Here is a 72089-nt window from a genome sequence, read left to right as displayed (position 1 = left end):
TTTCGTCACTAAATAAAAAATAAAAATTTTGTGACGGATTTTGTGACGGAATAAACTTCGTCTCTAAAAAATCCGTCACAAATTTCGTCACTAAATAAGAAAAAATTTAGTGACGGATTTTTCCCTCTCAAAATTCCGTCACAAATAGGTTAAAATATTTTGTGAAAAAATTTGTGACGAATTATTCCCTCTCAAAATATTAAATTTTATTTATGAAGCTTTTATATTTAAGAATTATGCATAATTAAAGAAAATATGTTAAATATTTTTAAAAAATAATAATAAAAATAAAAATATTTTATTTCATTAAAAGACTGAAAAATTATGAAATTTATTTAATTAAATAAAAAATTGTCAATTTTGAGCATAAGAAATTAAGACATTCATTAAAAATATTTATCAAAAAAACTTGTGAAATTAAAAAAAAAAAGTATTAATTTAATTTTGGCTTAATTACATTTTTGTTCCCTCAAGTATTGTAATTGTGCAATTTTGATCCCTAAGGTTTTAATTGGATAATTTTAGTCCCTAAATAATTGTAATTGTGCAATTTTAGTTCTTTAATTTTTAATTGAACAATTTTAGTCCCTCAAATATCATAATTGTACAATTTGAATGTCTCCCATTAAAAATTTAATAATTTTAAATTTTTAATATATATATATATATATATAATAATTTAAAATTATATAATTATTTGCTTATTTAAGTTAGCATATACTATAATTTTTATTAATGTAACAAATGATATATATTTAATATTACTAAATAAATAAAATGTATATATTATTAATAATTTAATATTGCTAATAAATTAATATCAATAATATTTTTAGTATATTTATAGATAAACTCATAATTTGATAAATATAACTTAGTATATGTTAATATAATTTTACAAAAATATAAATATACTAGATAAGATATGTATATTTATAATTAATATACTTATAATTTTGTAAAAGTATATTAATATATAATAAGTTATATTTATCAAATTATGAGTTTATCTATAAATACACTAATAATATTATTGATATTAATTTATCAATAATATTATAAAAATAATAATATATAAATTTTATTTATTTAGTAATAATAAACAATTATACTAATAGAAAATTCGGGATGTTACAATTTGATATATTAATGAAAATTATAATACACGTTGATTTGAATAGACAAATAATATAATTTTAAAATATTATATATATATATATATATATATATATATATATATATGTATGTATGTATGTATATATAGTAAAATTATGAAATTTTTAATGAGAGTATAATATAGTATTAATGAAAATTATAATACACGTTGTTTTTTAGTTTAGTTGTTTATTGAAAAATGTCTTTCTAATGTCATAATTTTATAATTTTAAAGTGTAAATTTTTAGTTAAAAAATTAAAAGTTTCTTATTTTATGTTAATAAAATAATATCTTTTAATTTCTTTATTTTTATGTTTAAAAACAAACTATAAATTAATGTAATTTAGATTTAAAAGTGACAAGGATAATTTACAAGTTTTTAATTATTTTTTTAACTTTAATTGCTTCTAAATGAAGGAAAAAAAGTAAGAAAACAAGATATCTTGAAACCCTTCATTGAGTCATATCTAACAAATTATGAGAAACAATCTCACACTCTAGTGAATAAATTTTTATCAATATCATAGTACTTGACTCAACCATGGGTTTGACAGTAACACATGGTCGTTATGAATTCGATTAACAAGAACATGGAGAGGTTGGGAACCTTATATCGAAGATTTAATTCGAATGAAAATAGAAAGTACTACTACTGTGATGAATTGGAATGCATATTCGATAAACCCTAAACACTTTGATTTTGAAATGCAAGAATTTTTTTGCTCCATCCTCTTTCAACCGTCAATAATTTATCTGTTTTAAATTATGTCTTATTTTTATTCTAAAAACCAGCAAAACTGTAAAATTGGATAACCAACAAAACTACAACATGGAGGTTATTTTTTAATAAAGTGGAGACCAAAACCTTTGTATTTCTTTTATCTTTAGTTAAGTTATAAATAAGTTTAAATTGATTTTTTTTAAAAATGAGTAAACATGATTTAGATTATAAAAAATGACTAAACGTAATAATTTATTGTAGATTTTATTTATAATTTTTTTTTTGGAAAAAACTCAAATGAAATCAAATTTCTAAATAAAATATTCAAAATAACATAAATTTAGTTATTTGAATTTTTGTAATTAAAAAACCATAAGAATTATATAAATTTCAAAATTCAAAATTAGGCTAATTTTAAAATTGAATTTATAATAAAATATGATTATATATTTAAATTTTTAAAAATGAATTTAGAAATTATTGAAACGATAATTTATATTTATGTTATTTTATATAAAAAAAAATGAATTTGATAAATAGAAATATCTTAAATTTAGATTTTTAATAAGTTGAATATGTAATAACTCAAAATTGCTGGTGGCCGGAACAGGCCGTTTCAAAAGTGAAACGGGCCGTTCCGGAATAAGAAAAATTGCCAAAACTGGAGAAACAGAACGACCCGTTCTCATAACCAGCAGAACGGCCCGTTCTGCTTCTCCAATATAGGGCATTTTTGTTATTCCGGAACGGCCCGTTCCGTCTACTGTTACGGAATAAATTTAAATTCAGTATAAAAATAATAAAAAAATGATTATAAAAACTAAAATTAAATAACTTAGTTAAAAAATGACTATAATTAATAATTTAATGTAAAATTTGTTTAAAATTTTTTGAAAATAAATAATAAAATAAATCCTCCCTTTCGTCTTCTTCACTTTTTAGAAATGTGTTGACAAGATAATGGATAATATATTTATTTTTAGATAAAACTTAAATGCAATATTAAATGCTAGAGGGGACTGGCCAAGTTAACTATATATAGAGTATCATACAAAGAAGGAGAGTAACACTTAAGTATTCTTAATTAAGATTTATATTAAAGTTTATATTAATATTTTATTGTTGAATTTATTGTATTACCCTTTATCAAATTTTTCTGGTATTAAGTGCATTTATATATTTAGAGTTTTATAAATGTTACACTCAAAATGTGAGGAAATGTATTAAAAATTTTATATTGAATAATGATATAACTAAAATAAAGTATATATAAATAATAAAAATTCGTACATTACAAATCACTTATATATATATATATATATATGATTAAGAAATAACTTATTTAAGATATATTATATAATAAGTTTTTATATAATAAGATCTTAATTATAATTAACATTAAACATTCAATGAATTCAAATAATTATATGTTTTAAGAAATAACTTCTTTAAGATCTTATATAATAATTTTTAGAGATTTAATGAATTGAGTAAAATTTATATTAAAGATAATATATAATTAAGATTTGTAAGTTATTGATTATAATACTTTTTAGTTACCGTATTTACCAAAAAATTATTTTTAATTAAAATATATTTTAGAATTTTAGTTAATTCATTATCATTCACTCACTTGATTAAAAAGTGATAAAATATAATTAATTTTTAATTAATTTAATAAAATATATATCTAAAATCTGTAACAATTTCTTAAATACAAATATTTAATTAATTAATTTTAATATATACTAAATTTAATATTAAAAAATTTATAAATATTTTAGTTATAATTTTTATTATCTTTTGATTTAATATTGGATTTCTTTTGATTATGAAAGATATTTACCTGGATTTGAGTTATGATTGTTATAATCTTTTGATTTAATATTGGATTTTATTTATTATAAAACATAATAAATAAAATCTAAAATCTAGAGCAATTTCTTTGATACAAATATGTAATTAATTTTAATATATAATAAATTTAATATCAGAATATTTATTATAATTTTATTTATGATTTATATAATATTTTGAATTAATATTAAATTTCTTTTGATTATAATATTTTAATATATTTTATTTAAAATATCAGTTAACATATTTTATTATATTTTCATTTTTATTTATTATAAAATAATTAGAATATTATTTTAGAATTATGAAAAAAATAACTATTATAAGATTTAATTTATTTAATTTCATTATTTATTATAATACTTTTTGGATAATATTTTGTAGATATGTGGTTGATTTTGAGAATGATCATGTTTTGATATGTATTAAAGTGCTCTATGGGTTCCTACGGAAAACCTATTTATGAGAAAGAGACAAAATAAGAATGTTTTGATCATGTTTACGGAAACCTGTTTAATGATAACGAGAAAAAACATATTTTTATCATGTAAATTAAAAAATACTCGTAATAATATATTTGAAAATAAATTTGTTAATTTATTTAAAAATTTAAATTTATTAATATCATTAATATATAATAGACTTTTATTAGGATTGACTAAATTTTTAAAAAGGTTAGACCTATAAAAAATTCATAATAAATAATAAATCAGATATGTATATTCCAAGTATGGATTAACTTATTTTCATCCCTAACATGATATAGATTCAAATATATAAAAAAATGGTTTTAATTTAAAATAATTTTATTCATACAATATTATTTTAATTATAGTTTATAAATTTGCATAACATCATTAATAAAATATGTTTAAAATTGAAATGATATTTTTATTTAATTAGTATTTATTAAAATAATGAATGAAATTAAAAATTTTCATTAATTAGATAACCAATTAAAAAAAATTACTTATTAATTTAAAATTCCATATAACACAGACTAAAATGACACACAATTCTGAAAAATAAATATATTTTAAAATTTTAATTTTCAAAAATAAACATTATAAAACACATTATTCTAATATAATTTTAAACATTAAAACAACCTTTTTTTAATGGAATTAATGTAAGTTTTTTGATAATCATTTTTATTTAATATTTAATAAAATTTATTCATATTCTGCTTAATAATAAAGAGTATGTTAGAAAATCATATTCAATCCATCGAGCGCATGCTCCGAAAGGTAACCCTAACCCTAACCCAATTTCATCTTTTCCATTCCTTTCTATTCATTTCTCCGAATTCGTAAAGCAGAGTTTGCCTCCCGAGGCGCGAGAGGCGCAGGAGCAGAAGTTAGAGGGACTGAAGAAGCAGCAGGAGATTCACACGCGCCTCGCCGCCGAGCGTAAGATATTCCTGCGCGACCGCAAGATCAAGTTCTTCGAGAGGAGGAAAATCGAAAGACGAATCAGACGCCTCGAGAAATTGCACCATCTTCTTCTTCTTCCTCCTCCGCACAACCTTACTCCGACCAGCTTTCCGCTCTCAAACAAGATCTTCAATATGTCATGGTCTGTATTACGCTGTTTTTTTTTTGTAGTGTTGACATAGCGAGAAATGTTGACTTAAAATCTGTTGTTGTTCTATTTCTGTTTGCAGTACTTTCCCAAGAATGAGAAATACGTTCCTTTGTTTACCAGCGGCGATGATTCGGAGATTATTGACAAGAGAATGGGCTGCGCAAACAGATTGAAGATAGGTTAATTGCAGCTGCTGCAAGTGGCAAGGATTTAGAAGGTTCGTTTATTTTCATGATTTGTGCCGTCATATATGAGTTTAGAATGTTGATGCTCTACGAGAGATTTGTTTTAGTTGTGTGAGCCCTAGATGAAATTGTTGGTTGAGTTTGGTTTTGTGTGGATAAATTTTTCAATAAAAACTTACAGAGAAGAAAATGAGCACAGAAAATGAATTAAGCTTCTCTTATAAGTTAAAATTAAATGAGTGGGATTCTATGAATTAGCTAATGAATAAGCAAATTTGAGCTTATAGTAGAAGTTGAATTCATTTTACCTTCTTATTTTCTTCTCTATTGAGAAAGTTTTTCACACGGGCCTGTCAAAAAAATTAGGAAAACTAGGTCAACCCGCATCGATGTGCCTGAAGCTCTGCTTTGTATTTTTAAAAAAATAAATATGCCTCTGTGTTTATGCTGCATTCCCGTTCCATAAATTGTCAACTTGATTTTGTGCTGCTGTCAGAGACTGGCAGTGAGGATGACGGTCTTTTGGATCTGAGTGATGATGATTTTTTCCTTGCTGGGAGTTCTAGTGATGAAGCAGATGCAGATGATGAATGGACAGACAAAAGCACAAGGTCAGTGGGGATGTTTTAATCCTTTAGCAATTCTAACAATGAGAATTTCATATATACCCTGCGTGCATTAAGGTAAAGGAGAATTAGAATGTTAAAAGAAGAGTAGCGAAATCAACCCTCACTTGTGATGTTGGTATTAATGAAGTCGAAGCCACATTTATTTATGAAACTTCTGGCGTTTGTCCAGCATTATGCTAGGAAAATATTCCAAATGCATTTGTTTTTGGAAATTTGCATTAATGATTAAGATGCAGCAAACATATTTTATTTTGATGGAATTTTCTATATAAAATTTTCTATTGGTTGCAAGGAGCAGGCTTCCAGTGCTTCTGGTAAAGGCGTGTCTGGCATGTCCAGTGATAAAAAAAATCAGGTCTGACAGTAAGAGTAGCAACTGCGTTTTAATTCCCAATATTTTATGCTATGAAATATATAGTCACAAACTATTTTGCAAATTTTGAATATCTTCAACCTTTTTATAGAGGCTGATTTCTGCTAGAGCTTTGATGCCTCCACCTCGTCCTTCAAACATGAAGTTGTCAAGGTTTGGGTCATCTTCTGGTCAAAATTCATCTATGCAGAGATCTGAGGTTTCTACATCGAGCAACACATCAAATAGCAAAAGCAGCTCAGACTTCAAAGTAAGGGGATCCTTAAGATCAGGGACAAGTCATGGTAGTAGTCTAAGTTCCAACTCTGATGCTCACAAACCTCGGAGGAAGAGAAGACCCAAGAAGAAAAAGAAGCAGGTTTATTACCTATGCTCTTTCTTGGATTTTATTAATTTTAAGAATTTTTCCCCTGTATTTGAATTTTTGTTAGGCCGGGAAAAAAGGTAATCAATTTTAAGAATTTTTTCCCCTGTATTTGAATTTTTGTATGATTTGATTTGGAATTTTCAACATGTTGCCTCTATTAATTGTATGTTTGGTAGATAGGTATAAGGTCATTAAGCAATCCAGCTTAGTAAAATTAGGTTGCTTCATGTGTATTGTTTGAAGGGTTTAGGGTTTAGGGTCTACGGATTTTCATCATTATTTACGGATTTTTTCCGTAGATAATGCTGATTTTTCTTGTAGTGTTTAGCCTAGAATAATAGGCTCTGGTAATCGATTACAAGACTTGGTAATCGATTACAACGGTTTATTTTCAAGTTGTAAAGTTTAAATTCAAATTTGGAATTTTCATCTTCTGGTAATCGATTACACAGAAATGGGTAATCGATTACCAGAGAACCTTTTAATAAGTAAATTTCAAACATATGATTTTCATTGTCTAGTAATCGATTACATGTGTAGGTAATCGATTACCAGACTCTTAAAAACAATGGTTTTCTCAAATTTAGTCATCAAAAGTTAGTGAGGGATTCATCCCAGTTAGTGACGGATAAAATCCGTCGCAAATTGTGACGGCATTCTGGCGTCGCAAATTGTGACGGATTCTACTTAATTAAAGTCATCACAGTTTGTGACGGATTTAATCCCTCACAATCCCTCGCAAATTGTGACGGATTCTACTTAATTCAAGTCATCACAGTTTGTGACGGATTTAATCCCTTACAAATTGCGAGGGATTAAACCCCTCGCAAATTGTGACGGATTCTACTTAATTAAAGTCATCACAGTTTGTGACGGATTTAATCCCTCACAAATTGTGAGGGATTTAATCCCTCACAAATTGCGACGGATTTTTATTAATTTCTAAACATTTATTTTAGAAATTAGTGACGGAAATTATACTGTTTGTGATGCCTTAATTCCGTCACTAATTGTGACGGAGAAAATAATCCGTCACTAAATATTTTGTGACGCCAAATTTTGTGACGGAATCATTTCCGTCACAAATTTCGTCACTAATTGATTTGTGACGGATTTTATCAAAATTAGTGACGGATTTGTTCCCTCTCTAATTTTAATTTTTCTAGTAGTGCTAGCAGCTTCTTAACAAGCAGTCATCTTTCAAGAAAGCTCTATTCATTTTGACTCGGTGTTTGAGGGATTCATCCTCCTCAAGTTCTATTCCGCTTGGATTTCACGGTTGTACGACACAACTTTATCCTTTTAGGGCAAGAGTTAGCATCTTGATGATTGTGGATTTCTTTACCCTAAACTCTTTATGCATGGCTTATTTTCCATTATTTTCGACTAACGCACATAAGTCAATTTCCTTTTTTATTCTCATTTATTCTTTTACAAGGAGGGATATGTTCTAAATGAATGTAATGCAAACATATAGAGAAAGTTAAGAATAATAAATATCAGTCTCATTGATTTGTTTATTTGTGAATGCTCAAATAGATTTTGACAGTATTGAGCGAAAGACTTACTTCAACAGACACATCAAAGCAATAGCCCAACCATAGTATATTTTTTTAAAATTAATTTGGGCTTTTCTTTAAAGCGCAGATACTGTCGCATATTAGAGCATTCACTTTTCTTAACTTTCTATACGTGCTGCAACCTAATCCTCCTCAGCTAATAAAATAAAATGAATGAAATTAATGAGCTAATCTAGAATGCATGTCATTTTTTTTGCCTAATCTTTATCATGTTTTTATTATCTAAAGAGAAATGATGCATGGTAAAGATGAGATTTCTTTTATTCATTTTTTTTAAAAAAAAAAACTATCTATATGATGTTAATGGAATGATGACCTAACAGTGTACAAAGGGGTATAAAATTTTATTATTATTATTATTATTTTATTTTTTTTATTATCTATTTGCTTATTTTAAAATTTCAATCCACTCTTATTAGAAGAAATAATAAAAACAAATGCACACACACATGCTCAATCAATATACACCCACGAACGATTGTATTCAAATCATTGGTCTGTGGTCCCTATAAGAAAAGTACATTGTATAGGACGGTTCTAATCTCACTGGTTTTCAAGGCTCCCAAGGTGCCCCCATTATAGGGACCCAGTATCTCTGTCGCCGTCACCTGGCAAACTCTAAGGTCTGTCGCAGTATTTCGGCTAGAGTAACCGGTTATCACCTTGAGTGTGATTTCCGACAAGGCTCGCAGGCTCCAAGGCCAAACTTGGGCCGTGTCGCCACCGGCCCGAAACGGGCTTTCGGCATTCGCGAAGGATGGTTGGACTCGTTTATTTGTTTAAAAATAGTGGATTGCTAGAATGACTTATTCTCAAACTGAGACCTCGTCAAACGAGCAATTTTATTAAAAGGCTCACTAATCCATGTTAATCCCAAGCGGGACCCTCCATGGATTAGTGGTTTTCATAAAAGGAGGGTTCGTGGAGTCGCCACCAATGTTTTACTCAAAACATTGGAAAAAGGGATAAGGCAATTGATTTAAAAATCAACTTTGGCCACTACAACCAGAGTTGGGTAAGGGAGTCGGTTACGCGTGGGGAAGGTGTTAGCACCCCACAGCGCCCCTTTCGGGTTCCCTATGACAGATTATTTTCTAAAATAACAGCGTAAAATTACTAAATTACCCCTATTTATTCTAAGCGATTATAAATTAACTATCTACATGATGACAGTTTAAATATGCACACAGAAAGCAGTAAAAGGAGGGATTTAAGAAGAAACCTCTTGAAGCGTGCTTTTATATATTGAGTAAAACTGGGAAGCTTTTTGGCGTTCCCTCGCTCTACAAGCTCGCTCGCTCCTTCCTAAAAACTTTTGACTATGGAAATCCGGAGGATTTCCCTTCGACTAGGTTCGAATCTCCAAGCTAAGTGCTCGGAATTCCAGAACTTCGTCGGATCGACTCCCAGAGAGATTTCTAGGGCAGAACACTGCTCAAAAACCCCAGAATACTCAAGGAGGGAGTCAAAACTCAGTGGAAAAGTGTGGAGGAACGTCCAAATGACGTCCTATATATAGGAGTGAGGCGCAATACGGCCTCTGACATCAATACGGCCCGTACCAAAATTTTGAACTACGGTACGGCCGTATTGAATTTGGTACGGCCGTACTGAAGTTCAAAAACTTCAATACGGCCGTATTGAGTTCAGTACGGCCGTATTGTAGTTCAAAATGTTCAGTACGGCCGTACTGAACCTCTAGGAGGCCGTATTGATCTTCAATCCTCCCACATTCTTATTTTAAGCTACTCTAAGACCTCTAAACCTACAGACAATCATCCTAAAGTCTTCCAGGGTCTTCTAGGAGTCCTTTTGGCTGACTTTCCTTCAGTCTTCGAGAGTCTTCGAGTCTTATTTTCGACCCGGACAATTTTAGGGGTCTACAGCTGCCCCCCCTTTACTTAGTCAAACGGCCTTTTGGTGTACCGTTTGATAAGTAAAGGAGTTGACCCAATTGTCCGGGGAATAAGCCATCCTTCCGACTTGTAGTATCTTCAGGTGGGAAAATTGTTGAGTAGCCTCTCCAGGTTGAGTTTGCCCTCTCCAGGGTGAGTATTAGTCGTCGCCTCTCCAGGCTCGTGCATACCTCCGCGCTTCTAGTCACTTTGGTAGCGTGAGTCTTGCCCTCTCCAGGGTGAGTATTAGTCGTCGCCTCTCCAGGCTCGTGCATACCTCCGCGCTTCTAGTCACTTTGGTAGCGTGGGTCTTGCCCTCTCCAGGGTGAGTTTGCCCTCTCCAGGGTGGTGCATACCTCCGCGCTTCTAGTCACTTTGGTAGCGTGAGCCTTGCCCTCTCCAGGGTGAGTTTGCCCTCTCCAGGGTGAGTTTGCCCTCTCCAGGGTGGCTGAGTTCGCCCTCTCCAGGGTGAGTTTGCCCTCTCCAGGGTGGTTGAGTTCGCCCTCTCCCGGGTGAGTTTGCCCTCTCCAGGGTGAGTTTGCTCTCTCCAGGGTGAGTTTGCCCTCTCCGGGGTGAGTATTAGTCGTCGCCTCTCCAGACTTGTGCGTGAGTCTTGCCCTCTCCAGGGTGAGTTTGCCCTCTCCAGGATCTGCCTCCGTGTTCTTGACGGCATTGGCAATGTGAGTTTGCCCTCTCCAGGGATTTGAGATGATTGTTGTCTCCACAGTCCACGATGCTGCTTCGACAGTTTTTCTGATTTTGTGCCGCTGAGGGCTGGATAACGCAGGGATCCGTCTAGGGGATGTGCAGTCATTCATAGGTTCTTGTGCCCCAACTTTCCATTGCGTAGTTGGTACCCATGGGGAATTTCTAACTCCTTGGGGTGTAGACACAGATGCTCTTCTTGAATTGAGCGATGCCTTATGTTTGGCTGACGTCCTTTCGACGTTGGTGGAGTTTCCCGGTTATCTTTATTCGGGTAACTCTTTTTGATTTTCTGATTTTTTGCTGCCTCTGTGTAGGCTGTTATCCGCTGGGGATTCTGGATGTTGATTTTGTCTCCACAGTCCACGATGCTGCTTCGACGATTGTTTTTGATTTTTGTGCCACTGAGGGCTGGATAACGCAGGGATCCGTCTAGGGGATGTGCAGTCATTCACAGGTTCCTGTGCCCCAACTTGCATTGCATTGTTGGTACCCTTGGGGAATTTCTGACTCCTTGGGGTATAGACACAGATGCTCTTTCTCTCTGAGTTGAGCAATGCCTTATGTTTGGCTGACGTCCTTTGACGTTGGTGGAGTATCCCGGTTATCCTTGTTCGGGTATCTCTTTTTGATTTTCTGGATTTTGTTGCCTCTGTGTAGGCCGTTATCCGCCAGGGGATTTTGTCATTGGTTGTGATTGGCCTCTTCTGTTAGGCAGATCATCTTGATGTTCAATGATAGGCTGAGAGCCGGATTCCACTTGGGGAATGTTTATTGATCTTTTTATGATTTTTCCTTTTGAAGGAGTGCCTCTTATGTAGGCGACTGAGGAGTTGGGGTTCAGTGTTCGGCTGAGTGCCGGATTCCGCTTGGGGAATATTTATTGATATTTTTTGATTTTTCTCCTTTTGCAGGGATGCCTCTGAGTAGGCGATTGGGGAATGAGGGATCTTATGTATCCCAGAGTATTATTTAGGAAGCCTCTGCAGGCTTAGCCTCACTCAACACTTGAGTTGGAGAGCTATCTTCACTGAAGAAGTGTTAAGTCCTTTGATTTGTATATACTGTTTGGATGATCGCACTTCCATTGGGGATTGCGTCGATTTTGCTTTGATAGCTCTCGCTGGGGATTTTTCCGTGAGCTTGAGCTGAGGTTCCCTCTGGGGAGTATTATTTCTGCGAGCCTCTCCAGGCTCAGTTATTCTGCATACTGTGGAGGATGTGGAGTATTATTTTGGTAAGCCTCTCCAGGCTTAGTTATTCGGTACAAATTGTTTGTTGGATTTTCTATATCCTTGCCTTTTTTATTTTTGGCTTTTTCTGTATTTTGCCTTTTCTTCTGATTTGGCTTTTTCTGTATTTTGCCTTTTTTATGTTTTTGGCTTTTGTTGTACAGAATTTAAATTGCTAAAGAAATTAAATTCAGTTATTATGAGAGAGTATTATTTCGACAAGCCTCTCCAGGCTCAATTATTCTGTGGGAGTATTGTTTCGGCAAGCCTCTCCAGGCTCAATTATTCTGTACGAGTATTATTTCGGCAAGCCTCTCCAGGCTCAGTTATTCTGAGAGTATTCTTTCGGCAAGCCTCTCCAGGCTCAGTTATTCTGTATGATGCTGTTGATTTTCTGAATCTTTGCATTTTGCTTGCTGCTGTCATACACAAGCAATTTTCTATTTTTCTATTTTATGCGGTTGCCTCATGATAAGGTCTTTGAATGTGCAACTAATGTGTGTGTGATGCACAAATACAATTTTTTATTTTTGTTCATTTATTTAGAAAAGTGAGTGGCTCTCCCTATCCTCTTCTTCTTGGAGGACTTTCTGTCATTGACGCGAGGGAGTATTTTTGTGAGCCTTTATGCAGGAGATTATGGATTTTACAGGAACCCCTCCAATTTTCTTTTATTGACCGATTATTAATGGAATTTCGTACAATTTTTATGAAAAACCAATCCAGAGGCATAATCACATGGTCAAGAAAGAAAAGAAACAAATGGATATTTTTATTGATATTCACAAGTGTTTTTACAGAAAGGTTTACAAAGGGAAATTTCTGGAGAATGGCTGGCCAAGGTAGGCTATACATTTTTGGCTTAAACAATTATATCTGTAATTGTTGCTCTTCCCGTTCCCCTAATCGTTTCGGGTGAGATGCCTGAGCCAGGAGTGTAGATACTGCAAGACGCTTGCTTCTAGAAGATTATCATTTGAACCGCCTTTCGGTTTTCGGTTCAAGTGATCGTTGCTTGCTTTGTTTTTATATCTTACTCTTTTGCCCCTAACTTTTGCTTAGGACGTATCCTAACGGGGTAAATTTGCCTTTGTTTTGCCTAGTACCCTTGTACTGGCAGTCTTTTTATTTTGCCCTAACTTTTGCCTAGGACGCCCTTTTTGGGTTTTCATCCTAGCGGGCCTATGCAAGCAACGTCTTCAAGCGTAGTAATTCTTTACCACGTCAGTGTTGACTGGGTATAGAAGTTCTTCTCGATCCATGTCTGTGAGGATCAATGCTCCTCCTGAGAAGGCTCGTTTTACCACGTATGGTTTTCCGTGATTTGGGGCACACTTTCCGATTTTGTCCTTTTGAGTTGGTAACAGTTTCTTAATTACCAACTTTCCCTCATGGTAGACTCGAGGGTGGACTTTCTTGTCAAAAGCCTTTTTGGTCTTCCTCTGATAGGCTTGACCATGGCATATGGCGTTCAGCCGTTTCTCTTAGATAAGGTTCAACCGGTCGTATCGGCTTTGAACCCTTTCTGCCTCGGAAAGTTTTGCTTCCATGATTACCCTTATATAAGGTTTTTCGACTTCGACGGGTAGAACTGCCTCCTGAAGTCCTATAACCATGAAGAGCAAAGGGTAATATCTCGTGTCAGTCTTTAAATGAGACAACCATCTTTTGCACTATTTTCTTGATGTTCTTTTTGGTTGCCTCGACTGCCCCATTCATCTTTGGCCGATATGGGGAAGAGTTGTGGTGTTGGATCTTGAATTCTTGGCTCAGTTCTTCCACCATTTTGTTGTTCAGATTAGATCCATTATCAGTGATGATTTATTTCTCCATGCTTCCACTAGATTATTCTAAAATCTTTTGGGACAAGAGAGAAAAGAAGGGAAAAATATTTTTTATTCTGAAGTTTGTGTTTTAGAGGGGATTTATTTTTCAAAAATAGTTTTTGTAAGAATGGATGGCCAAGGTGGGCTTATGTGTTTAGGCTTGTTTGATTAAACACTTATGAAGTTAAGAAAATCTTTGTTTATTGACGTTGTGATTTTGACAACTTGGATAGCTTCTCTTGAACCTTTCTTTTTGAATTTGGTTCATGGTACCATCATGGATTTCTTTTGTTTTTTGATTGTCCTTATTTTTGCCTAAAACACCCTTTTGTGGCGTTTTAGCGGACTTTTGTTTTTATTCATTTTTTGCAACCCTAACTTTTGCCTAGGTCACCCTTTCGTGGGATTCCTAGCGGGTTTTTTGCTCTTATTTTTGCGCAGTCCCTTTTTGGGTTTCCTGCCGAGCTTTTTTTTGTTTTTAGGATTTCTTTTTACCCATGATGGCACTTGTCGAGGCCAAGGGAAGGTGCTCCAAGTTGTCACACACACCTCCACATAAAAATGATGTGGGTTTATTATTATTAAAATGATTTTAACCTCATTCATGTTTATTCAAACAGGGTTAAAAATGATGTGGTTTAGAATTTTATTATAAGCAAGAAAAGAAGCAATGAGAAAGAATGATTTTATTATAATCATAGTGGAAACATGTGTCCTTATTTCATCACTGATAAGGGTCCCAGTGTTGACCTCTTTTATCTCTCGGCCATGCCCCAAATTCACAGTCTCCAATTTCTCTTGACGAGTTGGAGTAAGCGAGCTTCTCGTTTTAGCAGTCTTTGCAGATCCGGAGAGATGGTCTCCTCATCACTCTCCCACTCAACCCATTCACTTTTGGATCCCGGTCAGAGCGAACAATTACAGACATAATTATTTTATTGGTTCTGTTTAGGTTTAGAATTTATTAATGTTAATGGGGAAAGAGAGAAAAGAATAAAAAGAGAATAATGTGTGAAATATGCCTCTTTATTGATATATGTATGTAAAACTGTACAAAAACCCTTATTTACATGAAAAGGTTCTCATGATCTTGGGTACTGATCGTGAGTCCCTAAAAGAGAAATATGAAGGGGCCCTATCGTGGCTTGTTCTTCTCTCTACTCCTGCTTTGGTAGAGGATTCTTGCTCACGTCGGGCGCTGTTGAATCAAAAGTGATCCACCCTGCATCGATAAGGTCTTGGACCTTATTTTTGAGAGCTCTACATTTCTCCGTTGAATGCCCCGATGCCCCCGAATGGTATAGACATTTGTCTTGCGGTTTGTACCAATAGGGGTGAGGTGGATCAATCTTCTTTAGTGGAACGTAAGCTAGAAGTTTGGCTTCTACTAGCTTCGGCAGGAGATCGCTGTAGGTGGTCGGAAGTTTATCAAACTTCTTCACAGGGGTGAATTGCGACTTTCCTGACTTCGAAGTGGAAGAAGATGAAGAAATATTTACGGCATTGACTCCTCCCTCCTTCTTCTTCCCGTGGGTCTTCTTGGCTTCAAATGATTGGGAAAGCCCAGCTAGCTTCCCACTTTTCAGCCCTTGTTCCACTCTTTCGCCAATGGTGATGATGTCCGAGAAGAGTGTTGTTGTGTTCCCTATCATCTTGTCATAATAGGGACCAGTCAACGAGTTGATGAATAAGGACACCATCTCCTTATCTGACAGCGGGGGCTCTATCTGTGCCGCCAACTCCCTCCATCGTTGGGCGTACGCCTTGAAAGATTCATCTTTTTTCTTACTCAAGGCTTGAAGATCTGACCTATCAGGTGTTAGGTCGATGTTGTATTTGTAGCGCTTGAGAAAGGCGTCGGCCAACTGCCTCCATGTACATACTTGATTTCCATCTAGCTGCATATACCAGTTGAGCGCGGTATCAGCCAAGCTCTCTTGGAAGCAGTGGATCAAGAGCTTTTCGTTTGTGGCATATGCAGCCATCTTTCGGCAGTACATGGTGAGATGACTCTTGGGGCAAGTCGATCCCACGTATCTCGGGAAATCTGGCACTTTAAATTTGGGAGGGAATTGAATATCCCTCACTAAACACATGTCGGCGGCATCTTTAATATCGAAGTCATGCCCCTCCATAGCCCTCAACCGATCCTCTAGGGCGTGGAATTGTTCTTTTGAAACCTCGGGCTCTTTGATCATAATTCCAGCCCCAAGAGGTATGGCATGTGGAGGATCTTCTTCATGCTCCTCCTCCTCTCCCTCATGATGGGACCCATGGTCACTGTGATGAGATCCATGAATGTTATGGTGACGCATGAGTTCCAACATTTGCGCCATCTGCTCTTTGAGCTGTGAAAGCTCGGTCGTGAGCTTCTTGTTTTGTTCCTCTAGCGCTTCCATTTTCTTGATTTTCTTTGCGCGTGTGAGGACAGAGAGATGACCAGCCACTTTCTAAAATGAATGTTTATTCTAATTAGCTTATTTATGATATGAATACACTCTTGATGTGAGCTTGATAATCTTTCATTTTTGAGGCGCTGCCTTTTTAAGATGAAAGTTTATCACCCTCCCTAGGCTATTATCTCTCCACAACGGAGAATCTCAATAGTCACGAGTCTCTTTCACTCACATCGAGAGGGTATTAGTGAACCTATAAATGATGATGAGGATGCATGAGGTATTATTGATAATGATGCCTATGCTCCTTACTTTTATTATATTTTCACACATTGGTTTTTCCTCTCATGTCATGACATTTTCATGCATGGGGATTATTCTTTAGACCTTATCACGAGGTTATTTATTAATGCACAAACAATTGCACATAAGCATTTACACAAACAATTCACTCATCCACGAACAGTCACGAGCGAATCACGAGGTAGGGGTCTCCTGCAGAAAAGTGCATATTCAAGGAGGATCTAACTGTTCTCACTTGGTCAAAGGCCCCCAAGGTGCCCCCATTATAGGGACCCAATTCCTCTCGTCGTGGGTCGATGGAAAGTTCCAACGCACCGTCGGACTCAAGTTCATGGTTATCACCTTGAGTGATGTTTTCCGACAACGGTCTACGGGCACCTATAGACCCATTCGACAACCGGCCGTACTAACATCCACTCCCTATGGTTAATCACTCATGCCCCCGGGTATAGAGGGAACTGTTGTGTGCAAAGGTTTGTGTGCAGTTTTTATTTCAAACAATTGCGTAAATTTTAAAAATACAACAGTTATTTAAAAGCCACATAGATAAACATGTTATCATACAAACAAGGGGTAATAAAGTAATTTTAACTATTATTTGTTAAAAATAATCTGTCACTAAATGGGACTGACTCTCGAGGCTTCCCCAGCGGAGTCGCCATCTGTCGCCACCGGCCCGAAACGGGCTTTCGGCATTCGCGAAGGATGGTTGGACTCGTTTATTTGTTTAAAAATAGTGGATTGCTAGAATGACTTATTCTCAAACTGAGACCTCGTCAAACGAGCAATTTTATTAAAAGGCTCACTAATCCATGTTAATCCCAAGCGGGACCCTCCATGGATTAGTGGTTTTCATAAAAGGAGGGTTCGTGGAGTCGCCACCAATGTTTTACTCAAAACATTGGAAAAAGGGATAAGGCAATTGATTTAAAAATCAACTTTGGCCACTACAACCAGAGTTGGGTAAGGGAGTCGGTTACGCGTGGGGAAGGTGTTAGCACCCCACAGCGCCCCTTTCGGGTTCCCTATGACAGATTATTTTCTAAAATAACAGCGTAAAATTACTAAATTACCCCTATTTATTCTAAGCGATTATAAATTAACTATCTACATGATGACAGTTTAAATATGCACACAGAAAGCAGTAAAAGGAGGGATTTAAGAAGAAACCTCTTGAAGCGTGCTTTTATATATTGAGTAAAACTGGGAAGCTTTTTGGCGTTCCCTCGCTCTACAAGCTCGCTCGCTCCTTCCTAAAAACTTTTGACTATGGAAATCCGGAGGATTTCCCTTCGACTAGGTTCGAATCTCCAAGCTAAGTGCTCGGAATTCCAGAACTTCGTCGGATCGACTCCCAGAGAGATTTCTAGGGCAGAACACTGCTCAAAAACCCCAGAATACTCAAGGAGGGAGTCAAAACTCAGTGGAAAAGTGTGGAGGAACGTCCAAATGACGTCCTATATATAGGAGTGAGGCGCAATACGGCCTCTGACATCAATACGGCCCGTACCAAAATTTTGAACTACGGTACGGCCGTATTGAATTTGGTACGGCCGTACTGAAGTTCAAAAACTTCAATACGGCCGTATTGAGTTCAGTACGGCCGTATTGTAGTTCAAAATGTTCAGTACGGCCGTACTGAACCTCTAGGAGGCCGTATTGATCTTCAATCCTCCCACATTCTTATTTTAAGCTACTCTAAGACCTCTAAACCTACAGACAATCATCCTAAAGTCTTCCAGGGTCTTCTAGGAGTCCTTTTGGCTGACTTTCCTTCAGTCTTCGAGAGTCTTCGAGTCTTATTTTCGACCCGGACAATTTTAGGGGTCTACAGGCCGGTCGTACGTCAATCACTCCCTATGTTTAATATCCTCATGCCCCCGGGTGTAGGGGGAACTGTTGTGTGCAAAGGATTGTGTGCAATTTAATTCAAACAGGTGCAGAATTTAAACAAGCAAACAGATATGCAAGCAAAACAAATAAAAAAACAAATTAAAGGGGAAAAAATATTTAAATATTATTCCTATTTTACTAACTTCATCATTTATTGGGCCTGACCCTCTTAAAACGTCCCCAATGGAGTCGCCATCTGTCGCAACCCGAAAATTTCCGATCTCGCGACTAATGGTTTAAACATCCTTTTGAAAATATCATCAATTAAGGAATGCCCGGACACCAGACTAATCCTTAATTAATGGTTTTAAAAATAGGTTCATGGAGTCGCCACTAATGTTTTACTCAAAACATTGGAAAAAGAAAAGATTTTTTAAAAAAGGAATCCAATAATGGTCTTGATAACCAGAATTGGGTTCGGGGATCGGTTACGTGTAAGGAAGGTATTAAGCACCCCTACAACGCCCTCAATCGGTACCCTATGATGAAGTTAACGTGATAAGAATTAATAAATTAAATATTAGATCCCCTTTATTAATAACTATTTACATGCTTAAAATATAAATTAAGCGATTAACCCTAAGATATTTACATTATGAAGTTTATTATAAAAAAAAAAGTGATAAAGATGAGGAATAAAAGGAAGAGAAGAAGATTGACTGAAATACCTCTTAACGAGCTCTATTGAATCTTCAAATATGGAGAAGGTGCTTTGTGGCGACCTTTCACACTACAGTATGCCTCACAGATCTCAAGAAATACAATAGGAGGGAGAAAGAAGATAGAGATGCGACACAAATCTCAAGAAATATAATAGAAGGGAGAGAGATAGAGAATTTTCGTGCTCAAAGGAGTCTTATTCGAAATTTCTCTGGCCGCCCTCAGAACTATGTCCGAGGCTTCAATTTATAGGCATCAGATGTGGGCCAAAACGGCCCGTTCCGGATCCAAACGTTATGTTCAAATTACGCACCATGGAACGGCCCTTTCTAGAGTAGAAATTAGCACATATTTGTCCTTTCCAGAATGGCCCGTTCCAAATTTGACTTGTTTGGAATGGCCCGTTTTGGTATTGGAACGGCCTGTTCCGGTATTGGATTTTTAGTTGTTTTAGTCACATTGGAACGACCCGTTTTGATTCTGGAACTGCCCGTTCCGGGCTACTAAAACAACCTTATTTGACCTTTAGGCCTTCTGATATCCTGTCTTGTTGTTTTCCTGTTTCGGGAGCTCCTTTCCTTCATGATGTAAGTCCATTTTCTTGTTTGTGTGCCTCTTGGACGAAATTGGATGTCTACAGGCATGGGGTGAAAAAAAATTATAACTGACCAAGGGTGAAAACATAGAGAGAGAAAGAGAAAGAGAGAGAGAGAGAGAAAGAGAAAGAAAGAGAGAGAAAGAAAAAGAGGGAATCTAGAGGAAGAAAGTAACAAGGTCCTGCTCAAGTTTCAGCTTCTGCTTATCGAGGTAAGGGAGGAGTAAGAAACCTCGCTCGGGGGTGTGGGAATAATTGTTGGATAGTCTGATTGTTGGATTGGCTCCCAATCCCTTGCCTGTTGCATGCTTCTTTGAACATGCAAAGTATTAATGTGTTCTATTTTATTTTCTGTTTGCTCTACTTTGTTCCTTGTTGGAAGTAATAAATGAATATGTAATTAATGTTAAAAATAAATAAGTTTTAATATAAATAAGAATGCTCTCTGTGAATTCTTGTGCGGACCTTATGAGGAATAATTATGACATGACTATGTGAAATATGCACAAATGACATGAGACATAAGAATGGACTATTGAGACAAGCTATGATTGTGAGAATATGAAGAATGATGACATGATGTACTAAATGAAATTCCGTAATAAGTCAAATGTTGAGTCAATGAAATAATGAATGTATGACATGCATCATATACATATATAACTCTAGGTATGCCGCTAAGGCCGCATACCAGTGATGTAACCAGCTAACAAGGTGTACCTTAGGGTCACTAGTGATGTAACCAGGTGTACATACCTTAGGGTCACCCATGACGTAACATGCTAACAAGGTGTACCTTAGGGTCACCCATGATGTAACATGCTAACAAGGTGTACCTTAGGGTCACCCATGAAGTAACATGCTAACAAGGTGTACCTTAGGGTCACCCATGACGTAACATGCTAACAAGGTGTACCTTAGGGTCACCCATGACGTAACATGCTAACAAGGTGTACCTTAGCGTCACCAGTGATGTAACAAGCTATGAGAAATGTGAAACTTCCATATGGTGCCACATGCATGCATTTATGAGTCGAGTCCAAGAGATCATTGCATGATAAATGAGTGTATATGTGATATTGATTATGTATGTGTATTGTTTACATGTGACTTATAATTTTTGTTGTGTGTGTTATCTAACCTTTATTTCTGCACCTGAAACCGAGTGAGATATTTCTCACTCCCTTGTTGTTTTTGTATATGTTTAAATTATGTTGCAGGAGATCATCATCATGAGGATGTTAGTGATGAGGCTTAAGGCTTCAGTTGGGCATGCTCTGATAGGATGTGACATCGGGCATAGCTAGGCTTAGTTTAAGATGTTATTGTTTTAAAAGCCATAGTTTTCTTTTCTTTTGTAATTTTGAACGCTCTTGATAAAAGACCAAAATATGCATCTTTGTCATATTATTTTTATTACATGATTTGAAAGTTATAAATTAATTCCTAAATAGGAGGCACTGCCACCTTTACTGGAATTAATATATATTTTCCTTTATATGATTTATTGAATTTTGATACTTACATGTTGACTTTCTATGATTTATGAGTTACGATTGTGAATCTTCTACCTTATGATATTTGAGACAATTATTTTATCCATAAAAGATGTTGTCAACTGTGAAATATTTTATTTACTCAAAAAGAAAAAAAAACATTTATTTTGTATTAATATTGGGGTAGAGGGTGTCACAAAATTCAATATAGATAAAATATGATATTTTTGTGGTGTGATGATATTTTTGTGAATTGTTAACGATTTAAATAATTTTACTTTACTACAATGTTAAATATGGTATTTTTCATATAAGAAATTTATATATCATGATATGCTAGACATCATAAATTATGATATTTAATATTGTGGATTTTCATTATGTTAGAAAATAAAATGATGATGATTAATTGGATCTTTGATCCGAATGAGACAACTCATTAGTAGTTGTATTATCAACTAAAAATAATTATTGAATCAGAGTTTGTTTCTCTGGAGATGTTTGATTATGAGACTTAGTAGTTGAAAAGTCATTAAGAAAAATATTCATTTAATAATATAATTTGAGAATTTGTATGGTAAAACTATTGCTTAAAGTATGACTTTTTTTTTTTAGAATTTGTGGGGTAAAATAATTGCTTAAAGTAAATTTTTTTAAATTTATTATTTAAAAATTAATTAAAAATATATAATATTATATTAGTTATTTAAGATTGTATGTATAAAATAAAACAAAATATATTAATACTAAAATATTTTGGTCACTTAATTTAACACCAATTCTTATTATTTAGAAGAAAAAAAATCTTTAATATAATTTTATATATCATATTAAATATTTTTCTCATATATATAGTTTCTCACTCAAAAAATTTGGGTATGAGCCTACCACGGCCTTGGCTAGCTTCACCAATTCACATGTGGAGTTAGCCCACCCACTATCCTCCAAGTACCATGCACCCTCTAGTCCCTAGTCAAAGACTACATCTCTAACTAGATACCTTACTCAAATTGGTTATTCAACCATGACATGGATCGACTATTTCCATGTCGCCCACACAGTACTAAGGGATTCAACTTTAAAAAAACTTTCAACTTTAAAACAACTTTCAACTTATCACCTTAGTACTATGTATCTCAACATCTGGCCGCTTGTAATCAATATAGCTCGGCCTGGCCCCAATACCGTGGTCGCTTTGTACACGTGTGCCTTGACCATGCCCACACACGGGATCAACTAAGTCCTAGAGGAGAACAATACAACGTCCACTCCAAGGGACAACTTCCCAAGGAGGGTTTTTCAACAAATTGGGCTCTCAGAGCACCACAACTATCTCAATCCACATAGTGGGATGAGGAACTTCGAAAACATCTCCCCTAGTCCTAGTGATCAACAACTCATCATCACAACTTAATAAACGTAACAACTTAAACAACATACAACTTTTCAGCAATAGACATCTTATCAACTTTACAACAATATACATCTTAATGACAATAGACTACTTACAACATGCAAACAACTTAATTAAACAACTATAGTCATTACAATATCAACTTAATGCAACTTAACAACTTTATAAACAACTTCAGCAATATACAACATATTTAAAATTAATCTATAATGTCAACTTATATAAACAACATAAAAACAACTTAGTTTTTACAACGTATAACATATTATCAACACACAGCATATTAACAACTTAAGCTAGCAACTACTCAATCCACACCCAACAACTTAATCAATCTACACTCTAGCTTCCCTCACCTGAAGGTTGGCTCAGAATAGCCAACAACTGTGACGAAATAGAATTCTCTTCCAAAGCTCAACCCAGATCTTCAATCCTCCCAAAGCAATCTTTCTAATCTGAATTTCAAGAAAAGTTAGAAGGAGTTAGTGATCTAGAGGAGAAAAGGAATCATACAGAGAAATTTAGGAGAGAAAGGAGCTCACAGACCCCGAGACCTTCTCTCTAAAACTTCTCTCTAAAAACTCACATTCTCCTGAAGGCCCCCAACCCCTATTTATAGATTTTTCGGAATGGCCAGAACGGCCTGTACCGATACCGGAACGGCCCGTTCTGCGTATAAATACCTAATACTTAAAAACTTAATGATTCTTATATATTTTTCATGTTTTTGTATTTATAAGTTATCCAATTTTATTATTTATCTTAGTTCACTATTTTTTTCTCAGTGCGATTTCACTAAGTGTAGGGACCACGGCGGGTCGTTACAGGTCTAAAGACTTGCCTAATTTTTATCTTTTTAGTAATAACTTTAAATAAGTTACATCAAATTTATTATATAAGTAATTTATGACTTATTATGTTGTAAATATATTTTGTATTTAATTTATTTTATTATATGCAATTTGATATATTTTTCACAATAAATTTGTTTAAAGAGATATTATTATTGTTCTTACCGGGGATCCGAGGTAGGGATGATCCACTGGGTAAGATCGGTGAGCCTCCTTCACTGGTACGTTGATGCTCCAAGATGGGGATGGTACCTGCAAAAGAGACTCTGATGCTAAAGTTAGGGTTTGTGGGAGTATGAGTCTCGTATAAGTAATGCACGTACCTTTGTGTGGATTAGGGTTTTCTTGGGCCTTGGGCCTGAGATCAGTTATGATCTGTTTAGGTAACGGACCTCGTTTTGGGTGAGGTCACCAAGTGCGTGTGCGAGGTGCGCATCCGAGGTCATCTTGCACTGCAAAACCAAGTTGAAGCTCGGCTTTGCGGTACGGATAGTACACTAGCCCCCCGAGCTCTGAAGACCATGGGTCGAAGAGTTAATGCCGAGCTCGGAGGGAAGCCGTGACTCTTCGCGTACGCCTGTCTGTCAAGATGTCATGTGTCACAATTGTTGTTTCACATTTCAAAATGCGAGGTCGGCGCGTTAATGGGCATGACAGTTGTGCAATGATGGCTTCATCCATCATAATGGGCCTCATTTAATGCGTGGTCAGGCGTGCTCTCTTTCCAACACGTGGCATAATCGTTTGAATCCCGGAGAGCCCTTTTCTTTTTCTCACGCCTCTTCCCCTTTTCAATTTACTCTTTCCCACTGCTTGGCTTCTTACATACGTTGTCCTCCTTGTTTCTGTTTGTCGTCCATCTCCGTTTTCTCTGTCTCTGCCACCATTTTCGGTAACCCAGTCGTTGATAAGGTTGTTTTCTGAGGAAGAGTACCAGGTACTTCCTTTCTACAGTCTTCTTTCTCCATCTTCCCAAATCTTCTTCGAGTCTTTTGTTTCTTGATGACTGGTGATAGCAGCGCCGCTCCTTCTGCGCCTGCCAAGGGCAAGGGTAAGGCACGCGACAAGGCGGTGGCTACAGGGATGGCCGCCGCCGAAAAGAAGAAGGTGGAGAACCCACCTAACGATCTCGTCCCCGGGATTCCTGGCTACGACTGGGTCAGGCGTGACGTAGGGGAGTGTCAGAGTGTGTTTAGGTCATTTCTGGAGGTCAATGTGATACAAAAATCGCACAGGGTCTATGACTCTTCTGTCTCCGTGTTTGTCCTGCTCGAGCCCTGTCGGCCCGACGAGCGTGTCTACATGCGGGTTCCTTCTGACCCTCCTTTATTTTATGTGTATCAGTGTCTGTTTCGGGATTTAGGCGTGTGCCTTCCCTTCTCTCAGTTTGAGTGCGATTTTTTAAATTTTATCAACACGGCTCCTTGCCAGTTGCACTCCAACAGTTGGGGTTTTTTGAGGGCTTTTCAAGTCTTGTGCTCGGCCCTGGGGATAGAGGTGTCTTTGCCCGTTTTTCTCCATTTTTACCAGTTGAAAATGGGTGTTCCGCCTTATGGCCTGATGTCTTTGAGCGGAGTAAGGATGGGGGTCTATTTTCCCTTTACTCCCAGTCATATAAAAATTTCAAACAAGAATTTTTCCGGGTGGCTCTTGTGAATGTCAACCCGTTGGAGGATGGGGCGTTCTACTTCGGCGGGTTGCCGAAGTTTCCCTTCTACTGGCGGCCAGCTCCGACTAGGTTTCATGGGGTGGGAAAATTGCAATTGACGGCTTTAGAGTCGGCTGCCATTAAAAACCTTGAAGCGCTTCCTCGCCCGCTGGATTGCAAACTCGTTCTGTCGCTTGCGAACTCGACATACAAGGAGCGGGGCTTAGAGAGTGAGTACCCCGTCTTTCTTAGATTGTTAGGGTTTGTGAAAGCTTATTTTGCTAATGTATCTGTTCTTTGTACTTGCAGGCATAATGGGCAAAAATAAGTGGCGCGAGTTGAAGCACCGCTACAATGTTGCCGAGATAGAGGTCCCGGGGCCTCAAGAGGAGCAGATAGCCCCCCAAGAGACCCGCCGGAAAAGAAAGAGGGGAGAGAAGGAGGTCGGGGGGACCTCTGCCCCTCGTAGTGCCGAGGAGGTGACCTCGAGGGCCGTTGACGCCGATGCGATCGATCTCACTGGGAGTTCTCCGCCTAAGGGAGCTCCCCAGATGGTCGCCGAGGAGGTGGCCCAAGCTGCCGAGCGAGCTGCTCAGGGCGCCAAGGTTAGTACCGTCATCTCTTGTGGTTTTTCTTCTATGTTGTTTTTTCCTAGTTTCTGTCTTCAGAAGCAATTTTTCGTGTTTGTTTTTTGTAGGCGGGGAACGTTGGCGATGTCCAGGCAGCGCCGAGCTCGGAGGTGCCAGGGGTGGGCACTCCCGTTGCTGAGCAGGGGGTGCCCGCTACTGCTTCTGCTACTGCGAAGGATCGCGGCAAAGGGCCACGTTTCGAGGTTCCGACACCTACTCTAGCGACGTCAGTGCTGTCGTCTGGTCCGTCAAAGGGGCCCCCCAGAACTCAGTACCTCGCTCAGCGCTTTAAGAAGGGGGGTTCCGCGGTGAGGCTGGATCACTTGAGCGCTTCGGAGGACATCGAGTCGTGGTGGAGCGCAGGGCTGACCTCAGAGAAGTTTCTACCCAAAGGGTCATTGAGCACGGCCGATCAAGCCATGATCGAGTCGGCCGAGCCCGTGGAAGGTCTAGATGCTGCTGAGGTCCTTCTGCAGAGAGCCATGGCCATTGTTGATTACTGGAAGCACAAGTGGGTCTAGCAGCAGGAGGACTTGGCCAAGCTGAAAGGGCGAGTCCAGCCCTTGAAGGAGGAGAACAGGGCATTAGCGGCTGCTCTCGGCGATGCAAAGATGTAGAACGAGGCTGAGCTGCAAGCTTCCCGGAGGGAGGTGGAGAGGGTCCAGAAGTCCTTAGAGATTGCTCTGAGGTCTAATGAGACCTACGCTTCCCAGGTGCGCGAGCTGCAAGATCTTGCTAACTCCTGATAGACTATGGCCCAGGCCAAGGAATCCAAGAGGTGATACCTTAAAAGAACCAAGAGGAATGGGATGATCTTAAAGACCTTTTTCTTATGTTTGTACATATAGTAGCTCTTTTGTATAGGTTATTTTTGCCTTTGTATTTGTGAGGCACTTTACTTGCTTTTTCTAGTGTTTGTATATTGATTTCAAGGTAGGTTACTTGGAGAGTTTAACTCCATTTAACCTCCCTAGTTGATACATTCATTTTGTATTTTTTCAATAGGGAAAAAGGAGTGGCATTTAGCAATGCTTGAGGGTGTGACTAGTAAATGGGCCAGAACTGGGCCTAGGCAAAATTTTGCATATTAGACTCATTTTGTTCCTAATTTTTCATAGATTTGATTTAGCTAGGTCTCATCATCATATGATGAACCTAACTAAACCAAATCAAAGAATTTCAAAATAAATCATGGAGCATTTTTGAGTCTTGGCCGCCTAGCCTCCTTTATAGTTTCTTGGCTGAAATTTGCTTGTTCCTTCTTCAAGATTTGAAGCTTCTCCTCCAAGTTTCTAAACCTTGGTAGGTTGGGCTGACCTTAACATGGTTCTTAGGTGAACCATGGTCAAGGTTAGCTTCTCCTACAAGTTTTAGAAACCATGGATGGTTAGCTACACCTTACCATGGTTCCTAGTGAACCATGGTTAAGGTTAGCTTCTCTTAGAAGCTACCTCTCCCTATATATTTGTAAATCCTTCTCTTGTAATCACTTTTGGACATTTATGAGAATTAGAAATCATATTTCTCTCTCATTTTCAAGAGTCAAATTCGTGAGATACCTTTTCCTAGGTTCTCTCTCAAAGTTCCTTCTCCTAGAAGCTTGGTTCCTCAAGCTTCTTCACCTCTCTAAGAGGTAACCGAACCTCCTCAAAGGTGCTTCTCCTCCATTGGAGATTTCTTCAAGGAGCTTCTGCTGATTTGAAGAGTTCAACCTCATTGAGAAAAGGTCTTGGACGTTGGAATTGTTGAAGAACATCAATCCTCTTCAACCTAGTTCTATCATTTTTGGTATCTAGAGCCTAGTGCTCTTGAGGTTTGGTGTTCAAATTTTTTTTGTATGAATCCGTGTTGTATCTTCCTTCTCCTATGTCTAAATATGTGTTTGCTGCATGGATCTAAATTTTCTAAAAATTTTTTATAGATCCTATATGTCACATAAGAAGTAAGTTGATTCATGTTCTTGCTTGTTTCCTAATCCGTGAATCAATTGTGTTGTGCTTTAGCGTTTTGTTTTGTTGAGTATCTCCATTCATTCACATGTGTCCGTGATTGGACAACATTCATTTTACATTAGATTTGTTTTTGAATCAATTGTTTTGTCCTAGAAGTCATGTGTAGTCCTTTTACATGTTGAAACTTCCTAGACTAGCTTGTTTGACCTAATTTTTCTTTGTGTTGTTGTGTCAGAAATTCTGTGTCTTTTGCTTATTGAATCTGAACCTTACATATATGTGATTTTGCTTTAAATATTTGTGTTCATAATTTGCTATTAGTTCTAGCAAATTTCCTAGAGTTAGGTTTCTATGATGTCTTGTTAAAAGTTTTGTCAAAAAAATTCATAAACACTAATTCCTATTAGGTTTTCCTTGAGTCTTTTGTGTGGCTGAAACCTATTGCAACTTTTGAAACATTAAAACAAATACAAAACAGAGGTTTAAGTGTTCTAAACGCATGAGAAAAACAAAAGAATGAGTGCTTAAAAATTTGACCTAAAAACACTACAAAATTAAGAAGCACTAGTTACAAAATGCATGTGAGCACCTCTTGTTTTGTGTGAAATTTTTGCTGCAGTTTTTAGTAGCCTAAATCCGAGACTTATATGTGTTAAAAAGGCATTTGAACTCCTGATCATTAAAAGAAAAATAAGTGAAAAATATTTTACAAAAAGAAGAAAGAAAATAGCAAAAGAAAAAGCCAAAAGGAGTGAAAAAACCTAGTGAAACTAGTTCTCGGTTTTGGTGAAGCTTTGTCTTAAATATTTTCAGTTCAGCCACATAATTTGTGTCTTATTTTTGTTTCTAATCTTAGCTTTGTTTTTGTAATCCACTCTAGTGCCTTTGATAGGTTATCTTTTGTGTGCTAGCTTTCTAAAATTGCCTTAATTGTTGCTTGTCATTTTTGTGGAATTCTTTCTAGTCTTGTCTCATTTTCTTCCACCAATTGGTGTAGCTGTTCCTAATTGTTCCTTTTCAGTTTTTGAACTAATATTCCAGCATCTTAAGGTGTGTTGAGTGCCTCTTGGAAGGTGTTGAAGGCCAAGCTCAAGGTTAGCCAATATTGAAGGACTTTGGTGGTGTCCTAGGAGCTTGTTTCTCATTGGATTGGATTCTTGGAAATTCAAACACCTGGGAGTAACCATTATCAAGGTTGTTTCTAAAGAGGAGTGAAACACATTGAGAGGCTGCAAGCTAGGTGGCTGAATTGGAGAAAGAAGGAGAAAAATTTTTGTGAAAATTTTGTGAAGAATTTAGTAACAAATTTAGTGACGGAAATTTTTCTTCAAAAATTTCAATACCAAATCCGTCACTAAAGTTGTCACTAAATTAGTGGCTGATTTTTTGTTTCTAAAATTCCTGGTGCAGCCACTAAATTTTCTTTAAGTGAATTTACATTTCATTTGGTGTAAATTTTCATTTCATTTGAATGTGAATTTGCATTTCATTTGGTGTAAATTTACATTTCATCTTTGTAATTTTTGATTTGTCATTTTTATACAAGGCCTTTATTAAGGAGTGTCTTGGAGTGCCTTTGGTGTATCTCCATCTCTCCTTAAGAGTTCTCATAGTAAAACCGTGTAGTACTTGTGAGAGTGGTCCTTGAAGGTCTTTGGTACCTTTCAAGCTCTCATCTAGGTTTAAATTGCTTACCACGCCTAGTTTATGTTTTCTTGTCTTTAAGTTTCAAGCAATTTATGTTTTAAGCAATTTATGTTTTTAGCAATTTAAGTTTTCAAGCAATTTATGTTTTCTAGTCATTTAAGTTTTCAAGCATCATATAATTGTACACTTCAGGCACTTGCTTGTTATTTTTCTTTTGAAAAAGATCTTTGTGAAAATTGATTTGTGCAAGGAAAATGTGTTGAGCTTAGGAGAGCTTGAAGCTTAAAGGAGTTTTGATGATCACAACATAAGTGTACAACAACAACTTGGAAGCACAAAAACAAAGTCAAAGAAGAGTCAAGAGAATGCTATGTAATAGTGCTATGTAACAGAGTTTAGAGTTTATAAAATTGTTTTGATTAAGATTTTATGTTGTGTGTGCTTAGTATGCTTTGTGCATAAGAAAAATCTATATCTGAGCTAAGTAGAGAGTATATGATGATGAGTGAAAAGATTGAAAAGTTATTTTGAGACTTAAAACGAAGTTTTGAAAACTAACTCAAAATAATCGATTATCTTTAAATATAATCGATTATTCCAGCAACAGGCAAAATGGGATGCCTTGCTGTAATAATCGATTATTTGCCAAAATAATCGATTATCCCAGGAACAACTCTCTGGAATAATCGATTATCCAGCAAAATAATCGATTATATTGTTCTTGGTTGGTTTCCAGAAAACCTGAAGAACAAAATAATCGATTATTCTTTAAAATAATCGATTATTTGCGTCTGAGACTTTTATAAATAGTTTGAACTTTGAGAAACTTCAGACAATGAGTTAGAACTGATAATCAAATTGAGAAAAACGTTTTTGTGGAGTCTTTGTGACATCTTGGAGAGTTTTCTTTGTGAAATCCAAGAGTAAAAACGTTTGTGAAAAACTTTGTTAGAAGATCATCATCATCATCATATTCTTGAAAGGGGAAGATTAAGATTTGCTTCAAGAATTCCAGGTGAATTCGTTCCTTTATTCTGTGTGAATCTTTGTAAAATCTTGAGAAGGGTTTCTCAAGTGGTAAGGTTTCTTGTAGTGGGTTTCTACAAGGGGTGCTTTCTTGGGGTCAAGAAAGTGGTTATCTTTAGTGTTGAAGTATGTGCATGTGTGTGTGCTTGTAAACCTTCTTGCTTAAGATAGTGGAACAAATCTTAATCAGGTGTTGATTAAGGACTGGATGTAGGTCACATGTGGAGTGGCTGAACCAGTATAAAAGACTTGTGCAATCTTCTTCTACCTTATCTTTTACTTTGAGTAATTTCCTGGTTGAATATTAAAGAAGATAATTCTTGATTAACAAGTGTGTATGAATATTGTTGGTTTAAATTTGAATTAGAGCATTACATTTGAACCTCATTATTTTGTAATCAAGAAAGCATATTGCATTCATACTTTCATAACAAGTCTTTAGAAGAGTTTCATTTGAAAATTCAGTCTTAGAAAAGTTTAAGTGAAATAAAGATCCTAAACTCTGATAAATTTTTAAAGGGTCATTGAATCCAATTCACCTCCCCCCCTCTTGGATTGTGCCATTCTTTTCTAACAAAACGTACAAGGGGGTTTAGAGATTTTTACTTGAAGAGGCTTGGTTATTAAGTGGCTCGATAGTAGCTCACCTCCCTCCAAAGTTCAATTTGTACTCTTAGACCTCCAAGTGCCATGTCTAAAGCACTTCAAAAATCTTATTTTCATAAAAACTATTTTTGTGTGAAAAAAAGAAAATCTTTTTGTGTTAAAATGTCTCAAAATTCCTCCAATAGTGAAAGTGATGGCTCTCCAAAAAGTATTTCATACATCACAAAAGAGCTCAAATCACTTAAATTATGGAAAAAGCAAGAGTCTTTCCAAAGAGAAAAAGATAAAATTGAAAGGAAAAGACAACTTGCTTACATTGAGGAAGAGTTGAGAATTTTAAAACAAGAAGAAGAAAAATTGAAAGAAAATATGAGAAAACATAGAAAAAAGAGTAGGAGTTCACACTCCCAATACTCATCTCCTAATGAAAGCCTTGACGTGGGTAACCATTATCAACCTTCCCCTAAAAGAATTATTAAACCTAGGGAATCCAAGGTGGATCTCCCTCAATTTTTTGGGAAGGATGATGTGGAGGCCTACCTTGATTGAGAGATGAAGGTAGAACAACTCTTTGCTTGCCATAGGGTAAGTGAAGAAAGGAAAGTTCCACTTGCAACCCTTAGCTTTCAAGGGCATGCAATGTATTGGTGGACCTCTTTGGAAAGAGAAAGACGACTCCACAATAATCCTCCTATCCAATATTGGAATGATCTTAGGAGTGCATTGAGGAGGAGACACATTCCCTCTTACTATGGTAGGGAGCTTATGAATAAGCTCAAAAGGCTCCAACAAAAAGATATGACTGTTGAACAATATAGGCAGAAAATGGAGCTATACATGATGAGGGCATGTATTAGAGAAGAGGAAGCTACTACAGTAGCCAGATTCATGAGTGGTCTTAACTTAGAGATTAGAGACCAAGTGGAGCTACTACCCTACAGGGACCTAAATGACTTGGTCCAACTTTGTGTAAAGGTAGAACAACAAATGTTGAGAAAATCTTCTAAAAGAGAAATCTCCCACTCTAGATCTCTTAAGAAAGACTACTTAGAGGAGGAAAAATATTTTGAAAAGAAAATTATTTCAGAACCCTCCAAAGAATTGGCTAAGAAGAAGGAGAAAAACAAAGAAAAGGATAAAGATCTCATCACTCCACACACTAGCACAAAGACTAGTGATATTAAATGTTTCAAGTGTCTAGGGAGAGGCCACATTTCTTCTCAATGCCCTACAAAGAAAGTCATGATCTTAAGGGGGCATGACACTTATAGTAGTCAAGAAGAGACTACTACCTCCTCTTCTAGTGAGAGTGAGGTTGAAACAAAGCTTCAAAGGTCCAAAGTGGAGCCAATTTATCCTTATGAAGGAGAGCTCCTAATGCTTAGGAGAATCCTTCATAATCAACCTAGTGGTACCCTATCACAATGAGAGAACATCTTTCATACAAGATGTAATGTTTTAAATAATGCTTGTTCTCTCATTGTTGATAGTGGTTCATGGTACAACTGTTGTAGCACTAGGTTGGTTAAAAAGTTGAGTCTAATTACTATGCCACATCCTCAACCTTATCATTTGCAATGGCTTAATAAGGATGGTGACATAGTAGTTGACCAACAAGTGAAGGTCAAGTTTTCCATTGGGAAGTATGAGGACCAAGTTTTATGTGATATAGTACCAATGGAAGCCTGTCATATTTTGTTAGGAAGACCATGGAAATTTGAAAAGAAAACTGTACATGATGGTCTTACTAATGAAATTACCTTCACTCATAAGGAAAAGAAATTTGTGTTTTATTCTCTCTCAGCTCAACAAGTGGCTGAGGATCAAGCACAAATGAAAATCAAAAGAAAAAGTGAGAAAGTAGGGAAGAGTAAAGAGGAAGAAATATCCTCTAAGGGAGTTATGTCTAAAGAGAATTGCTTTATCACTAAAGAACCTATGAAAACTATTCTCTTTATTCATAAAGACCTTAACTCTTACCCTCACGCTGCCACTAGTCTTGAAGAAGAGATTCACAAATCCATTATTTTTAGAGAAAAAGAATCTCAACTTCAAGATTTTGTGAAGGAGAAGTGGACTTCATTTAGTTCTACTTCTCATGCTACTTCCTTGGTGGTGCCCAAGGTAGATAGTCTTCCTTTGTGTAGGACTTGTCCTACCTTAGTTGTGTCAATAATGCACCCAATTTATGGAATATATTATTTGTTGGATATAACATATGAACCTTCAAGGTTCCTTGTGACAAATTTTTTCATAACTATCCAACAAATAATATAATCCAAAATTGTTTAGGAAATTTCTTAGTAGTATTTTCCTTATTTTCTAGGAAATGCCTAGGTTACCACATAGGGTACTTTAGGCAAGATGTTTTAGTTTTTAGGATTAAGTCTTTAGTGTGCTATAGTTTTAGTTTTAGCACATTTTTAGGATTTAGATATATACCTAGTCTATGTTTAGGAGAGGATCCTATTCATTATATTAGTAGGTCTAGTATCATAGATTTCTTTAGGTTCCATGAAAGGATTCCTACTAGGATATACCTTTCACCTTTATTTGTTGAAAATATCACCTCTTATGAATTTTATTATATAATTGTAGGTGTGGCCAATAATCATGAAGACCCTCGAGATTTGAGGTCAAATCATTTTCAAGAGGGAGGGGATGATAGACTATGGCCCAGGCCAAGGAATCTAAGAGGTGATACCTTAAAAGAACCAAGAGGAATGGGATGATCTTAAAGACCTTTTTCTTATGTTTGTACATATAGTAGCTCTTTTGTATAGGTTATTTTTGCCTTTGTATTTGTGAGGCACTTTACTTGCTTTTTCTAGTGTTTGTATATTGATTTCAAGGTAGGTTACTTGGAGAGTTTAACTCCATTTAACCTCCCTAGTTGATACATTCATTTTGTATTTTTTCAGTAGGGAAAAAGGGGTGGCATTTAGCAATGCTTGAGGGTGTGACTAGTAAATGGGCCAGAACAGGGCCTAGGCAAAATTTTGCATATTAGACTCATTTTGCTCCTAATTTTTCATAGATTTGATTTAGCTAGGTCTCATCATCATATGATGAACCTAACTAAACCAAATCAAAGAATTTCAAAATAAATCATGGAGCATTTTTGAGTCTTGGCCGCCTAGCCTCCTTCATAATTTCTTGGCCGAAATTTGCTTGTTCTTTCTTCAAGCTTTGAAGCTTCTCCTCCAAGTTTCTAAACCTTGGTAGGTTGGGCTGACCTTACCATGGTTCTTAGGTGAACCATGGTCAACGTTAGCTTCTCCTACAAGTTTTAGAAACCATGGATGGTTAGCTACACCTTACAATGGTTCCTAGTGAACCATGGTTAAGGTTAGCTTCTCCTAGAAGCTACCTCTCCCTATATATTTGTAAATCCTTCTCTTGTAATCACTTTTGGACATTTATGAGAATTAGAAATCAGATTTCTCTCTCATTTTCAAGAGTCAAATTCGTGAGAAACCTTCTCCTAGGTTCTCTCTCAAAGTTCCTTCTCCTAGAAGCTTGGTTCCTCAAGCTTCTTCACCTCTCTAAGAGGTAACCGAACCTCCTCAAAGGTGCTTCTCCTCCATTGGAGATTTCTTCAAGGAGCTTCCGCTGATTTGAAGTGTTCAACCTCATTGAGCAAAGGTCTTGGACGTTGGAATTGTTGAAGAACATCAATCCTCTTCAACCTAATTCCATCAACTCCTCTCAAGCTCGGGTGCACTTTTTGGAGGATGAGGTCACTGCATAGAAGGCTGAGCTGGTGGCGGCAACCGAGAAGCGTCTTTGTAACGAAGTGCTTCTCGATGGCCAAGTAGAGGAGAATGTTGCTCTGAGGGTGGACCTCGCAAAGCTGGAGGAGGCAAAGGCGGGGCTGGAAAAGAAGCTTGAGGAAACCAAGCAGGCTGTTGTGTTTGAGCACAAGAGGGGATTCCTCAAGGAAGCTCGCCAGGCGAGGCTGCCCGCCCCGGGGTTCGACCTCTCTGCCATGCATGTAGAGAAGGAGCTGCGATTTGGCAAGCTGGTGAAGGAGGACGACCTCGAAGATAGCTCAAGCGAAAATGCCTCCACCTAGGCCGCTTCTGTAATAACTTAATTTATTTCTCTGTTATTGGGATTCATGTGTTGAACATTCGTACTTGTTTTGTATATATCATTTCCTTTGAGCTGTTCAACTTGTGTTTTTGATGAGTTTGTTTGGATCTCGATTTTTGCGCTTTCGTTTTAGGCTTAGTTTTTGCCTGTTTGCACGATTTGAAAGTACGTTCGGACTTTTCTTTGCATTTTGCATTTTGTGGTGCTCAGACTTGGCTTAGAGTAAAACGATTTGAACCGAGGTTCGAGTTTTACCTTGGGTGAAAATGAGATACCTTGTAGTGGGTTTCGAATCTGACCTCAGGTTAGAGCTGTTCTATCGAGATTCGAACTCGACCCCGGCTCAGAATAACCTGAATGGTATGGGGGTTTGGATTCAACCCTGGGGGAATCATATTAAGATTCGAATTCGACCTTGACTTGGAGTGGAAGAAGTCCTATTAGGGTTCGAACTTGACCTCGATTTTACATAGGGTAATTCTTAATAAGGTTCGAACTCGACCTTGCCTAGGTTCGAATTCGACCTCGCCGTGACTCGAACTCGTCCTCGGACTAGTGTAGAATGAATTGAATGAAGGTTCAAACTCGACCTTGACTTGATCGTACCAAGGTTCGGACTCGACCTCAGGCGAATTATACCAAGATTCAAACTCAACCTCGGACAAGAGTAAAATGTATTGAATGAAGGTTCGAACTGGACCTTGAATGTGAATTATACCAAGATTCGAACTCGACCTCGGACTAGAGTATAATGTATTGAATGAAGGTTCAAACTCGACCTTGAATGTGAATTATACCAAGGTTCGAACTTGACCTCGGGTTTAAGGAAAATGTATTAAGGTTCGAACTCGACCTCGGGGTAGCATAAAGCATCTTATGGCAAAACGCTATAAAACTAAGAGAATATGAATGGAACAGAATGAGTTATTTTATTGATTGTTTGTATGTGCCTCGTTAAAAACCCTCTCAGCCAAAACCCATTTTTCTGGTTTTTGGGATAAAAGACTGAGGCGGGAAAAGAGTGCACGGCTCATTCATACAAAGTTAACTGTAGTAAAACTTGAGATGCGTAGCATTCCAAGTTCGCGGTATAGGTTTTTCGCTAAGTTCTTCTAGTCGGTACGCTCTGTTCTCCAAGTCTTCTGCAACTCAGAATGGGCCACCCCAGGTGGGTGCAAGCTTTCCATCTGACGTGTCTTTCCTTGCTTTGCCTAGCAATCGCCACACCAAGTCGCCAGCTCGAAAAGAGCGAGGTCACACTCGCGTATTGTATCTTCGGGAAGCTCGGAGCTTGCAGGCTTCTTCGTGGATTTGAGCTTCACCTCTGAGCTCGTCAACTAGGTTGAGGTCTACTGCTAACTCTTGAGCGTTCTGCTCGCTATTAAAGACTTGGCGTCGGTGAGATGTCTCTCCGATCTCCACTGGAATCATTGCATCAGCTCCGTAAGTCAGCCTATAAGGCGTTTCTTGCATTGTTGATTGGGGGGTGCAATGATACTCCCAGAGGATGCTGGGAAGCTCGTCGGCCCATTGTCCTTTAGCGTTCCCTAGTCTCTTTTTAAGTTCTCGGAGGATGACCTTGTTGGCGACCTCAGCCTGGCCGTTGGTCTGGAGGTGTTCTACCGAGGTTGGGAGATGCTTGATATAGAGCTCACAGAGGAAGTCCTCGAAGCCTTGTGCGATGAACTACCTGCTGTTGTCGGTAACGAGGGTGTGAGGGATTCCGAATTTGTAAACAATATTCCTCTAGGTGAATCTCTACATATTTTCGGTGGTGATTTTGGCGAGTGGGCATGCCTTGATCCACTTGGTGAAGTAGTCGATCGCCACTAGGAGGAACTTGAGTTGACCTTTCGCGGGGGGGAATGGCCCGAGGATGTCCATTCCCCACTGGGAAAAAGGCCATGACGACATCATCTGGTGAAGAGTTTCGGGTTGTTACCGATGTGAGTTGCCAAACTGCTAGCATTCTTTGCACCTTTGTACGTAGTCATGGAAATCCGACTTCAAAGTGGGCTAGTAGTATCCTGCTCGGAGTACTCTGGACGCCATTGAGCGTGCCCCGGAATGCATGCCACATATGCCTCGGTGGATCTCCTCGACAACATAGGCTGCCTGAGGTGCAGTTAAGCACTTGAGCAGTGGGGTAGAGATGCCACGCTTGAACAGTTCGTCACCAACAATCACGAACTTGGCCGACCTCAACCTCATCTTCCGAGCTTTGTCCCTATCTTCGGGTAGAACTCCTGCCTTCAGGTAGCTCCAAATGCTTGTTATCCATCCCTGGTCTTCGCTGTTGCTGGTGTTGACGATCTTGTCGTCTAGACTAGGTGAGTGCAAGGTCTCTTGGATGATGGTCCGATGTTGTCCAGGGCGTTTGGTACTGGCGAGTTTTGATAGGAGGTCGGCTCTGGTGTTTTGTTCTCGTGGTACATGTTGTATAGTGAACTCGTCGAAGGACGATATCTGTTGTGATGCCATGTGGAAATACCACTGTAGGAGAACGTCCTTGGCCTGGTACGTTCCGCTGAGCTGCTTTACCATGAGTTTCGAGTCGTTGTTGCAACTCACTCTCCGAGCCCCGAGGTCTTGAGCCAGCCTTAGCCCTGCGAGAAGCACCTCGTACTCTGCCTGGTTGTTGGTCACCTTGAAGATGAACTTGAGGGATTGCTCCAAAGTGACTTGGTTCGGTCCTTCCTGGATGATACCTGCACCACCACCTTTGGAGTTGGAGGACCCGTCAACGTGTAAAATCCATACCTATGGTTCTTCGACTGAGGTAGGTGTGAGCTCGGCTATGAAGTCGGCCAAGCATTGGGCTTTTAGGGCCCTGCAATTTTTGTACTAGATGTCGAACTCGAAAAATTCTAACGACCAGGCTATCATCCGGCTGGCGAGTTTCAGCTTTCTCAGGATCTGCTTGATAGGGTAGTCGGTCTTGACGACTACTTGGTGACTTTGGAAGTAAGGTCGGAGATGCCTGGCTGCCGTGACAAGTGCCAGTGCGAGCTTTTCAATGGTCTGATACCTTTTTTCCGTGTCTTGGAGGACCCAGCTGATGAAATAGACCGACATTTGTGTTTTTTGGTGCTCTTGCACTATGACCGCGCTGATTGCGCTTTCTGCCACTGCCAGGTAAAGGAGGAGGTCGACTTTGTGATCCGGCCTCTGAAGAATTGGCGGAGTAGTGAGGAAGGTTTTGAAGCTTTTGAAAGCCTCCTCGCATTGGTCCGTCCATTCGAAGTTCTTCGGTTTTTGTAGCAGGGTGAAGATGGGCCCTGCCTTATCCGCCAACCTGGGGATAAAACGGGAAAGGAAGACCAACCTTCCTGCCAGACGTTGGACATCTTTCACGGTCTGGGGACTCTGCATCTGAATGATGGCTTTTCACTTTTTCGGGTTGGCCTCGATCCCCCTGCTAGTGACCATGAAACCAAGGAACTTACCTCCCTGGACACAGAAGACGCACTTCTCTGGATTGAGACGCATGTTGTGTCTCCTGATCTGGCCGAACACCTCGGTGAGGTCGATAGCATGGTCCGCAGCCGAGGTGGTTTTGACCACCATGTCGTCAACATACACTTCCATGTTTCGTCCGATCTGCTGGTGGAAAACCTTGTCCATCAGTCGTTGGTAAGTGACTCCTGCGTTCTTGAGACCGAAGGCATCACTCGGTAGCAGTAATTGGTGTGATCGGTGAAGAAGGATGTATGCACCTCGTCAGGTGGGTACATCATTATCTGGTTGTACCCGGAGTAAGCATCGAGGAAATTGAGGAGGGCGTGTCCGGATGCCCCGTCGACCAGCCTGTCAATGCTCGGCAAGGGATACGAGTCCTTGGGGCATGCTTTGTTTAGGTCGGTGTAGTCGACGCACATGCGCCACTTCCCCGAGCTCTTCTTTACCAGAACCACATTTGCCAGCCATGTGGTGTATCTGACCTCCCGGATAAAGCCAACGTTCAGTAACTTCTGCATCTCGGTGATGATGGCTTCTCATCTTTTGCCACCGATCTTCCTCTTCCTCTAGGCCACTGGCCTTGCCTCCTTGTGGATTTCCAACCTGTGACAGATGAAGTTAGCATTTATACCTGGCATGTCGGCGCTAGACCACACGAAGAGGTCGGCATTCTTGGAAATTTCGGCTTCGAGCTGTTGTCATAACTCCAAGCTCAACTGCCTGCTGATCTTCGTGCATTGCCCCGGGAGTTTTCTGATCTGGAGGTCATCGAGCTCGTCAAAGGGACTCGATCGTTCATCATGGGAATCGAAACTCGGGTCGAGATCAGTGATCTCCACATGGGTGATGTGAGCCACCATTGGAGGATCACTCTTGCATCGCTCGCCGGACGAGGAAATTTTCAGACTCTCGGTGTAACACTGCCGAGCTGTCTTCTGGTTTGCCTTGATAGAAATAATCTTCCCATCACTCCCTGGGAATTTCATGGTGAGGTATGGGGTAGACACCACTGCTCCGAGTTGATTCAAGGTCGGCCTCCCAATGATTATGTTGTAGGAAGTGTTGGCTTCCACGAGGAGGTATCGGACCATAATCCGCCTTGTGTCGGGAGAGGTCCCGAAGGTTGTCAGCAGGTCCACGTATCCCCGAGTGTGCACTCGCTCTCCTGCAAAACCGACTAGGGGCTCTGTGTGAGGTTGGATGAGAGAGTGGGGGATGTCTAACCTTAGGAACGTCGGCCAATACAGGACGTCAGTCGAGCTCCCTTGGTTAATCAGTGTCTTGTGGACCTCCCAATTAGCTACCTCCACGGTGATGACCATGGGGTCATCCTGGTTGGGGCTGATGCCAGCGTAGTCGTCGTCGGTGAAGGTGATCGGTGGTGAGCTTTGGTGCGAAGCCGAGGTAGTGGAGTGGACGCTGTTGATATTGCGCAATTGTCTCTTCCGGGCCGAGTTGATGGCGCCTCCCCCTGCGAAACCACTTGCAATTGTGTTGATTACTCCCCGTAGGGGAGCTGACCCTGTTTCCTGGCTTACCTCGGCTTGCACTGCTCCACTGGCGTTTTGCTGAGAGCCAGAGGGTTGGTTCGTGCGAGCTCCCGAACCACGACCTCTGCCTCGTCGTCGTCCACCATAGCCTCCTCGGTGACCCTGCTTTTGTTGGACATATTGGCCGAGGTGTCCCGCCTGGATGAATTCCTCAATACGGTCTCGGAGTGTGCGGCACTCTTCAGTGGTGTGACCGTGGTTTTTGTGATACCGGCAGTGTTTGGACTTGTCCACACTGTTGGGAGTGTGACCTGGTGGTGGCAGGGTGAGCAGGTTGCTGTTACTAGCCTCCTCTAGGATGTGAACTCTGGGCATGTTTAGGGGAGTGTAGAAGTCGTATCTCCCCCCCCCCTTGCCTGTCCTAGCAATTTTCTTGAACTGGTTGTCATTGGTAACCTTCATCTTGTCTTTGTGACCACTGTTAGGCTTCGCTTGTGATTTCCGGCGAACCTGGTCACAGAAGGCAGAGTGCTCCTCCATTTGGATGTACCCAGCAGCACGGGCGCGGAGCTCGTCCATGTTGCGAGGAGCCTCACGACATAGGCTATCGATAAACGGTCCGGGCTTGAGTGCGATGAGCATGGCATGCAGGGCGACTTCCGGGTTTAGATTCCGGATTTTAACCGAGATGTTGGCGAAGCGCTTCATGAATGCTCTCAATGACTCAACGTCGCCCTGGCGGAGGCTAGCCAAGGCGGCCGATGTGACATGGTGGGGTCGACTGGTGGCATACTGGGCCGTGAACTGCCTCACCAGAGTGTGGAAGTTGTCGATGGACTCAGCCGGCAATTGGGTGTACCAATTGATTGCGGCCCCTTTGAGCGAGGTTGGAAAAACCTACACAGAATAGCATCGTTATTGGTGTAGAGGTTTACCTGTGTGGTGTATAGGTCGATGTGTTCGTCTAGGTCCGTCGTGCCGTCGTAGCGGTCGAGGTGGAGAGGCTTCCATCCGAGAGGGAGTGGCGTCTCCATAATGCCATCCACAAAAAGATGACGGCGGAATGTTGCTTGATCCCCTACGACATGAGTGGGAGTATTGCTGACCTCACGGGCCGACTTGTTTGTCGGTGCATGAGACCGATACGTGGCAGGCCATGGAGTCGGTGCCCTAGGCACAGTTCGGGGTTGAGAGACCGAATACCCCTCTTCCTCGTGCAGGTTGCTCGCTTGAGGAGGATGATCAGAAGGGCGTCGAGGGAGCTGGGCGCGAATCCGCTCGTTCTCAGCGCGCAGCACCGCTAGGTCAGCCTCATTAGCGGTCCGCATCGCTGTTAGGTTAGTTTCGTGCTTGGCACGCATGTTTTGCAGATCGGTGTCGCATCTGTTCGACCTGGTCGATCAGTCTCCTCAATATGGCTTCGTTATCCATGGTAGCCGTGTGATCTAGGTCGTCTGTTGCGCGTCTGCTATGGCTTCTGGTGCAAACCATAAGCGTGGCCGATAAGAGTTGTCTTGATCAGCCCCACGGTGGGCGCCAAATGTTCTTACTGGGGATCAGAGGTAGGGATGATCCACTGGGTAAGATCGGTGAGCATCCTTCACTGGTACGTTGATGCTCCAAGATGGGGATGGTACCTGCAAAAGAGACTCCGATGCTAAAGTTAGGGTTTGTGGGAGTATGAGTCTCGTATAAGTAATGCACGTACCTTTGTGTGGATTAGGATTTTATTGGGCCTTTTGGGCCTGAGATCAGTTATGATCTGTTTAGGTAACGGACCTCGTCTTGGACGAGGTCATCGAGTGCGTGTGCGAGGTGCACATCCGAGGTCATCCTGCACTGCAAAACCGAGCTGAAGCTCGGCTTTGCGGTACGGATAATACAATTATTATTATTATTACATATATTATATTATATAGCAAATTTGATATTTATTATACGGTAAATTAAGCTAAATTTGTTATAATTTGATATTTTCTTTATTATTTAGATATACTAATTTATGTGAATTCTTTAGATTTTAAAAAAGAAATATGTTAAAAAAAATTCAAAATAAATTACAATATTTTTAAAAAAAAATTAACAATCAACTATCAATTCATTCTTAAACAACATGAATCAAAATATCTAACATCTTTAGTTAATGGATCAATTTGGCCTGATCAATTTTTAGCGAGTTAAACATATCTAAATGAATTCAACTAGTCCATTTTAATATATCTAATACTTAGATTGTGATTATATATTTAAAGTATTTATTGTCGATATTTATAGTTTTTTCTTGGTCCTTTTTCTTTGACATCATTATCATACGAGACATTATAGTTATAGTTTCATGAATATAATTCTTCAATGGGAGGTCAACATCGACTATAAATACTTAATCCACAAGGGAACTGACAAAAGTAGAATGTAGAACCTTTAGCTTTGAATGTACCACCCGTGACATGCCACCACTCTTGAAAGGGGCAACCGACACCACACTTTTCTTTTTTCCTCACACCAATGGATTATTAATTTTTAATTGGATAATAATTCATAAAGTGTAGTATTAATAAAATAATTTTTATCTCTTTTAATAAATTTATACTACCTAGTAGGAAAAATGATATCTCTTAATTTTTTAAAAAATTAAATATAAAATAAAAATAAATAATAAAATAGATAGTTATTTTCCTCTTCACATTTAAGATATATAATAATTTATTTAAAAATAAAAATAAAAAATAATTACAAACTTTAATACCTCCTTTATAATAAGTATAAATAATATAAATATATTAAAAAAAATATCTCAAGTAATATATTTCTACAGGTTGGAGGAGAGTTTTGTCACTCATAAACTCGTGTTTTACATCATCTATGTTATTATTAGAAGAAACAAAACTTAATCAATTGTATTACTTTGTGAAGAACTTTAGATATTAATTTTGTAATTACTTTGAGAGAATTTCATTATCATAATAGTCCTGCCTAGTTTAAACTTGATCATTTCTAGAAGAAGTTACATGTGATATTATAAACCAAAAAAATTAAAATTCTATATTATTTATACAATATTGTTATATAAAAATATTTTTATGTCAATCATTAATTTACACATCAAAATATAATTAATGCTAACAAATTGCTTTAAATTTTGGAGGCCAACATAATAGATGATAAAATTTTATATATTTGATAAACTTTTAAAATTTGAATTACTTGATTATTAAAAATAACTTCAACTAAGCTTAACAAGAATGAAAAGGTAAAATTAACTATCAAAATAAAACAATATATTTATACAATAAAGATAATACACTTTTCTTTCGTATACACATTTTTATCTTTCTGTTGAACCATTTTCTTTCGATTAAAAACCATTCACTTGTAATCCGTATTATTTTTACAAGTAGTAAAAAGACATTTCGTACCTGCATTGTATTAAAAGAAGAAATAATTAAAAATGAAAAAAATGAAAAATTATTCATAAAAAAAGGTAGTTATTAAAAATTAAACAAAAGATAAAATGGTCCATATAAAAAATGAAAACTAAAAGTAGTATTCCTTTTTATATTAGTATAGATATTAAATAATGAGTTAATTACCTATACATTGTCAGTGAAATTTTTTTACACTGACAACCAATTATATCTTTTAATTATGTCATGTCACTATAAACACATTTACTTTTAATGGTAACATGATATAATTAAAAAATATAATTGATTGCTAGTATAAAAGAAATTATACTGACAATGTATAGTTAATTAATTCTTAAATAATTAGAAAAATTCAAATGATCACTTTCTCTGGTATATAATTTGACATAGAAGATGTCTTTTTATAATGTGAATTTGATTTTTCTTATAATCATTAAAATCTTATTTAAATTGACATATTTACTTAATATATTTTTTAATATAAAGGTAAAATTTTTATGATAAACTTACAAACTCTCATCTTAGTAAGTAGGAGGTCAAATTGGGATTAATAAATTCATAAATACTTAGTTTGAGAGTCTCAACATATTGTTAACTATCAGCTAGGTAATTATGAGGTGTTCTATCATTTTTACTTGATTAAAAAAGAAATAGAAGCTAAATCGGAAAGTATTTAAAAGTACCAAAATAAAAAAAAAAAATAAAAAAAAAACCACAAAAATGTTATTATTTAAAAGTATATAGAATTATAAAACAAATTAGCGGCAGCACAGTGACAAAAAGGTGATGTACAATTGACAAAATCCACGGACCTCAATCACGGCGTGGCTATGATAGATTCCTGAAGTACATTGTTGTCGTGTTGATCCAACTTTTGCAGAGGTTTCTGTTGAAACACAAATGGAACCGAAACTACTTCTAACGGTTTTATTGATAGTGTCTGCAACTGCTGCATCTGATTACATTCGACCTCTGCCTCGAAAAGCCTTACATCTTCCATGGGATTCTAAACCCTCCTCTTTCCCTCAGCAGGTGTTTCCACTCTTCATCTCATTATCATCGTATCTTATTCTGCATAAAAATCACTTTTTTGCTATACCCTTTTGCTTATTAGATGATCAATGTCACACTTATCCATTTTTATTTCTATTTCTATTTTATTTTGTTATGCTTTTTTGGTTCTGAATCTGGGTTCTTAGTTTATTTAAACAAAAAAAAAGGGGGGGGGGAAGTGTTTGTGTTTCTGACATGTATTAATTTAGTATGTTTTTTAATATGAAATTTACTGGACTAGAGATATTGCATGTGGTTGGTAGATTCACCAACAACCATGTCGGTACGCCAAATAATAACCATTATGATAGACTTTAAAACCATCTTATAATTTGGATTTGGACATAGCTCTAAGGATTGCCCTCCAATGAAGTGCAATTCTTTGTTCTTATTTGGTTTCTGAGCCCTGCTACCGTGATGTTTTCTCTGATATTCTTTTTCCATTATGGATTTTGGGTAATAGAAATAGTGATTTATGGAGAGTTGTGAAATTCAGTGAAGCCACACTAATTTGATTTGGACTATTTGGTTTTGAAATGTGGCGTTAGACTAGTTGATTAGCAGCATTCTGTAATTGTAGTCATATTTATGTTCGTTTGTTCTTGATCATCATGAAAATTTCTTTAAGAGGTTGGCACTTCAATGTGGATGGTAATCAATCCCAGTCGTCAAGTGTTTTTCTGTCCCTTAGAATTTTGGGATTATAATGCTTTTTCTGATGTCTGGTGAGTGGCGAGGAATCTTGAAATGATATCTATTTGTAATGATTGTTGGTTTGCCGTAAAGCTTGTACACAGACAAAAACTTTCATTTTGGATATCTTTGGGTAAACTTCTCCATAAACACTTCTAGGAGAAATAAATAAGAAGAAAAAATTGAATAAGGTCTTCCATAAGCTAAAATTAACTTAAGTATAAGTTAATTTGTAAAAGTTCCAATTAGCTTCACAAAATCTTTTTTTTAATTTGTACATAAGTTAGTTTTAGCTTATAGAGAAACTTATTTCAATTTGTTTTCCTATTTTTTTCTTCTAGAAGTACTTCTGAAGAAACTTACTCAAACAAACCGTTAAATTTCTCTTATTTCAGTTATTTGAACTGAAACAGCCTCCTTCACTTTGGAGAATTATTTGCCAAATCTTGACCAATTACCTGTGAAGTGTGAACCATGACTCTTTGCTTAAGCAATTATATTATGATATCAACAATTTAAGTATGTTAATATTACTTTGTGGTACCCAATTAGTATCAGATGATTTGGACTCTTATCAGCAATGTGTATATTCCAGGTACGCATTTCTTTAGCAGGAGACCAGCACATGAGAGTTACCTGGATCACTGATGATAAATCTGCACCTTCAATTGTAGAATATGGAACACTTCCAGGGCAATATCATTCTGTAGCTGAAGGAGAAACCAAATCTTACAGTTATCTGTTCTATAGCTCAGGAATGATACACCACACAGTGATTGGGCCTTTAGAGCATAATTCTGTGTACTATTACCGATGTGGTGGACAAGGTCCTGAGTTCCAACTCAAAACTCCTCCAGCACAATTTCCAATCACTTTTGCTGTGGCTGGGGATTTGGGTCAAACTGGGTGGACTAAATCAACATTGGATCACATTGACCAATGTAAGTACAATGTTCACCTGCTTCCAGGAGACCTTTCATATGCTGATTATATCCAGCATCGTTGGGACTCATTTGGAAGACTAGTGCAGCCACTTGCAAGTGCAAGGCCATGGATGGTAACACAAGGGAACCATGAAGTTGAGAGCATTCCTTTGTTAAAGGATGGGTTTGTGTCCTACAATTCCAGGTGGAAAATGCCATTTGAGGAAAGTGGATCAAGTTCAAATCTCTATTATTCATTTGAAGTTGCTGGTGTTCACATTATCATGCTCGGGTCCTATGCAGATTATGATGAGTACTCTGAACAATATAGATGGCTAAAGGTTAGTTGATTGCTCCAATTGGTTATGAGTTTGTTACTCTGAGCCTATTTAATTACAAGTTTAGAAAAGCTTTTGACAGTTTCTTTACCAAAAATAAAAAGATTTTTTTCAGAGATAAGCTCTCAAAAACACTTTTGAACTTCTATTCAAACAGGCTCTATATCTATATTTAGAAAAGTGTTATTAGATCTATTGTCACCTATAAGTAGTAATTACTTGTTGAGACTAAATATAGAAGACAAAACCTCCTCTGCCTTAGTTTCATTTTTCAATTTTTGGTTTTAGTCTACACTTTATTAAAACCATTCTGGGTAATGGTTAGAAGCACATATTGACTTGCACTGTTAGGAATAGCATGTACACATTCATAGGGGAAAATTAAGTTTGATCTGTGTGGCAGTCTTGGACAGTATATTTTACACATAATTCATAATGGCCACGTGGAAGGATCCATGCTAAATTTGAGATTTTAAAGTATGTTAGCTTTCATGTGTTTTTTCAAAGAGAATATGTCGTGGATATGTCTTGCATCGGAAATTCTATTTTACTTGATATGCAGAGATTGCTATTGGTTACAAACAACTCTGATTATACCTGCCAACGGAAGTTTTCCTAAAACAAAAGCATCAAGTGTCTATCTTGCATTCTTCATACCTTCGTATATGTTATTTTAATTTTCAACTATCACAATGTCCTTGTTTCCATTGTTCTTCATTTGTTTTGTTTTAGACATAGCTAATTCCATCTACTGAGATTAATAGCCACAAGGCTTAGTTGTTGTGTCTTGTCATTAGTTGCAAACTTGCAATGACTCTATTCATTTAAAAAGCAACGTCTAGCTAGCATCCTTATTTCTTCCATCTAGTTTCCTTGGAATCTATCAATGGAACAAACATTTAGAATTATGATGAAATTAAAAATCACAATAGCTTCTTCCGTGGTTGATTTGGTTTTTACTTCTTACACATACACATACACTTAATGCTTAATAGCACAAACTGACGTGCAAAATCCTTGGTGACAAATGCATGCATTGTATTTGCATATGGCTTGGGCGAACCACCTACATAAAAATATGAAGCCTTCATAAATACAGCCCTGGAATCAAGTCTTTAGTAAAGATATCGGAGATCCTAAGTAATGTAAAGCTGAATGCCCTCCATTATACGTAGTTACACATTTCAATATACGTATGACGAGAAGGAAAGAGAGAAAATCAAGTTATTGTGGGTGTTCTGCTAATATTCTTTTAACATTGCTGTTATAATAATTTCAATATCTACATTCAAGTTTAAGTTCTTAACCTGGAAGGCATGAATATATATACATGACATTTTGCATTTTCACTTGAATCTTAACCTTTCTAGGATAAATGCTTTTATGTGTGTGTGGCTAATGTTCTTGTCTGTGATCTGCAGGCAGATTTGTCAAAGGTGGATAGGAAAAGGACACCTTGGTTGCTCGTGTTATTTCATGTTCCATGGTATAATAGTAACACAGCTCATCAAGGTGAAGGGGCTGATATGATGACAGCTATGGAGCCATTGCTTTATGCAGCTAGTGTTGATTTAGTTCTTGCTGGTCATGTGCATGCTTATGAACGCTCGGTATGCCTGTGGTTTAGAGTTCCGCTTCTTTTAAGAGTTTGTTTGAGTAAACTTCTCTAAAAATACTTCTAGTTAGGAGAAAAAAAATATGAAAGAAAAATTAAATAAGTTTTTTCAAAAGTTAAAATTAGCATAACCATAAACTAATTTGTAGAAATTTTCTCTTATTAACTTTTCTAAAATCTTATTTTTAACTTATGAATAAACTAGTTTTAGCTTATAAAAAAATATTTTATTTAATTTTTTTATTCCTATTTTTCTCTTCTAGAAGTGTTACTGGAAAATTTAGCCAAACAAACTCCAAGTATTCTTTAATTGCTTTAGGATCTTAATTTGTTTGATTGACAGAAACGTGTATACAATGGAAGACTTGATCCTTGTGGTTCAGTCCATATAACCATTGGTGATGGAGGAAACAAAGAAGGCTTAGCTGCTAGGTAAGTTTCATTCAGCCATAAACATTCTTAATAAATATGATTTCTCAACCATTTGTTAATTGTTATCCCAAAAAGGTTATATTGAGGCTGTTTTCAAACTCAAAATTTTTCAACATGCATGCAACTACTATTTTCTCTTATACGATTCTTTTACCATTATGATTGTTTGTTGTCAGGTATATAAATCCACAGCCAATATGGTCAGAATTCCGCGAAGCCAGTTTTGGTCATGGTGAGCTAAAGATTATAAACTCTTCGCATGCTTTCTGGAGTTGGCACAGGAATGACGATGATGAGCCAGTCAAATCTGATGATATCTGGATAACCTCTTTGACCAGCACAGGATGTGTTGATCAGAAGAGAAATGAACTCAGGAATAAACTTATGACGCCGTAAAATCCCTGGATCTTCTTTGCCATTCCTCAACAATAGATTAGTAAGAGTTTGGTCGTGTATATCATGAGACTATATTCCTCATATTAGTATATAGCACTAAAGTTGCAGCTTGAGTGAGTTGACTTGACCTTGTGTCTTTGAGTGAGTAACTTGTGATATTTGAGTACTTTGTTGTATGGCTGTTCCTGTATTTAATTTAAATATATAGAATCTATTTAGATATAACTCAGAAGCACTTCTGAGAACTTAACTGAAAGTAAAAAGTTTTTTCTAGTAAAAAAACTATTAAAAACTCTTCTAAACTTGTATCTAAATAGGTTCATAATCTATAAGTAAAAGTCTGGTGCGTGTTACTATCTTTGCAGTTAATGGTATTGTTTGTTATGACTGGTGTGTGGGATAATTCTGGTGATAACAGTTTGAGTAACTTGGTAAAGTTGTGAGAAATAATTCTAAAGTGACACAGCAGCTTGAGTGAGATGACCTTGTGTCGTTGGAGCGAATAGATAGTGATATTTCAGTACTTTGTTTACATTTGCTCTTGTATTTACTCTAAGTACAGTCTATGAATTATATGTAGTGTAGGTTGCTTTTACTCTCTTTGTAGCATGATGTTGTTGCTTGTAATAGGAAATTGGTAAACTTTCTTAGATATTTTGGATCACTAATATAATTCAAAATCGACCAAGGATCTAACATGCATGGAGTTTCTCATCTATGATCAGGGTTGGTGCTGACATTTGATATAGGTCTTAAGGAAACAATAGTCATAGATAAGATTAGTATATTGTGTACAAATATTGTAAAATGTAAACATTTATTTATAGGTGTTTATAACAGGTGGACATGTCCACATGTAAGTAAGGATGAGTAAATGCACCACTCTCACTTTAATTAAATTATTATTATATATAAAAATTCAGTATTTTGTAGTTTCTAATATTATATAATGATTTTCTTGGTTAGTTATTAAAGTAATTTTTTTTATTAAAATGTTATAAAATAGTTCTTGGCGTGGATCAAGCCACGGTTTAGAGAGCGTAGAAAGTTAATTTGACTATTAAATCATACAATTCTTTGCATATATATATATTTTTTTTTTTTGTTCATTCCTCGAGTATCCACCGCCGATAGGCGTACGTTGGAGGCACCTCAAAGGGTGGGATAGCTGGTCCCAAGATTTAACGCGGCTGCATACACAAGGCAGGATTCGAACCCCTGACCTTGCTTAAGCGTGGATCAACCCCTACCGCTGAACCACACGCTTGGGGTTATTGCATATATACTTTACAAATATAATATATTAATATTAATTTTTACTTTATAAGAAAATTGTCTCCATTTACTCAGAGTTTTGGATCTACCATTGGTTATGAACATGTCTAATGTACTATCTTCAATCCTTTTGATAAAAAATAGATAATAATGAATTTCTAACTATAACTTTTTTCTTATTATAAAAAGACCATAGGGAGTAATAAAAATCAAAAGTCCAAAATACCAGATCTAATTCATTAAATTGGACCTAGTAACAAAAAGTTTAAATGGGTCGAATAAGGTTATAGGCTCATATTTCATTATTATTGTACTAAAGAAAGATATTGATATTAATTAGAATATTAACATATTAAAAAAAAATAGTACTTCACGATAATGAAATAGATTCCTTTGCAAAAGAAAGGACAATCTGCAATATTTAAGGAGAAATAAAAAAAATGAAAATTAAAACTTTTTATAAGGTTCTTTGCTTATCCATTGTGTGCAGCTGGAATAGTTTCTTGCCAAAGTTAGACCAAATGAAAGATACTTTTTTTAATCATTTTCTCAAGGGAAAAATGTTCTTAATTCTTGTCTTCATGATTATTGTGGTTCTAACTTCTAATTTAATAAATTCTTTGTTATCTACAAAAATCTATTTTTAGCTCATTAAATTGTGAACCTGATAATATTATACAAAAGATATATATATATATATATATATATATATATATATATATATATATATATATATTCAAAATAAAGTTTAAAGATGTGCAATTAATTATTCACAAATTATACCTCGTCGTCGTGAAGCTTAAGCATGATTTTTTAGCACTTGACGGTTAAATTAAGTGTTGAGTCTGGTTTTAAATAATTGGAGAGTTGTGTTTATTGTTAGTGCTATTTATAATCTATATTTTGAACCTCAATGCCAAGATCAATGACTAATTTTGTGTGTTTAATCTGGATTTTTGTCCAGAAGCTTCACACCACATTGAAGGTGAGAACGAAGAATTCCTGAAGAATTTACAAGCCTGAAATTCTTGATCTAAAGACCTGTCACAATCTAGGAACACTATAATGATATAGCGCCATATATTGAATAATCTGAAGCATTTAGAATGATTAATTCCATGCAGAATATATCAGATCTTGTAAATTTGACTAAACTAGAGCAACTCAGCATATATATAGGAAGTGAGATTGTGATGACCTATGAGATATACCCCTCCAATCATTTTATAAAGGAGAGACATGTTTCAATTGTTATATATGTCATTTCTACTTCTAAAATTTTCTTTCCCTTAAAAAATAACTGCAATTTAATTAAGCATATTTACACATATTAATAACAACAATAAGTATATTGTTTTCTATAATTAAAAGTGTACTACAATAATTCCACTCTTTTTTTTAAGGAAGAAATAATTTCACTCTTTTAATGAAAACAAACATCTATTACTTTGAGACTTTTAAAATATTAAAACTGCATTTATTTTGGGGGGGAGAGAGAGAGAGTATTCGATACAAAGTGTAACAAAAGAAAAATCTGTACAAAGTAGTGCTAAATTCAACCCTTCAATCTTTTACTATCAAATCAAGGAATTAGCTGAACCTTTAATGGTCCAACTTATATTAGGAGCATTAAAGCCAAATCCATTAAAAAATTTGGACGCCAAAAGAGAATAACGTGAAACTTTTATATGGCTTCGTTCCTTCCTTGCAACCACACAAAGTTTAAGATGATGCTATGCTTAACCAAACCTTTATATACTGTTACATCTTTCTTTCTTTCTATCATCAGTTTCTCCTATCACTATTCATTTTTATGCCCATTGAGGCTCATTGTACGTATAAATCATTTCTTTTTTCTTGAGTTTACATTTTTTCACAAGGGGACTCATGCCATTACCATATGCTATAATCATATTACATTTCAAAAGCTCATCAATCGCATCCTCACCTACTTCCTCCATAAGTAATCCTCTCTAGGTGTGATTTTTATGATAATATTTAACCATCTACACTTCCTTGCAATCACAAGGTGTTGACTCATCAAAAGTGGCATCTCTTGATGGCATGAGTGAAAAGGTGCACTTGGATCCCTCTTCAAGCCAAGTCAAGGATGAGTTGCATGATCAAGCCTTGAATCAGAACATTCAAGGTCAGTTGTGAAGAACTTAAAGATGGTGTAATGAAACTTTGCTTGTTGTCTCTCTTGGTCTTCCCTGAAGATGGTGTTCTAAGGAAAAGACATACAATTTATTGGTGTATTGGGGAGGGTTTTGTTAATAATACAGAAGAGAAAACAGCTGAGGAAGTAGGTGAGAATGTGATTAATTAATGAGCTTTTGAAATGTAACATGATTGTACCATATATGGCATGAATCCCATTGTGAAAAAAATTATAATTAATCCTCACATTCGTGGTAAGTTATAATTGGAGTCATTAGTGTCATGAGAAAACCAACAACATCTTGGATTTTCTCTTCGAATATCATCCTCTCATCATGCTTGGTTAGTCCTTGAGCAATACTAGGTGATAAGAATCATTTTGAAACTTGACCTATGGAAAACCATTTTTAATAATGTTGGCTAAAATGAAGAATTTATTGGTGCTTCAGCTTGGTTCGTTGGCAATAAAATCATAAAGCTGGATAGTAGAATAGAGGAAATAAACCTTTGTTATGTATTGGAACTTTGTTGTATATCTTTTATTTTCCAATAAACTGAACATAGTTTTTGGATAAATAAGTGAATTATTTAAATTTTATTAAATTAGAAAATATGTTGAACACATGATTTAACTCGATGTATTAATTTTAGATAAATTTCTTTTATATATAATTAATAAGTTTATCATTACAAATTTTTCTTATCGTTTTTATATTGAAATAATATTTATAACAATAATTTAATATTTCACCTCTTTAGCATAATATTCAACTTTACATTTCTACTGCAAATATTTTATATCTTTTGACAAAGTCTTATTAAAGATGTTTTCTTCTTATAAATTTTAAGACAAAAGAACAATATTTTTTTTTAAGCACGAGTGAGCTATATTTTCAAGTTTAGTTTAGAGTTTATATTAAATATTTTAATATATAAATATATATATATATAACTATTAATATTAATTTTTCTTTCATACATTTTTTTTAAGAGCGTAATGAAATGGTTTAAAATTTAAGCAAGAGAAAATTATCAACAAAATTTGGAGACATAAAACGAAAACTTTAAACAATAAAATAGAAGAAAAAATATTACAAAGTATTTTAATATGTAATTCACAATTATAGATGCATGAATTAAATAAGAAAACTACAGGTAATTAGTATACCTGACATTTTGTATAATGTCTACGCCAGGAGTTATAAATAATTTTTTATTGAAACTAAATCAGTTTAACATTTTTGAGGTTTTGAGTATTTAATTTAATAATGATTAAGTAATTTTAAAAATGACATTAGTTATTAGTATAATAAGACTGAATATATAATTGTACTTCGTTGATAGTATTAGCATTGTACCAATAATTATAATATATATATATATATATTTTTTATTTTTACTTTTTAAAAGTTATTTATTTAACTTTGTTCTGAATTAGATTATTGATTGTTAAAAAAATTATATATTAAAACTATTATTGGAAGAGTTACAAAAACACAAAAACCAAATTAAATGCTTTGCAAAGGATTGTTTTTTTCTTGTAATGTATTTAGTGGACTTAATGAATTTTAATTAGGCCTCTAGACTCCAGTAGTTTCCTTCAGGGGGCTGGAATATACATGTTATTAAGCCTCTCTTAGATCCTTTCCGTACTTGAATATATATATATATATATATATATATATATATATATATATATATATATATATATATATATATATATATATTGTTCTATTATTTGTATATTTGTATATCCTTTTTTACTTTGATTAATGTATTTAAGGAAGATGCGTCTACAATTCGTTTCGTGGAAGAAACACATCCTCACATACCAATCTCTATCTCTATATTAGACGTCGTAAAATGTTTTAAAAGTGGACAGAAAGTGTACTAGATGACTTAAGCCAGCCACACCAACCAATCAAATAAATCACACTTTAGGGGGACCACCAAAAATAGAAATTGTTTTGGTCCAAAGTTTCAAAATTGCTCTACCACGCTTTCTTTTGGCTCACAAGAAACGTAGAGAGGTCTATAAGACACAAAATCAATGTAAATCCTCCAAGGTTCTATGAGAATTCAACAACACCACGCATCCCTCTTTCCCACCACACCATATTGCCTTCTCCTACTTCCACAAAATCAGCATTTCTTCCCACAGCCACTATTGAGTACCTCCAAATTTTTTATATCTAGCTCTTTCTCATCCAAGAATTTGGTTTCCCTTCATTTCTTCAACACTACCAATGTATTCCTTAACCCAACACAAGTATACACCAATCTTCCACTATCAAGTTTGCAAGATTCGTCCACTCTTACACCCGTCTCGCGTGTATTGTTCTATCACAACCACTACTACTACCACTACCATCATTTCTAAACCCAGAACCAATGATAAGTCATTGGTCATTGAGCCCCGACTTATACCAGAACCACTAACGGTGGTTACTACTGGTAACCACCGTCCCATGATCAATGACCAAAGTTTGCAATCAACATGGTCTCATAGAGCATGGGTGGCAGCTGGGTGCACAACTTTGCTCATTTCCTTGGGAGAGTCCATAAAGGGTGCAATGGATTTGAACATATGGATTGAGCCTATTTTAGCAAGTTGGGTTGGTTACATTTTAGCCGATCTTGGTTCTGGAGTTTATCATTGGGCCATCGACAACTATGGCGATGACTCAACTCCAATTGTTGGAGCCCAAATTGAAGCATTCCAAGGCCATCACAAGTGGCCTTGGACCATTACTAGGCGCCAATTTGCTAACAACTTGCATGCATTGGCACGTGCGGTGACCTTCACAGTACTTCCTATAGCCCTTGTTTGCCATGACCCTATTGTTCAAGGATTTGTTGGAGTGTTCTCAGGTTGCATCATGTTTAGCCAGCAGTTTCATGCATGGGCCCACGGCACAAAGAGTCGGCTTCCGCCGCTCGTGGTGGCGCTGCAGGAGGCCGGCATGCTCGTGTCACGGTTGCAACATGCAGCACACCACCGGCCACCGTATAACAATAACTATTGTATAGTGAGTGGAGTATGGAATGAGTTTTTGGACAAGCATAAGGTCTTTGAAGCCATGGAGATGGTGTTGTATTTTAAAACGGGGGTTAGGCCTAGGTCATGGAGTGAGCCTGCCTCTGAGTGGATTGAGGAAATTGAGACCCCTTCTCAAATCCAAGCCCAATGATTTGCATTCTCTTTTCCTTTTACTTTTTTACCATTTGTTGCTCACATGTGTATGAGTATTTGGTTGTTCTATCAAAGAAATTAAAAGCATTTGTTAGCCTCCGTACATGGATGTATTTGATAAGTAGCTTTTGGCTCATGTAATTTACACGATATAAATTATAATGTTTGAAAGGTTAAACATATGATATGAAAGGAAGTCTTTGTTGTTTCTTTTTTACAGTTATGTTTAACAGTTTTCTTTTGTAGCATCGAAAAGCGTTAAGGGGAAAAGAAGTTATTAACGATGTCACAATACACTATTAGATGTTACTATTATATAGGTAGTTGTATTAAATATTTAAAGGAAAAAATATGTGATACATGAAAAGTATCATTTTTTCTCTCTTGACATTTAACTAAAAACAGTAAAGATAAATCATACATAGACAAAATAAATTAAAACAAACATCATTTAAAATTACTATAAGAATTTTTGAAAATGTTAAATAATTTGATTTATAATAGATGTGTTTTAAAAGAAAATTTAATTTTAATACATTAGTTATATGGCAAATCAGTCAAAAATCATCATAAATATAATTTATCAAATAATTATTAAAAATATAATATTTTAATTATAGATGTTAATGTTTAATTGGATAACAACATTTAAAAAAAATCTTAGAAATATATATATTCTTATTTATAATAAAAAATCATTACTTGTGCAAATTGAATATAAAAGAAAAATTCTTGATACTCCGAATCTATCGTCCGAAATACATTCTGAATTTTAAAAAAAAAAATATTTTAAACTATTAAATATTAAATTAAATAATTATTTTATAATAAATTTATTAAAAAATATAAATATTTTAAGAATCGGACGCTGTTTTGGAACGTATAACAACTCTCAATATAAAATTATGCAAAATTCATTATAACAAGCTTTTTTTAATAACTAAAGTGCACCTAACTACATTTTATAGTAGTTTTTGAAACTGAACTTGAAATATAATTTAGTTTAATTTTTATAAAAATAATTTAATTTTTTATAATTTACTATATGCAAGTTTCTTTTTCATCCGTACATGCGATTTTTGTATCCGAGTTAAACAGGTTGATTACACAAAGCTCGTAAACTCGGTAGTTTCTACGAGTTAAAATTCGATTTTGACAATCATGTTTACAGAAAATGAAGTATATATTTCCGGTTCCCAAACACCATACATGTGTACACTAGATAAACATACAATTAATCACATTTTAGGACAAATAATTCAAGAAATCAAAAGCAATAGTAAATTTCAATATTGTAAATATCTAAACACAGGCCTTCAAAAATCAGACCTCAATTTCCTTTTCACTAAATTTATCAGGAATCAACTCCTACTAGAGATGAGATGGGTGACACACAAGGAAACCAGTACCTCCTTTTACCATCTCTATGGCCATCATCAATCATTGCAAGTCCTTCCTGCATGAATGAGCCAACAGTGTTTCATTATTATACATGATTTGTGATTAGTATGTATTAATCAGATAAAAGAGAAAGAAACAGATTTTTCTTAAAAAGATTTTAGTTATCTTACATCAAGTAATGTATCAAGGGCATCAACAGCTCGGCCGGAACTCCAAGATAACCGCCTCTCTACTTCATCAACAGTCACAAATCCTTGAGCCTGTAGTGAAGAAAATGCTATGTAAATGTGAGAAGATTAATCTTTCTCGAATACCAAGCTGATTACATTGCTAGTTTTGCTACATTGGATTCGTTGACACACTTTTCTTCACAACAAGGAATCCAAGTTTTAACTAATAACAATCAAATTAAACCACGCCATGGAAGAAGCTTCCTGTGCTCAAACTTTCATTTTAATTGCCTCTGTGCACCAGTAGTTTATATATGTACATATTGTTAACAATAAGACAACATGCAAAGCAAGAGAGTTCAAATTAACGCAAGAATAATCAAACAACTAAAATAAAAATTACCCCAAACAGTAAACTCTAAACACTACCAGATTTTAATAATGAGCTAATGGGAAGAAGTGTAAGGATTTCCTGATTATTTGAGGAATTGCAGTAACAAATTTAAAATTATATCATGTCACCAATCTTCTATTAATATATACAAGACAGTAAGTCGACAATGAAATGATACTAGATACTAGATAGACTAAAAAGATAAAGTCAATGCAACTTTCTCTTTTGTAAGCCAAAAAGAGAACATCAACGAACTACTTTGGTATCATCCTTTTTGACCTATTAATGTGTCTCAAAATATTCAGATTTATACTCAACAAGAAATTAAAATACAAGCTCAAGTAAGTTCATAAGCCCACAACTCTTGGACAACAGAAAAGTGAAAGGAGCAAGTAGACATTAGGGAGTAATGACACCTTAAGCGTATGTCATACATAAGGGGATCCAATGAAACACACATTAGCTTATCCAAAAAGAAGAAATAGTTGTTACCTGGGCAAGTTCTAGAATTTCATTGTGGTCTTTGTTCAACTCTGTTGGAACTGAACGAACAAGTTTTTTCTTTCCAACAGAAATAACTTCAAAACCACTACCCAGAACCTGAAAATTTAGTTAACGTCAGTGACAAACACCACGGGACCAACAAGGACAGATGAAACAAATCATTCAGAGATTTGACAAATGAAGATGCATGTTCCAAAAAGAAAAATTATAACAAAAAGGAAAATGTACTACTCACACACACACATGCACTCCAAAATCCAAATGTTCTTCCAACGTATGCATGCAAGTTAGGTTCACTACATGTAATTTATTTAATCCAACCATACGAAAATTAAGCACTTTTTTTCTAAAAAAATATTATGCAATAAAGATAAAAACTAGTTAATCATAACACTAGTATCTTTTGATAAGCACTATGACCCATTACTTAATATTCAGTAATTAGTGTGGTAGCATAGAGGCTAAAGATCCTATCAATAGAGTTTTTCTTTTTTCAAAAATATTTAATTATTTGTTTAAACCTCAAAACATAAAGATCTATTCACAGTTGTCCTATCTTCTATGTACAATTTATAGATTAAGGAAGAGTTTTGTCCTATCATACATCTCAAGTTTACTTTCAGGAGAAAACTGAAGGCTACTCCTACCACTTAAAGCACATTTCAGAGCTAGTCCAAAATTGTCCATAGAAGTGGACTACACTCACAATTAACCCTTTTCACGTCCCAATCTACCCTTTTAACTGAATTATTAAGTTTCTGTTTCTTTTTTATGATAAATGCGTTTGGCCATTACCATTCATGATCTTTGCTCATACCATCATCAAGTTTATGTCTTGTGAAGCATCAAGATTCCCGTCCCAGATCCCAAATGGTTGTAAGTGGTGTACATTAGTTAAAGGAAATCATGAATTCAATGTAATGGGGTTGTGAAGAATGAGATATTGCTGCTCAATTATGGTTATTACCGTAGCAGGATTAGTTAATGGCAAACAGTCAAAGGTATGCTGTAAATACATTTACGTTGAAAATACACTGATGTACAAACATATGGGATAACTGAACGCTTAAATTATTTGAGATTGTCTTTGGCATTTTTTAAGATTTCCCGAGTCAAACATACACTATTTACATCACATTCATAAACAGTAACAGTCATAAATAATCTAGTTTATGGGAAACCTAAAGCACAAGACCTTCAGCTTACTAATAGCACGCAAGCAATCATCCTCGGAAACAACTCCACGATCACTTTTTCGTCTTTGACGAAGGAGATGGCAGAGTTCTTGCAGGTTGATCAGTCCTCCATTGTGGGCTCTAGTGGCCAAGCAAATATCCACTATTTGAACCCCTGTTCAGCCAAGTAACTTGTCTTAGCATACGTGTGAAGAAAATAGTGAAAATAAGCAGCTTGCATTTAATTAAAATAATAGATCGGGAATGATTTTTTAAATCAAAAGAGATAAATACTTCAACAATTATAAGTTTGTAACATGCTGAATTATGATGTAATGTGAATAAAACCATAAAGAAACCACCATGTTCGTCAGGAAAATCTTATCTTAGAAGATAAAAGCCTAGTTAATAATAGAATACCAAGCTTTGACAGTTATAGATTTAATTAATCATGTAATTAGAATGTCAGATTCGTTATTTTAAGTTTTATATGTTCTTCATAACATTAAGACTACTTCCATCAATCATAATCCCAGTCTCTGCTTTTATATAAACCACAGATGTTTTACCTATATTTCTGGTGTTAGATTCCATTTAAAACCAATTAGCATTAAGTGTATTTACCCAACAAACAAGTATATAATCCACACCCAAATAATTGAGGCAAGCAATGTCCACTTTCCAACATCTCACTTTGTAGATGTCTGCTAGACCCAGCGATATACAGCAAAAACAACAGAAACAATGGAAATGGGTTTTGAGCTCGAATACCATGTTACATTCCATCTTAGAACCAACCAACATTAAGTGAAGATAACCAATAGCTATATTAATTGAGGCTATCAATGTTAGACTTTTCAATGTCTGGAACATAACATTAGTTATCACTTGCCATTACATTAAGCATATACCTTGCCCCATGAAAACCTACCTAACCCTAACTTTTTTGTTTGTTTTTCAAAAACCAAAAACAAAAGATTTAACGAGAACTATCAAACTAAATATATATACATGGTTAAAGGCTGAAATACTACAAGAACAAACACAAGTAAACGTACAGCCTTAGAAAATAATGTCCACAATAAATTAACAGTAGTGCAGTGATTTGACAATACTTATTCCAGCATTGCATGTCTTATCCTATAATTTTTCTCAGGTATTCCCCATTAATTATCATAACAACAGCGTATGAATATTAGTACATAAAAGATCCACACATATATCAGAAACTTATTTCAAACAAGGTTAAGAAAGATATCACCAACCGAGTTCATAATAGAAGTCACCAATTCCTAAAAGCTCTGCCCAGAAACCTTTGTTTGAGGCCAAGGGATCCACTCCAACTTTAGCACACATCTCATGAAACTGTGATCTGAATGCAGGGTTCTTGCGGATGTCATTCTGAACAAGTAATATCAACCATTAGAATCATTTAATTTAATCAACAATTGCAACAAAAAGATAGTAATAATTAAAGTGAGATTTCTTTTATGAGGCCAACAACAAAAAACATGAACAGTGTGGATTGTTCCTTGTTAGTCAACCACTACCCCGAAGTTTCAAGGCTATCAAATTAGTCAAGCACAGCCCAGAACACAGCACTACTGACATGCAAAGTCAGCAATCAGCAACATGGCTAAAAAATTTCAAGTTCATATTTCTATGCAATGATTCCAACCACAGATTCTGCATTACACCTCAAAACCAATGCCTAAACATATTGAAGTTTGTGAGGATCCCACAGCCACCAAACCCATCTCCAAAGCTACGAACTTTTACTAACAACAACACATAAATACAGTTAGTTTAGTGTTTTTTGTTTGTTCTCTCAAATCAAAATTAAAATTGAGAAGTGCTAATAGCACACTTTCCAACACACTCCTCTTAACACATTCATCAGAATTTATTGAAAACTACAAAAATAAGAGAAAGACAGTTATTAAATAGGATGTAGAAACCATCAAATTTTGTATTTTCTAATAAATTTCAATCAATTAAAGAGAGTGTGTTTAAAAGAATGTACGAGGGTGACTTGCTAACATTTCCCATTAAAACTTCACCTCAAAAATTCACGTAAAAAGAAAATGTGCATTAAAAATCAACATAAGCTACTGACAGTAAACTCCAATTTTAATTGAAGAACACAACCAAATGCATTTAAGCTTTGTCCTATACTAATTTCATTCAAAAACAGCCAAGCCCAGCACCTAAAAACGTCAAAACAACTCCTTTTGCACTTAAAACATCCATTTCAACAAAAACCCAATTGAGTTTTAACGACACCCCATCATTGAAAACGGCGCAGCACAAGAATGAAACAATCCGACAGACAAATCACAGAGAATTTGACGACAAAAAACAGAAGTAATTATTCAGATTGCAACTAAACAAGTACAAACCAAAGACTTTGCATAAGAAAAAGGAAAGCTAGAAACTAATCACAGGAAACTAGCAAAACAAAAATGAAGTATTACATCATGTGCCGCATCAAAAAACGAACTCATTATAGCACCACAAACCTGGGTTCAACTTCCCACACACACACACACACACACACACAAAAAAAAAAAAAAAAGAGGAACCTTGTGTTTGCGAGCAAAGTCTTCTAGCTGAGAGCGAAACGTAGCAAGCTGCTCCTTCATCAAATCGGTTCTGATCTTTGCGACATTTTCACCGAGCAAACGGAATTGATCCCTCGCAGCGGCATGCGTCTGCAGCCCTCCAATTCCAGGCCTTCTTCTCATCTCCCTTTAGCCTCTGCCAAATCTTTCTTCCAATTTTACGAATTTTGCAAATTGGGTTTTCTGCAAGGTGCTTCCTTTCGATCAAAATTGAAACAATTGAACTAATATATGTCATGATGATACTATCCTAACTCCCACATTAAAAAATAATTAAAATATATAAACTAACAATATAAATCGAATAAATATCTAATAAATTTTTATTAATATTATTATGCAACTTGAATATAAAATAAATTTATTACAGTGAAGAAAAAAACACATCTTATTGTCTTGTTATAAGTTATTAAGCAATTTAAATTTATTAATTTTGGAATAATTACTTTAATAATTATATTTAAATGTTTTTATAATTAATTAATGTTTACAAAATATATTAAAATTAAAATGTTTATGCGCTTTTTTGGTAACTTTGGTATTAATGCTATTTTGCTCCCAATATAATATATTTCATAGTCATAATTAACCCTAAACATCTTAGTTAAAAGACACGTGCTACTATTATTTGTATTAATTAATACAACTAAATATTTATACATTAAAAATATGGATTAATATATGCAAGTTTTTCTAATTTAACAAGAGATATCAAATTTGAGTGGGAGAATATATACGTTTTTTAAGAAAAAAAATTATTTTATTAATAAATAAAATAAATATATTTTAACTTTATTTTTAAGTTGCATATCTTATGGTATGAATTACTTCTTTTTTTTCATTTTATTTGATGTTTTAACAAAAAAAAAACATTTTATTATCATTTTACAATATTATTGAAGTATTAAACTATTTTTATTATATTAATTATTTTATGAAATAAGAAAATATAAAAAAAAATATAGATGAGAAATTTTAATTAATATGAAAGATAAAAGAGGTGTATGATAAATTTAACATACAACTTTAAATGATCCTTCGAAGAGGAGTTTAAGTATATTTTTTCCATGACATACCAATGCCTAAGTGATGATTCTCAATTTTAATACCTTATTACATGGCCATGAAAGATAAGGTGGTGTAGGTTTCTTCCCCGTGAGGATGATAGAGTTCTAGGATAAAATTCAATATTCTAACCTTATAGATGTTAGATTCTTGGATCCTCCTTTTATCAGACAAAAAATGATCTCTTTCAACACTTAGATTATTTATTTATTGACATTCAATGGTGTTTACATTTTTATGATACTTTGGTGGGTCATCTTTCTTTATTTCAATTTGATTGTAATTTTATTTTTATTAAGTTTAATCAGGAGCAACAAACTATTCAAAGGTGAAAATTGTTTAAATTCATGGTGGCTTAGTTGACTCGCTAGGGGGTTTCAATCAATTCCTAGATACAGTTTTACTCTTGGATTTCCTTGAAATATCAAATTTCATTAGTTGTAGAATATCTTTTGCTAGTGAAATAAGGATATGTTTGAGAATGTTTTTAAAAAGAAGCATTGTTTGATGTAACAAATTAAGATAGTCATTTTTTCAGTCTAATAAAACATATTCTTCCTATCTACAAAATGTGCAATTTCAACTTTGGGAATATGATGAAGTGTTGAGACAAGATGAGCTTTTGTGGTTCTAGAAATCTTGATTCAAATAATTTTCATTTGGAGATCGTAATACTAAATACTTATAAGGAGTAACAACTATCGAGAAATAGAAAAATACTTATAGGTCTTAATGGATAATATTAATAGTCCAAGGAAATTGAATAACTAATAATAAAGGGTTTGAATAACACGTGACATTTTATTTTTTTATGATCTCTCAAAAAGTTCATAATGTTTTACTTTTCTTAGAAATAAATGATATATTTCATAAGTTGTCTAATTACTTTAATCATTCATTTCTTAATGTAGTGACCAAAGAGAGAATTAGATAAACTATTTTCTCAATGGGACCTATAGAGCCAATAAGACTAATGATCTTCAAGCAGAATTTTATAAAATTCAATTAATGGCATATTATGATGAATGAATTTTGTAATATGATTTTGGATATTTTCTAGGATCTAACTAACATCTTTTAATTAAATATCACTCTTATTACTTTCATCCCTAAAATTGATGCAACTATTTGTTTGAAACATTTCGGACTTATCCATCTAGCAACGTTTCTTATAAAATATTTACAAAAATTTTGATTTCTCCTTTGTGGTCTATGATGGAGAATCTAATTAGCCCTTGCTAGTATAGTTTTGTTCGTACAAGACAAGTAAAGGACACCATCATTGTAGTCTAGGAAGTCATGAATTGTATGTGATACAATAACGGTTTTTTTGGTTGAATGACTGTAAAATATGACCTGAAAATGCCTATGACAAGATGAATCGGAAGTTTGTTAAAGACATGTTATTGGATGCTAGGTTGCCTCTATAGTCTGTTTCTTTAATGTGACATTGTATTTCCACACCCAAAATGATGATGTTGGGAAATAATGAAGCTTTGCAAAAAATTATATCCCTAAAGAGGATTACGCCAAGGTGACCATATATGTATTTAAAGATTATATCATATTATTTACTTCATAGTTGACCACAAATATTGGAAGCATATAAAGATAGCTAGAGGGGGAATCTAGAGTTGTCCATTTGCATTTGTAGATGACATTCTTTTGTTTGCAGAAGTTGACTTTCAGTTTGTAAAAGTTATTCATTTTATAAAAGCTTCGATCAAAAGGTGAGTTTTGAGAAGATGCAAATCTTATTTTCTAAAACCATTAATTGCCATGTAAAGTGTTTTAAAATTCAGATCAGATCAGCCGATCGAACCGGTTGAACCGGAAACTAGTGGTCCAATCGGTCCAAATCTTAAGTTGGATCGATTATGCATTTGATCCGTTTTAAACTAGATTGAACTGATCAATTTTTTGGTCCGACCAGTGAATCGGTGGGTTAAACCGGTTTAATACAAAAAAATTTAATTTTTTTTAAGGGACACAAACCACAAAAATAACAATGAGAATTGAATCTTTTAATGGAAGAACAAAGAGTCTTATTAAGCATAACAATGACTACTTATTCTAATGTATTTATTTGTAATATATGCAACTTAAATAACTTTTATAGCATATAATTAATTTTAAATTATACATTTAATAATATACTATCTATGTAGATATTACATATATTATTTTGTGATATCAATTGCAAGCATATTATATATGTACATATTATTTATATTTTTAATTTGTATTAATATACAGTTAACATGTAATTTTTTTATGTATTTCTTTATATAAAATAAAAATAAAGATAATTTTAAATAAGATAGAAATTGAAATTTAAAATAAGATATGAATTTATTAAAATTTATAAGTATAAAATATATTTAATATGAATATTTTTATAAAAAGATATTAATAAAAACTGGGTCATACAGTTTAATTAGTGACTCACCGATTCAATCTTTGACCCACTAATCTAGTACTCTACTCGATTTGTTGACCGGTTCTGTTTTTAAAATTATACATGTAAAAGGCAAGCATCAAAAGCATTTAGTTTCCAAAGCATACGGGGCCTAGGAAAATTTCTAGGTTCCTTCACCACAAGAGAGTTTGTAAACATATGTATCAATTGATTTGTCCTAGACTAATTAGCGGTTGAGTAGTAGGAAGGACCAAACTTTATCCTTTGTTGGTAGGGTCACCTTAGCCAAGTTAGTTTTGATTAGTGAAAAATCATATTCTACTCTTTAATTTAGTTAATTAAAATTCTTTAAAAAAAATGACAAAATTTTAATTTCTTTTTAAATAATTTATCCAAAAAACTTATTTAATAGTAGAATATTTTAATTTAATTAAAATATAAACTATTCAATTAAATTAATTCATCCAAACACATTACAAGTGAAATACAAGTTTTTTATTTTATACTTTTTTAAAAAGTATCATTTCATCATTCATAAAAAAAAATTCTCACTTGAATCAGATAAGATTATTATGAATAATAAAATTTTTACATCAAAATATTTAACATAATTATAAACTTCGACTCATAGTTTTATATATTTAATGTTTTTATTATTATTTTATGATATTAATAACAATAATAATAATAATAATATATTATTATTTATAAAAGGAGATAACTTAAATTCTAATTAAAAATTCAATAGAGACTAAATTCAGTTTTAGGTATACTTGATTATGAAAGTTTACATACTATTTTTAGTTTATATAAATAAATAATTTCTACAAATTCCAACAAAACGTTTGAATGAGAATAATAAAATAAAAGTCTTATAATGTATATATATATAATTCATTCAATTTAATTCTTTACCTAAGCAATGAATTGAAAACTTTGGTAACATACATTTTATAAAATATCTAAAAATGAAATGGACTATGTATTACATGAATCCAGGCATTACAAAATTTGTATCAATGGCCCAACACCAGTAGTATTAAGCCCATAAGAAGTCAATAGTGGAGATCGGTATAGACTATTTATTATTAGTGATAGCCTATTATCAACAATCAAAGTGGCGCAGCGGAAGCGTGGTGGGCCCATAACCCACAGGTCCCTGGATCGAAACCAGGCTTTGATATAAAGAGTGGCTTCTGCTGAATTTTTTTTCATTTTTTCCTATTTCTTAATAAAAATCGCATTGCATTTCTTACGCTAATGATATTGAGGGCATTAACTGAAAGCCAAACTTACTATCTTTTGATTCGCCCATTGACATTAGTTTAAGTTGATACAGTTTTTTCATTTTATAAAAAGATATATAATTTTGTACTCTAAAATTACAACTCGTGAATTCGAAAAATGAGAAATATGATAGTTTAGTGGAGCAACGCATTACACAAGACCTTAATAGTGAATAATAGTATGCTTCATTCATCATCAATCTTTTTTATAAAAAAAATAATAATAATAACAAAATTGTGTGTCAACCACCTTTCCAATTTTCCATGTAAAATACACTTGCTGACCAAAATTGCAGTACAAGTGTATATACAATCAGTATGATCCGAGTTCGTATAAATCAATATGTTCCTCATTTCCTCTAAAATTTTCCCGTTTACAAGTGTAAAATATCAACTATGGTAGGCCTAGAAAAACTAATGAAGCAAAGCCAAAACCAATATGGAGATTCGGGACATTTATGGATCGGTTCAACAAGGCTGCCTTGGAGATTCGGGATCTTAATCCTGCTGTTGCACTACATCATCTCACGACAGCCTTAAAGCCCGGGCCGTTTGTTAATAGCATATGCAAAAAACCTCCTTCGGACATGAATGATTTACGGAGGCGGGCCAATAAGTACATGCAAATGGAAGAATTGACTGAATATCGTAATCAGGCCCGAGCTGAACCATCGAACAAGCCAGAGAAGCAGGCAGAACAGCCATATAGGGGGCGAGGCAAAGACATATCTCTTCGGGATCGGCCTACTCGGGGTCCGAAGTACACTCACTATACTCCACTCAATACAAGTCGTGCCATGGTGCTTGAGCAAGCTTTGGCTACAGAAGTGCTAGCAGTCCCGAAAAGAGCATCCACTCCACCATGGGCGGATACTAGCAAATCTTGTCGGTATCATCGCAATTGTGGACATTCTACTGACGAGTGTGCGGCCCTCAAAGACAAAATTGAAGATTTGATTAAACAGGGCAAATTACATAATTTTGTGGATCGGTCAGGCTCGTCCCAATCTCGTTCATATCAACCCCGATATCAGGATCGGCGCGGTCAGGATCGTTCTGATAGACCTCAACGCGAACGAAGCAGGTCACGTGAAAGGAAAGATGATTCGACACCTTCGCATAAGAGGGTTATTAATACAATCGCAGGTGGATTTGCAGGTGGGGGCACAACTTCTTCAGCCCAAAAAAGACATCTACGAGTCGTCCGATCAGTCAATGCCATTGATAGACAACCCTCCCGACGACTGCCAACAATAACTTTCACTGATGCTGATTTCCAAGGCATTGATCCGGTGCAAGACGATCCAATGGTCATCAGTGTAAAAATTCACAATTGCATCGTCAAGAAAACACTGATTGACCAGGGCAGTTCGACGGATATCCTATATTGGAATACCTTCAAGCAGCTGGGCATTTCGGAAAAAGAGTTGATCCCTTATGATGATCCATTGGTCGGTTTCGCAGGTGAGAGGGTAAGCACCAAAGGGTATATTAAACTTTTCACTCGCTTTTGTTTTGACGAACAGGAAAGTAGGGAAATTCAGATAAAATATATCGTGGTTAATGCTAACACCTCCTATAACATCCTCCTCGGTCGGCCATCCTTGAACATGTTAGGGGAAATTGTCTCAACACCGCACCTAGCGATGAAGTTTCCGTCTGACAAGGGGAAGATCATCACAATACACGCCGATCAGAAGGCTGCCCGAGAGTGCTACTATGCCATTTTACGAGTTGCGACGATCGAAGAGAGGAATTTGAAATCCAAGAGGATTCATGCGGTTAACCATTCGGCAGGGGTTGAGGAGTCGATTTGGGATCTTGACCCGAGAATGAACAACGAGGAGCGTGTAGAACCAGTTGAATCAAAAAGGCAGTTGCAAATCGGATTACACCCAACTCAGGTTACATATATTGGTGCTGATATATCTGAAGCAGATCGTTCCATCCTGAGCCAGGTGATAATAAAAAACAAGGATCTTTTTGCATGGACACCTTCTGACATGCCAGGCATTGACCCCAAGGTCATGTGTCATAAATTATCAATTTGTGCCGAAGCAAGACCGGTATCCCAACGTAAAAGAAAAATGAGAATGGAACGGAAGCTTGCAGTGGAAACAGAGGTAGCCAAGTTGCTTGAAGCCGGGTTCATTCGGGAAGTTCACTACACCACTTGGTTAGCAAATGTGGTAATGGTGAAAAAGCCGAACGAAAAATGGAGAATGTGTATTGATTACACTAATCTCAATAAAGCCTGCCCTAAGGACGCTTATCCACTCCCGAACATAGATCGGCTAGTTGACGGTGCCTCCGGTCACGGAGTCTTGACCTTTTTCGATGCTTATTCGGGGTATAATCAAATCCCCATGCATCCCCGTGATGAAGAAAAAACAACCTTCATAACTGACTCGGCCAATTATTGCTACCAAGTAATGTCCTTCGGGTTGAAAAACGCAGGTGCAACTTGTTGAGCTTAGGAGAGCTTGAAGCTTAAAGAGTTTTGATGATCACAACATGCAACAACTTGGAGAGCACAAAAATAAAGTTAAAGAAGAGTCAAAGAGAATGCTATGAACTGGAACTATGTAATAGAACTTAGGAAATGAATTTTTGTAATTGTGTGTGCTTTGTGCATTGAGCAAATCTTGTCTAGGATTAAGTAGGGAGTAGATGATGATGAGTTAAAAACATTGGAGAGTTATTTTGAGGCTTAAAATGAAATTTTAAGAACTAACTCAAAATAATCGATTATTGTTAAATATAATCGATTATTTCAGCAAATGGGCTAAGTGACATGTCTTGCTGTAATAATCGATTATTTGCCAAAATAATCGATTATTTCAGAAACAACTCTCTGGAATAATCGATTATCCAGCTAAATAATCGATTAAATTGTTCTTGGTTGATTTCCAGAAATTTGAAGAACAAAATAATCGATTATTCTTTAAAATAATCGATTATCTGGGTTTGAACTTTTATAAATAGACTTGAACTCTTTTGAAACTTAAGACAATTAAGTAAGAACTGATAATCAACTTGTGAAAACGTTTTAGAGAGTCTGTGTGACATCTTGGAGAGTTTTCTTTGTGAAATCCAAGAGAAAAACGTTTGTGAAAAGCTTGTGAGGAAATCATCATCATCATCACACTCTTGAAAGAGGAAGACAAAGATTTGTTCAAGAATTCCAGGTGAATTCGTTCCATTTTAATTCTTTGTGAATCTTTGTGGAAAATCTTGAGAAGGGGTTCTCAAGTGGTGAAGTTTCTTGTAGTGGGATCTACAAGGGTTGCTTTCTTGGGGTCAAGAAAGTGGTTATCTTTTAGTAGTGAAGTATATGCATGTGTGTTTGCTTGTAAACCTTCTTGCTTAAAGATAGTGGAAAAATCTTAATCAGGTGGTGATTAAGGACTGGATGTAGGTCACATGTGGAGTGGCTGAACCAGTATAAAAGACTTGTGCAATCTTCTTCTACCCTATCTCTTATATTGTGTAATTCATTGGTGGAACTTTAAAGAAGATAAAACTTGATTAATAAGTGCATGTGAATCTTGATGGTTTGAATCTGTAATTGAATATTATTGCTAAACCTTACTGTGTTGAATCAAGTGAGCACATTGCATTCATATCATCATAACAAGTCTTTAGGAGGGCTTTATTTGAAAATTCTGTCATAGAAAAGTTTTGATTGAAATTAAGATCCAAAAACTCTGATAAATTTTTAAAGGGTCATTAAATCCAATTCACCCCCCCTCTTGGATTGTGCCATTCTTTTCTATCACAACTTATCAAAGATTGATGAATAAAGTTTTTCGACACCAACTCGGTAGGAATATGGAGGTGTATGTTGATGATATGGTCGTCAAATCCAGAGACCTTGAACAACACGTAATTGATCTTTCGGAAGTGTTCCAACAATTGCGTAAATATGACATGAGGCTTAACCTAGAAAAGTGTGTGTTTGGAGTGTCAGGGGGAAAGTTCCTCGGCTTTATGCTATCGGCAAGAGGCATTGAAGCCAATCCCGATAAGTGCATGGCAGTCATCAACATGGTCAGCCCTCGGAACCTCAAAGAAGTTCAAAAGCTTGCAGGACGGCTCACAGCTTTGTCACGGTTCCCCCCATGTTTGGTGGAGATAGCAAAACCTATTGTTGGATTGTTAAGGAAAGTGAAAAAGTTTGAATGGTCTATTGAATGTGAAGAAGCGTTTCGGATGTTGAAGGAACGTCTAGGCTCTCCCCCCGTCCTTTCAAAACCTCATCCTCAAGTGGATATGATAGTTTATTTGTGCGTCTCAAATGAAGCAATCAGCGCCGTTCTGATTCAAGAAGTATGGGGGCAACAACTCATTTACTTCATCAGTCGTATGTTACAGGAAGCCGAGACGAGGTATCAACTCCTGGAAAAGGTGGCATTAGGACTCGTGAACGCTGCTCGACGTCTAAGTCAGTATTTTCAAAGTCATCGTGTCGTAGTCCTAACTGATTGCCCGATTGCCAAAGTTTTGCGCAAACCAGAATTAGCAGGACGGATGATGGCTTGGTCTATTGAGTTGTCAGAATTTGACATCAGTTTTGAAGTAAGGGGTCCAGTCAAGTCTCAATTCTTGGCAGATTTTGTTAATGAATTGCAGCCGAGAGGTCACTTTGTTAGTGATTTGTGGACAAGCATGTGGACAGTTCCTCAAACAGTCAAGGTAGTGGAGCCGATATAATCCTTGAAGGACCAACAAGACTGAATCTTGAACAATCACTACGGTTTGCGTTTAAAGCTTCGAACAATCAAGCCGAGTATGAAGCACTGTTGGCAGGTTTAAGACTTGCACAAGAGATCGGAGTCAGGCGATTGGTATGTTGGACCGACTCGAAAGTTGTAGCAGAACAGGTAAACGACAACTTCCAGGTGAAAGATTCAAACTTATTGAAGTACTATCATTTGTTTCAGAGGATGCGCAGTACTTTTGATGAAGTCCAAGTGAAGCATACGTCGAGAGAACACAACGAGAGGGCTGATCAGTTAGCTCGATTAGCAAGCAGTACTCAGAAATCGGGACAGTTACGAACCACACTTCACCTAGACCTAGCAACTCCGAGTGTGGTAACTACCGAATGCATGACAATTGAGGAGCCCACTCGAACATGGATCACTGATATAACAGATCACCTTGAGCATGGCAAAGTACCATCCGACCCATCTGCTGCCAAAAAGCTCTTAGCACAAGCTGCTAGGTATACAATTGTTGGAGGAGAGTTATACCGCAGAGGATTTTCGGTCCCATTGTT

General features: G+C 35.9%; 5 protein-coding genes across 5 annotated transcripts in view; 3 read left to right on the top strand and 2 right to left on the bottom strand.

Annotated features, from left to right (window-relative positions):
• Positions 1–37337: 37337 nt before the first annotated feature.
• LOC145955063 (uncharacterized) lies at positions 37338–37865 on the bottom strand. The gene has a single exon (XM_083069768.1). It carries the CDS (start codon positions 37863–37865, stop codon positions 37338–37340), a length of 528 nt encoding a protein of 175 aa, XP_082925894.1.
• Positions 37866–44462: 6597 nt separating this feature from the next.
• LOC109804925 (purple acid phosphatase 18) lies at positions 44463–49370 on the top strand. The gene is made up of 5 exons (XM_083068470.1): positions 44463–44727; positions 46037–46705; positions 48124–48312; positions 48661–48749; positions 48926–49370. The coding sequence occupies exons 1-5, from the start codon at positions 44596–44598 to the stop codon at positions 49143–49145; spliced, it is 1299 nt and encodes a 432-aa protein (XP_082924596.1). The 5' UTR covers positions 44463–44595; the 3' UTR covers positions 49146–49370.
• Positions 49371–54626: 5256 nt separating this feature from the next.
• Positions 54627–55990, top strand: FADA (fatty acid desaturase A). The gene has a single exon (XM_020367222.3). It carries the CDS (start codon positions 54827–54829, stop codon positions 55769–55771), a length of 945 nt encoding a protein of 314 aa, XP_020222811.1. The 5' UTR covers positions 54627–54826; the 3' UTR covers positions 55772–55990.
• A 947-nt stretch (positions 55991–56937) lies between these two features.
• Positions 56938–62259, bottom strand: VPS22 (EAP30/Vps36 family protein). Its single transcript, XM_020367016.3, has 6 exons — positions 62000–62259; positions 60683–60818; positions 59438–59592; positions 58231–58338; positions 57345–57434; positions 56938–57229 (listed from the first exon to the last, which is right to left on the bottom strand). Exons 1-6 carry the CDS (start codon positions 62159–62161, stop codon positions 57128–57130), a joined length of 753 nt encoding a protein of 250 aa, XP_020222605.1. The 5' UTR covers positions 62162–62259; the 3' UTR covers positions 56938–57127.
• Positions 62260–70639: 8380 nt separating this feature from the next.
• LOC109804662 (uncharacterized) overlaps positions 70640–72089 on the top strand; it is a 1841-nt gene continuing 391 nt past the window's right edge. Inside the window, exons 1-3 of the mRNA XM_083069767.1 lie at positions 70640–71447; positions 71579–71655; positions 71752–72089. The exon at positions 71752–72089 is cut by the window's right edge and continues 391 nt beyond it. Of these exons, the coding sequence (XP_082925893.1) occupies positions 70640–71447; positions 71579–71655; positions 71752–72089 (1223 nt within the window). The remainder of the gene's footprint in view (positions 71448–71578; positions 71656–71751) is intronic.

This window comes from Cajanus cajan, chromosome 2 (genome assembly GCF_000230855.2).
Source record: "Cajanus cajan strain Asha chromosome 2, NIPB_CcT2T_4, whole genome shotgun sequence".
In the NCBI taxonomy this organism is placed as follows: Eukaryota; Viridiplantae; Streptophyta; class Magnoliopsida; order Fabales; family Fabaceae; genus Cajanus; species Cajanus cajan.
The sequence above is the reverse complement of the archived record's forward strand: the minus strand, read 5'-3'. Positions and strand labels throughout refer to the sequence as shown.

Bases quoted from the DNA above. Each gene is read 5' to 3' on its own strand.
- LOC145955063 (XM_083069768.1), bottom strand. From the start codon at position 37,865: ATGGTAAAGCAGCTCAGCGGAACGTACCAGGCCAAGGACGTTCTCCTA.
- LOC109804925 (XM_083068470.1), top strand. From the start codon at position 44,596: ATGGAACCGAAACTACTTCTAACGGTTTTATTGATAGTGTCTGCAACT. The intron at 44,728-46,036 runs GTGTTTCCACTC...TGTATATTCCAG, and splicing joins CCTCCTCTTTCCCTCAGCAG to GTACGCATTTCTTTAGCAGG. The intron at 48,750-48,925 runs GTAAGTTTCATT...GTTTGTTGTCAG, and splicing joins AAAGAAGGCTTAGCTGCTAG to GTATATAAATCCACAGCCAA.
- FADA (XM_020367222.3), top strand. From the start codon at position 54,827: ATGTATTCCTTAACCCAACACAAGTATACACCAATCTTCCACTATCAA.
- VPS22 (XM_020367016.3), bottom strand. From the start codon at position 62,161: ATGAGAAGAAGGCCTGGAATTGGAGGGCTGCAGACGCATGCCGCTGCG. The intron at 59,593-60,682 runs GTTGGTGATATC...TTGGCTGAACAG, and splicing joins TGACTTCTATTATGAACTCG to GGGTTCAAATAGTGGATATT. The intron at 57,435-58,230 runs GTAACAACTATT...TCTTCACTACAG, and splicing joins AAATTCTAGAACTTGCCCAG to GCTCAAGGATTTGTGACTGT.